The following is a 68,398-nucleotide window of genomic DNA, read 5'->3' as shown; positions in this document are numbered from 1 at the left end:
TCTTCTTTCTATCTTTCTTATCTTTCCAAATCCTTCCAACTTTTCCAAATCTCTTTTTTGTTCTAGTGATTTTACATTTGTTTGGATATATTCTTATTATATTGATGTTGAGATCATGACATACATACATAATATATATATATATATATATATATGGGAGAACGTCTTTAATATAAAATTATTATATTATGCTTGTTTTAGATATGAAAATTAATATAATTTATTATTTATGACGAAAATTAAAATGAATTGATCAAAACACTAAAAACTGGGCCACTTACAAATTAAACTTTGTTTTTTTTTATTCATAATTATCGATCGTTCCATTATTTTTATATAATGCTGATCATAACTCTATTTTCCCCCCTTTAATTAATTTCTTACAGAAAATAATAATAATGACGAATGACTCTGATGTCAGACATGGATGATCAGACATCATGCAGGACCAATCACGTGGGCACGAAAAGTTAATTGGAAAGCAAGATGATCATTAATTAACTTTTCCTACCTAATGGGCGCATAAGAAATTGTGAAAGATATTGACATTTCTAACTTTTTTCGCTTGCAACGTATAGACATTATCCTCAATCACGTGATCCTACTAATCGCTTTTAATTCTGGAATTAGAAGGATTTCAAAAACCAAAGAAAAATAAAAAGTTAATTGGGAAATTAATTAGGGTTTATAAATTGGGTTATTAATTAGGGTTATGGTACTTTATAAATTAGTCACATTCAACATGCATGGTTTAGCAGCTGCGTGCTGGTTCTAGTGATTTTACACTTTGTACTCTAAATTATTAAAAGTGATACATTGTATTGAAACTATAAAAAACTTACAATGTAAATATTTTGTCAAGATCTGATTGTCAATCTTAACGGTTGAAATTGAATGAGCACAATTAAAGTGTAAATTGTTTTAGTTTTTAAACTTTGATATATATGTAAATATATATAAATCATTTGAGATGTAAATTTTACCTTGTTTTCTTTATAAATAACATGTGAATTAATTAATCTTCAGATGTATAGAGTTAATTTCCTCCACCATAAGTAGATCAGAAGTAAACAAAATTTTCTTTTAAAGAAAAAAAGAAGTAATTTTTTTTATTTCATTACCCTAACTAATTGTTTAAATTGGTTCCACCTTTGGCGTTTGCAGCATGCAGACTTATATATTTTCTAGTCAATGACGATGGGATTGGGGAATCATGATCTTTTGGGTACGCAAAGTTATAAACATGCATGTCTAGCTTTATATATAGTCGACCAGCTTTCAACTTTTCTTTTGATTTAGAGATCTTTTGTTGGACCGTCAGCTTTCTCGGTTTTAATTTTGCAACTTTTGCAGAGTTGTGGGGTCAAAGTTATTTGCGTTTCCACGGATTCAAATTTTATTGGTAAAACATTATAAAGTCCCTAATTCCAATTTCCATCAAAATTATGTCATGTCATGTCATTTATTTTTTTATTTTTTTATAATTAGAAGATATAACGTGTGATTTTGATATGTAGTTTATGATCATATAAAATGGAAAACATTTGATAATTGAAGGTGCAAAAAGTGTAGCTTTGCCCCTTAAAAAAAAAAAAAAATCCATAGTTGGAAAGCTAAGGTCGGTCCCATAACTATTACAGGAAGAATATTAATGTAAGAGAAATGATATTTACAGTCGTGGTTATGCAAGCGCCGTGCAGTTTCTTTGAAAAAAGTGAATTAATACGGAACCTATATGAAAAAAAAAACATTTTTAATCGTGCACTCTACTCTTTTTTAAAGCGATTGCGTAGTATTTACACACTCTACGACTGTATGTAATATTACTCTTACTGCAAAGGGTGGCATGGAATTAATTTCAGTGCAGATCGTAATATTGTATAAGAAGGAAATTGTAAGAAATTTTTAGAATTTCTCATTTTATATATCTTAGTTTCCAAACGCATCCTTAATTATTTATATTATATTCTTAATCAGTATAAATAACACTTAATAATTTGGATAGTTTACAAGTTTTGCAACACTTGAAAATTTGGATAGTTCATCCTACTCAGCATGGGGCTGAAAGAGAGATTCTTAGTAATTGATAGAGATTTTATCATCTTTTCCCGTTAGATCAGTGATCGATTACATGTATCTTTGGGCCTACTTGAACTCTTTAACAACCATAAAAGTAGTGCTAGTGGGAGACTTCTTAGAAAAGAAAAGAAAGACTTCTTTTACACCATGATTGAGATAAGTCTTAAATTATTGTTGTGCGTAGGAATCTTTAATTTTCTTTGCCAGTTATAAATTAACATAATGGCCTAATTTTTTTTTTTTTTACTACTTTTTCTTTGGATAAGATATCTTTTGTCTGATCAATTGCTTGAATTCTTGTTTTTGGTTTAGCTATGTTTGCAGACCTGTGGGAATGAAGGGGGAATGAAGGGCGAGGTAGCTGAGGATCTAAGTGGCTGGCTAATAGTCTAATATTTTAAATAGGTGCTCAAGAGAGAGATCGTGTGATCAGGATCATCTAATATATAAAGTGGACGCTCGATCTGATGCATGAAGTTTCCCAACTTAGTACAAATTAATTGTTTAAATTAATATTGGTAATTCCGTCGTTTTTGGTATTTGCTAGATGGATAGCTACTTTAATTGTAGTAGTCATTGGGGAATCTTTTGCTTATCTAAAGTTAAAAACATTGCTTTGGTCCTTCCTACTTTTCTTTTGAATAAGAGATCATATTTTGTTGGACCATTAGTTTTCTCTTTTTTAGCTTACTTTGTTGGCTTTCACGGACTTGTGGGGCAAAATAATTTACGTTTTTTGTGTTTCCATTTTCTGCTTTTTCTTTTTTCCTTTTTCTATATGGTTTCCCTGAAATTTCTTCTTCTTTCTATCTTTCTGATCTTTCCAAAACCTTCCAACTTTTCTAAACCTCTTTTTTGTTCTCTGATCCTGACGCCTAGCTCCAACATGCATGGTTTAGCAGCTGGTGCTTCTAGTAGTGATGTTACACTCTAATTTGTACTCTAAATTATTAAAAGTGATACATTGTATCGAAACTATAAAAAAATTATAATTTAAATATTTTGTGAAAATCTGATTGTCAATATTGTACATGATCATGTAGAACGACTCACCTTTTTTTATTTTTTATTTTATTTTATTTTTATCAATCTTAATGGTTGAAATTGAATGAGCACAATTTGTCAGATTTTTATAATTAAAGGGTAAATTGTTTTAGTTTTTATACTTTGATATGTAAATATAAAACATTTGAGATGTAACTTTTACCTTGTTTTCTTTATAAAGGATCATTAGCTATGAGATGCGAGAATATAGGCAGATGGCAAACAGGAGAATCGTCAAATCGCTAGAGGACGACAGTTAGTGACTGTGGCAGCGCGTGTGAGATATGCGCCACGCTAGGAATATGGAGATCGGTTGGATCTGAAGAATCCAAGGTCGCTGGCCCCATAAATGTCGCGTGTGGCGACAACAAGAGTTTTTTTAATGCTGTGTGGCGCGTGGATCTCACGCGTGCTTTAATCAACGCGTGTCTGAAAGATTGGCGGCTGGGGAATCTTGTGGTAAAGCACGTGGCGGTCGCTAGGCTCTGGAAAGTAGCATATCGGCATTTCTCCTTACTATGGATGAAAAATTAAAAAAATTAAAAAAAAATAGAAAAAGGGGCTGCATAGTTTCAAGACTAGCCAGATAGGAGGAGGAAGAGAGGAGCCGAAGCTTCACCCCCCTTTAGAGGGAGAATATAATATTTTTTGGGTGGGTTTTGGCTTGGGAGTGAAACGCTCGAGAGAAAATGAGATTGTAAAAAATAAAAATAAAAGTCTTTGATGTAATTTTGAATATTCAGTTACTTCCTTAATTAATATTGTTAGTCCAATAAGGATAGTTATATCTCTTCCTACTCAACATGGGACATGCACGAAGAGAGATTTTTAACCATTGGCAATAAAGATTTTATCGTTCTTTTTCCAGTTGAATTATTGGTATATGTCCTACTTGAACTCTTAAAATTTCAATAGAAATTTTATAAATCTTAAAAACCATAGTCATGCTAGTCGGAGCTGACTTAGAATTTTCTTTTTTTTTTTTAAAAATAGAGACGAGAAAAGAAAAAAAGACTTCTGTTATGAGTCATTCCATAATTGAGCTCTGATCTTAAACTTTTTTTATTTGTGAGAATCATTCACATATGTAATTTCGAGTTTTATGAATGAAGTATAGTGTAAAAAAAAAAGAAATCTAAAACAATTTATCCTTTAATTAGAAAAATCTGACAAATTGCGCCTTTAATTTCAGCTGCTGTGATTGATTTTTTTTACAAAAATAAGTGTGTCGTACAAAATTATTGACAATCAAATCAAAGTACTGTTTCGAATACGCTGTATCACTTTGTTGTGCCTCTAGCCAGTCCGAAAATCACACAAAACAATTTTAAAGTGGTTCAGCAAATTGCTTACGTCCACTGGAGCCTCTTTTATAGAATTTGTACAAGATTTATGAAAATCTACAAATTCTCAATTCTCTCACGTCCCTCTTTCTCTTTCTTTATTCTTCTCCCCACTGCTTTTGATCTCTCACCGCAGTGAGGATAATTTTTCTGCAACTGAGCTCTCTCCTATTTATAGGAGAGAGCAGCCTACAACTTACAATTTCGGTGGAGGGATTTACGGAAGAAATGGAGGTGCAGACACTGTGGGTGTCTGTGGGAAGCGCCTAATGTGCCAAGGGAGAGAACGGTGCTTCTCTCTGTTTTCACACTGCAGGTGGTTTTTCAACAATCACCCCCTCCACCCAAGTGTGCCATATTAGGCTGCTCGCAAACTGATTCATTTTTCAAATGAATGCACCTCTTTCTTCGACATGAGAGATTTCCGCTATCGAATACGCTCCAATGCATCTGCAGGTATGTCTTCAAATGGATGTCCAGATGCCTCTCTAAATGCATCTTCAAATGCATTAGCATCGTCTACATCCACTGAGCTTGCAAGGGATTTTCTTCAGAGGAGATTTACAAGTGCTTCACTGCACAATCTCAACTCTCTAGGATTCTTCTTTCACTCGAGTCCATGAGTCCGCACTCATGTACACCTTGAGCAAACCGAGCTTCACTTGAGCCACAACTGAGCGAACAATCTACCTGGTGCCTTTACAGCTTTCAAACCAGGCTCCATAATCCTACAATCACACCAATCTCCAACTTGGAGACTGGTTCTCAACATGCTAGCCTCTATCTCCAGCATGATCCCTTATCATCTATACAATTTTACAGCTCATGTCTTCAAGTCAGAAGACTAACTAAAGTGATGCATAACTTTAGTTCATCACGTACAGTGCCCTTAATCAACACATCTATATAGGGCAACACATCTCCTACTGCACTAGGAATCAATGGTCTCGCACGGACCTTGACACATATCAGAGAACCTGTTGCTGAGGTCTCCATCTCTGACTTGACTGACTCATCATCCTGCTGCTGTCTTCAGTCGCATGTGCCCATCTTGTGTGCAGTCTCCGACTTGCATAATCTCCCTTCTTGCAAGATTTTTCTTCATATCATAGTTCACTACCTTCATTCAGCAGGATATAATTTAAGGTAGTAACCACCATGGAAGTCTAATCGTCTTGGCAGTCATGCAATCATCAACTTTAGGTGTAGATATCCCTGGACATCTGACGTTTTGTTCTCATCTCTTACACCTTTACTTCATGTCGTGGTCTAGGGAGATTTCTTCGGGTTTAGATGAGAAAAAGTAAAACTGAGTTCCTTTTACATTCACACGACTATTACCACGAGCCAAGACAAATGAATCATTCGTGACCTTCCATGTCTTTCAGAGAAAATACTACTGAATGACTGCTGTCTTCAAGCTGTCTTTAACAGCATTGTGCACTGCAAGAAATGCAACGCCATGTATTTCTTCAGTCACCATATTCACAGCATCATTCACAATTTTCTCCTGATTTTAGCAGTCTCTTGTGGCCTGTCTTGCCACAATTTCTAGCGAGTCATCTGTTGTCCAGATCTTGACTTGCCTCTGTCCTTACTATCAACATTCAGGACCAACAACTCGAGATCTTGCCAGAATCTCTTCTGCGCACCTCCTCATCTAGGATAAGATCTCTTACATTGAGAAACTTCAACTTCGACTTCTTTGCAGAATTACTCATAGCCATTCTCATGACCTCCCAACCTTTTGACCACAACGTCAAATGCTATTGGGCAACAATAGTACCTTCTTCCTTTTCTGAAGTTGAACAATTTCTTCATCAGCACTTTGTTATTTGCAACTGGCTTTTCGAAGAAAGCCACAATAAGATTCGATACGGTTCTCCTCTTAATAACAATATGCTCCATGAATTGTATGACTGCCAAAACCTGCTGATATAACAAGTTAATTAGCATCGTCCAATGATCAGAAGTTTGCTCCTCAAACTTAACGATCCCAACTGGCTTAAATCAAGCCCAAACGAACTGAGTCCGTCACGACTCCAACTGGCTGCGATCAAGCCCTAAACACATGAGTCCATCATGACTCCAACCGGCTGTGATCAAGCCCAAAACAAATAAGTCCATCATGACTCCGACTGGCTACGATCAAGCCCACAACTGATCTGCAACTATGAACGGTTCAGATCGAAAATACCGATGGCGAATCTCAACATTCCTACCGTACAGATGAGTCTGGAATGATCCAAATAGTTTGTCAGCACTATTTGATCATCGCAATGAAACTCCAACTGGCGTAGATCTAGCCCAAAATGATCTGCAACACGTGGACGGTTCAGATCGAAAGTACCGATGGCGAATCTCAACATTACCACCGTACGGATGAGTCCGAAATGATCAAAATAGTTGGAAAGCACTATTTGATCGTTGAAATCGGACTCTGAATGGCTTAGATCTAGCCCAAAAAAGATCTGAAGAAAGGACGGTTCAGATCTGTCTGGGGCGTGGGATGCACGCGCCGGGGTAGGGTGTCTGGGGGCGCGTGTAAAACACGCGCTTCAGTAGTTGTGTACGCGTGTCTTTCACGCGCTTAACCTCTGTAGGGCGCGTGGGTGCGCGTGGCGCGTGTCTTTCACGCATCTTCAACCTCTGGAGCGCGTGGGGGCGCGTGTATCTCAGTCATCTTCTTCCTGCGATGCGAGTGGGGCGCGTGGATTACAGCAGTTGCACGCGCTGACCTTCTAGGGGCGTGTGTGAGCTCTTCCGACCTCCGTTTTCGATTCCGTTTGCGGCAACGTATTCGTCTCGACGCGAGGAACACCCTGGAGTTGTTAAAAATTGATTTTGAGCAACTTGAATTTTCGGACAGGTCGAACCAGAGCTCTGATACCAATTGTTGTGTCTCTAGCCTGTCCGAAAATCACACAAAACAATTTTAAAGTGGTTCAGCAAATTGTTCACGTCCACTGGAGCCTCTTTTATAGAATTTGTACAAGATTTATGAAAATCTACAAATTCTCAATTCTCTCACGTCCCTCTTTCTCTTTCTTTATTCTTCTCCCCACTGCTTTTGATCTTTCACCGCAGTGAGGATAATTTTTCTGCAACTGAGCTCTCTCCTATTTATAGGAGAGAGCAGCCTACAACTTATAATTTCGGTGGAGGGATTTACGGAAGAAATGGAGGTGCAGACACTGTGGGTGTCTGTGGGAGGCGCCTAATGTGCCAAGGGAGAGAACGGTGCTTCTCTCTGTTTTCACACTGCAGGTGGTTTTTCAACACACTTTTAATAAATTAGAATAAATTAAGTGCAAATTTACTAGAAGCACCACCTGCTAATTGTTGGAGGCGACGGGAGCACAAACAGAAAAGGAAAACACAAACGTTAGCAAAATATAAAAAGAAGTAGAAATGTGAAGCTAGAAACAAGGAAAGAGGAAAAAACAAAAAACAAAAAAGGAAAACGTGAAAGCTAATGGTCCAACAAGATCATATGATATCTTATTCAAAAGAAAATTAGTAGGAATTTTTAACTTTGGATAAGCAAAAATTCCCCAATCCCATCGTTCTGAATTACAATTAGTTAGCTATATATATCCATTTAGCAAATACCAAATAGGTGGAACAAATTACAGTACATCTCACAATATTTTTCGCATATATTTTCTTTCACACATCGATTAATGGTACGTCGATTCCAGATAAACATCAGTTTTTTACTGTCACTAAAAAGAGCGGAACAAGAAGCAGACAAATGGATAAGTCTAGGAAGAGGAAAATGGAATATATATAATTATTTAAAGTTCTCGAGAAACCTATGGCAAATGAAGGAAAAGTTGTGGGGCAGCTTATAAATCATGTGGCTGATATTATTATTTTTTAAATAATGTGGCTAATATTTTAAAATTAGCAAATAAACTAAAAAAGAGAATGTTAATGGTCCAACAAAATATGATATCTTATTAAAAAAAAAAGTAAGTAGGAATGACGAAAACAATGATTTTAATTTTGATAAGCAAAAGATTCCCCAATCCAATCATTCTAGATTACAATTACTTAGCTATATATCCATTTAGCAAATACCAAAAAGATTAAACAAATTTAAGCAATTAATTAGGAAACTTCATGAGATCTTCATCAGCTGTATATGATCCTTAGTACATCTCAAGTTTCTGGCACTTATTCAATTAGAAGAATAATGTTAGAGGGTGTGTAAATCTCGCAGAATCAATTTGTAAGTCTAGCTATCTAAGGAAAATGATAACCGCTCCCAACAGTAGTTGGGAGCTACCACTCATATTTAAAATTTTTTTTTTTTATTTCGTGATTAAAAAGTGTTTTAAATAATATTATACATTTTTAAAAAAATATATTTAAAAGTGTTCAAAAAATATATGTAAAAAACATAACAAAAAAAAAAAAAATCCTACTTATGCCATTGATAGCTCCCAGCTCCTAGCTCCCAGCTTGCAGCTTGGTGCTTGGTGCTTGCTGCATGCATGCATGCATTGATAGCTACTTTGTAGTAGTCCACAGCGATGAAATTGGGAAAAGAGGCACTTGGAGCCGGTCGGGTGTCAAGTGGATTTTTACACCAGCGAATAACAACATGCCACACATGAATTTCAATAATATTGTAACTAAAGCCGCATGTAGCATATCACTACTTTTCAAGACTGCGCCGGAGACTACAACTCCTCTCTTCTCCAGTTTTATCTTCTCTCTCCTCCTCCTCTGCCTTTCTCTGAAAAAAATTGTCACGTCGGCCTCCTCCCTTGCAGCTTCCGAAAAATCTGAGGGGTTGTTATTCCACAGGGATTGATCAGGATCATACAAATCAGCTCATTTGAGCATTTTATCAAACATCTTGCATCTATTCCCATTTCTGAATACACCAAACCAATCCAGCAATCTAACCTTTTCTTATTACATCACAACAAGCATTCACCATTACATCACAGTTTTCATTTATCAGGTTCATCACAACAAGCATTTATGCAGATTCATAACAAAAAAGAAGAAATGGAAGAACAGAACGAAAAAAGAGAGGTAGAATCGGGGAGAGAATAAGCAAAGAGAGGAAGAGCCAAGAAAGAAGAAGAAAAGTCACAAGATTTTTTACAATAAGATGTAGTTCATTGTAAGATAAATACACCTGCCACATGCTGTGTTCCTATTGGCCGGTGTGAATATGAGTTAGACACCCAACCGTTTCTGAGCTTTACTCAATTGGGAAATCTTTTGCTTCTCCAAAGTAAAAAACATTGCTTTCGCCTTCCTACTTTTCCTCTCATTAATTAGCTCTCTCTTTTTGTATTTTACTATCTTTTGCAGACCTTTGGAGTCATTGCCTTTTCAACACGTGTTTCCATTTTCTGTAATTTTTTTTCCCTTTTTCCACGTGGTTTCCAATTAGAAACGTCAAGAAGTCCCTTTACACTTGTTCACGGGGGAAGAAAGGCACTTTCCAGCTACCAGCTACAGAAATTTCTAGAGATCTCTTACAATACTAGTATTGACTGTTCATAATTTAGTTTTAAGTACTGTTTAAACTACATATAATTATATCACTTGATTTTTTTATTTTAATTTTTATAATTAGAGGATATAATATGCCATATTATTGATAACTAATAGCATAAAATATTAAATATTAAAAAATGCTTAAAGAATGAGATAAGATGAAAATTTTATAAATAGTAATTAATAAGATGATTTGTAAATAATATAGAGATAACTTAAGTTAAGTATTAATTAAGTTTTGAAAAATAAGAGAAAAAAAATTGTATAAAAATTATTATAAAATTAAAATATTATTAAAATATTAATTTTAAATATTAATATTTTTGTTTGAAGATTTAAAAAAATTGAATTGTCTTTTATATTTTATTTAAAAGTTTAAAAAAGTTGTAATTATTAATTTAAAAGTGTTTATATTTGAGTTATATTAAAAATAAAAGATAAAATAAGATGAGATAGAATCAAATAAGATAAAAATGATTTTCAAAAAATTCTTAAATAATTTGACGCGCCGAAAAAGATCTATAGCTTAAGTAAGAAGGGCCGAAAAAGAGAAAGCGGGGCAGATGAAGGAAGTGGCTAATAATTCTATTGTGCTCAAGTGGGGCAGGTGATGCATATTCATAGACCTACTTCTTTTACGAGTCATATTTGAGCTCTCTCTAAAATTATTGTTGTACGTAAAATCTTTAATTTGCTTTGTCACTCATAAATTAACATGATGGCCTAATTTGCTTTGGATGAGATTTCTTTTGTCAGTCATAAATTACATTTGGATGAAATTATTGTTGTACGTGAAAATCTTTTACTCATGATGTGTTTCATTTTCAATGTTTTTGTTTTTTGTTTTTATTTTTTTATTTTTTCTCTCTTTTTTCACTTTATTAATACTGATATACATTTTATTTAAGGCTATATTTTTTAATTTTGATAATTTGATACATAAAGGATAAAACCATAAAAGTAGTGTTAGTGGGAGACTTCTTGGAAAAGAAAACAAAGACTGTTTTACAAGTCTTTTTATGATTGAGCTCTTTAATTTACTTTCCAATTCATAAATTAACAAGATGATACTTATTTTTGGGCTGGATAAGATATCTCTTGTCTGAATGATCTAAGCGTGCCGCAAGAGGTGGGGTATTTATTACATCATTTGTTGCACGATATGATCTCCAAATGAAATTTCTGGTACTCGTTTTTCGTTTGAATAATTTATTTTGAATACTAACATTTCCATAAACTATTGTTGATATTATAAAAGAAAAAGAAAGATGTTTTTTTTTTTTACAAGTCATTGCAAATGATTGAGCTGAACTTAAATTAATGTTGCAGGAATCTTTTGCTTTATCTTTGGATAAGATAACTCTTGTCAGATCAACTACTTGAATTTTTTGTTTGTTATTTTGCTACTTTTGAAGACCTATTTTATAATTTGAGTTTTATTCCACCTGCATGTCTTTCCTTTTACCTATTTTGGTTTTTTTTAGCCTTCTTTTTCCACACTGGAAATACTTGTTTGTATATTTTAAATAGTACTACTACAAGTTTTACACTTATATTTGACCGTCAATATTGTACACCTTGCATTTTTTTATTCATCTTAACGGTTGATGTTCAATATGAGTATTATATGTCCGTTTTTTATAATTAAAGGCTATATTTTTTAGTTTAATAATTTGATACATAAGGATAAAACATTCCATAATTGGAGTATAAATGTATTGGCTTCACCTTAATTGCTTAAATTGGTTCCACCTTCTTGGTGCTTGAGGAATGCATATGATACTTTATATATATATTAGGGCTGTACAGAAAAACCGACAAACCGGTCGGAACCGATCAGACCGGCCGCCGCCGCACGGAACCGGCCGAAACCGTCAGAGAACCGGTCGGCCGGCGGTAGGATTTAAGCCAAACCGACGTCGGCCGGTTCGGTTCGCGGTTCGCCCAGGGAAAAATCGCTGAACCGGCCGACTATATTATTTATATTTTTTTTGAAAATATTACTTATCTAAACGGCGCCGTTTCACTCATTTAAGTGGAACGGCGCCGTTTAAATCCTGTGCATTAAAAACATCACTTATGGAACGGCGCCGTTTAACTTAAACTTAAGTGAAACGGCGTCGTTTTAGAACTCAGTGGTTGAAAAAAATAATAAAAGGAACGGCGCCGTTTAACCCTAGGGTTAACACAGCGCCCGTCCCCTTTCTCTTCTTCCCCGTTTCTCTTCTTCAACTTCTTTAACAAATCCATCTGACCGGCCGCTCCCCCCTCCTCTCTCTCTCGCTTTCTCTCTCTCTCAAGGCACACGCAAGGCCAGCTCCGTCGCCCCCCTCCTCTCTCTCAGTCTCTCTCGCTTTCTCTCTATCTCTCTCTCTCTCAAAAATCTCAGTCACCGCGGCTTCATCGCCGTCTCTCGCTCTCTCTCCCTCAGCAACCGACGACGCCGACGAACCGACCGGAGTGACGCCGAGACCGAGGACGACGGTTTCCTCCCATTCTCCGGCCGGTTTCGGTCGAGATTTTCAATGTTTGAAACCCATCGGTGCGGTTTCGGTTTTTTTCCACAATCATGATGGAATTGGGGAATCTTTTGCTTATCCAAAGTTAAAAACATTGCTTTCTTCCTTCCTACTTTTCTTTTGAATAAGAGATCATATTTTGTTGAACCAAGAGGGGAAAAAGGCTTAAGTTGGTTCGATAGAGGATCAGACAAGTCTATATATGTATCTCTTTCTTCTTTAAAGAAGAATAGATTGTTTCAAAGTTCTTAAGAAAGGTAGAGCAAATGAAGGGAAAGTGGGGCAGCTGAAGGAAGTGGCTAATAATCCTATTGTGCTCAAGTGGGAGAGGTGAGGTTCATAGATCTGCTATCAAGAAACCTATCTTATTCTCACGCAATTTTCCCCTTTGCTGCTCAAGAAAGAAAATGACTTTTACTTCCCTGAAAATGGAGATAAACATAACAAACCTATAGGCTAATTAAAATTCAATTCGGAACAGTGTTCCTTTGAGTTTTTGGCAGGAATTCCCTTCTGTGATTTGTTTATGTTGGTACATTCTACACGCGGTTATAGCTGCCTGTTTATATTTGTCTCTCTCTTCTACAACTCGAGCTGCATGCATTTTGTCAACGTCATACGGTTGTTCTTTCCCAATTTCCATCCAATTAATCATGTTGCTGCATGTTTGTGGCGCTGCATACTATACTCGAGTTATGATGTTGTTCTGTTAATGTGATATATATTCTCATTTGGTGCCGGTGAATGGGCTGTTCCGGTTTTATGGATTAATGTACATTGACCTGTTTACTTTGCTATATATCTATGTTTGTTAACGAACCATATAAAGAAAACGCAAGCTGTTTGTATTGAGACATATTTCTTGCTGTTTTGCGTTGAATGAAAATTCTAACTCATCCTAATTAGTCTCGCTAAAGGTACGTACCTAATTGAGGAGGGCATTTAAAGCTGTCTGCAGCACAAAGAAAGCAGAGTGCAGGAAAGGAAAGCCATGGATATGGCTGGAAAACTTCTGCAACAACTGCTACTCGGGGTCATAATTTTAGCAGCCACAGCAGTATCTATTGCAAACTCAACCTGCGACCGCGAGTGTGGAAATATTAAAATCCCCTACCCATTTGGAACAAGCGAGGGCTGTTACCTTGACAAACCTTTTCTCATCACTTGTAACCACACGTTCGATCCTCCAAAACCATTTCTGGACCATGATATTCCTGTTGAGAACATATCAGTACCGAATGGTGAACTGCGAGTCTCAAACCCCGTAGCCCACCTTTGCAGAGAATTTAATAAAGCACATCAATCACCTTGCGGCAAACCCCAAGATCCAGTAAATTTCAATTGCATCTCGCGCGTGGACTACACGCGCATCTCTGCCTTGCTTAATTTGTCAAGTTTTCGCATCTCAGAGACGAGGAACAAGATCACTTCTGTTGGTTGTAATGTTTATACATATATTCAAGGTTCAGAGGGACAGAAGGGCTTCACCACTGGATGCTTATCACTTTGTGACGAAAATCTCAACGTGGTTAGCGGGTCTTGCTCTGGCATTGGCTGCTGCCAGACTTCTATCCCAGAAGGAGCAATGGGGTATATTTTGAATGTTGGGAGCTTGAACAACGACACCTTACCTGGTGGCAAAGAATTCGGAGGTCAATCATGTGGTTACGGCTTTATAGTGGATGAACAAGCATACAACTTCTCCTCCTTAGATTTCGTAAACTTAAAGAATAGGAGTTCTGTACCCCTGGTGCTTGATTGGGCAATTGGAAATAAGACATGCAAAGATGCTAAGAAAAATAAGGAAAGCTATGCATGTAAGGCAAATCATAGTTATTGTTACAATTCCACCAGCAGCCCTGGTTATCGTTGCAATTGCTCGGAGGGTTATCAAGGGAACCCATACTTCTCCGATGGGCCTGAGAGTTGCCAAGGTAAATGATCTTATACCTTCGTTTTTATCTAATGCTTAATTGAATAATATAATATACAATCATAGAGTGTGCAGTATCGTAGAGTCATTTTGAAAAATGATAGAGCCCACTATTAAATATTTTTTTTTCAGGTGAATCTTCTCTTTATTCATTTTTTTAAAGTGATTGTATTGCGTTTTTACACTAACGACTGCAACTATCATTTTTCTATTTAATTTAATTAGGCTGATCAGTTTAGCTTGCCGAATGGTTATTTGCTCTAGAGTGATGTTATCCTTTATCTATTGATACAACACATTTGCAAGTGGTTTTACATCCCCATAATTTTTTATTTTTTATTTTTAAGTTTGTATGGAAACATTGAAATTTCTTGTGACGGCCGGCTATATATATATACTGTGCTTCAGATATTGATGAGTGCATGGGCCTTCGGAAGCCTTGCAATGCTAATGCAACATGCACCAACACTGATGGAAATTACACATGTACTTGTCCCAAGGGATACGAAGGTGATGGAAGGAAAGACGGAACAGATTGCAGGCCTATAGTACTTGGCCAATCTAATAATAAGATCATCAGCATTGCATTGGGTACGTACCTACATACATTTATAAGAATTTTATTTCCCAACCTCACTGATTTTTACTTTGAAAACTACTGCAGTAGATCATTTACTTGACAAACATTGTATTTAAATTAATCTTGGTTGAGTCATCTTAATATAATACATATAAGGTTCATAATCTTCTCGATAGAGATACGAAACTGTCTAATTGGCCGAAATGCATGTTGTAACTTTGAATATGCAAATACAGGTGTCAGCATAAGCCTCTTAGTGCTCCTTGTGGGAACCTCCTGGGTATATTGGGGACTCAAGAAAAGAAAACTCGTTAAACTCAAAGAGCAGTGGTTCAAGCAAAATGGTGGCTTAATGTTACAACAACGACTCCACAATTGCACGGGATCTATGGATACAGCAAAAATCTATAGTGTAGAAGAACTTAAAAAGGCAACGGATAATTACGACAAAAGTAAAATCCTTGGTCAAGGAGGCTATGGAACTGTTTACAAAGGAGTGTTGCCAAATAACAAAGTGGTTGCTATTAAAAAGTCCAAAATTAGTGATCAAAGTCAGATAGAGCAATTCATAAACGAGGTAATTGTGCTTACTCAAATCAACCACCAGAATGTTGTCAAATTGTTAGGTTGTTGCTTGGAAACAGAAATTCCCTTACTAGTCTATGAGTTCATCAGTAATGGGACACTTTATGACTATATTCATGATACAAGCCGATCATTCTTACTCTCATGGGACAAGCGTCTGAAGATAGCTACAGAAACTGCAGGAGCTCTTGCATACTTACATTGTGAAGCTTCTATGCCAATTATACATAGAGACGTGAAAACTGCAAATATACTTTTGGATGATAACCACACAGCAAAAGTATCAGACTTTGGAGCTTCAAGACTCATTCCTTTGGATCAAGCACATTTAACTACGTTGGTGCAAGGAACACATGGGTACTTGGATCCAGAATACTATCGTACTAGTCATCTAACAGAAAAAAGTGATGTCTATAGTTTTGGTGTTGTTTTAGCAGAGTTATTAACAGGTAAGAAAGTAATTTGTTTCCTTAGGCCTGAAAGTGAGAGAAATTTGGCGACATACTTTGTTTCTATGGTAGAACAGGATCGCCTATTGGAAATTCTTGATGATCACATCTACGATGGGAGTAATGCTGAAGAACTAAAAAAAGTTGCTGATGTTGTAAAAAGAAGCCTTAGTGTTAAAGGAGACGATAGGCCTACCATGAAGGAAGTGGCAGTGGAACTAGATGGATTGAGAATTAAGGAAAGGTAATCAAGGAAAAAAGCTAATCACAACATAGAAGAGAGTGAGCAACTGCTTAGTTAGTACGTCCATGCAATCCTCAAGTATTGATGTTAGCACTGGCTATTGTTCGGCAGGCACCATTGACAGCATGGGAAATGAAACACTAAAACCAATAGATGATGGCAGATAATCCATAATCCTTAGGGGTTAACACATGCTCAATCTTTGACTGTCAGGATGATCTAATATTGCTACTATCCATTGCATACACTTATTTCTCTGCCCCTCACTCCCCACCATGTTTTCTTACTCTCACCGCCAATAAGCTGCGAGCATCTTCCTTCAAATCTCTATTTCTTTCTCTTTCCAAATCCTTCCAGCTTTTCTAGATCATCTTTTTTGTGCTGTCATTGCCTACAACAATTAGTAGGTGCTTTCTATCGTAAGCTGGCCTAGCTCCATTGCTTGGATTGGATTCAAATATGCCCATCGACTAAATGGAGATTTTGGTCTCGATCCTTGCAAGTTAGGATGTTAACAGATCATTCTGTAGGCTAAAGTATTGTTAACTCGTGTGCTTTGCTATATTGCGTGCTTTTGTATTGGTGTGCTTTTGTATCAGTGAGCAATTCGATCATGTATCTAATTAGTTGTGTGCTTTTTGAGTATTCGTGTAAATGTATGTCATAAGTTTTTATTCGTGAATTATTTTTTGGTAAATTATGTGTATCTTAATGTTTCAATATGAAAAATTTTCTACTTTGTAGAAAAAAGAATTATTTTTTTTATCCAAACATATATGTTTAAACATGGAAAAGTAGAATAATAATTAAAACCTCAATTACAGAAATAGAATATTGGAAACTCGAAGACAAAAGAAGAAAAAATCTAATTATTTTCTCTTTCCTAGAAGAAAAAGAATTAACAGTTAAGATATAAAATTGGTTTTCACAAGTGTGTATATATATTATTTTTCAGTGCGTTACTTACCTATATGTACTACAATATATTTGAGTTTTTGTATCGGTTTAGAATTTATGACGGTTGGTAAACCGTAACTAAATATAAACTTTAGTGACGGTTTGTTTAAACCGTAACTAAATTTGAAAGACAAATTAACCAACATTCGAATGTATGTTAACCATGTTTCCCTAAAGAAGCGTTAAAATTGATGGGAACAAAATTAGAAAGAAAACAATAGCCACATGATGACACCGAAAACAGAGGCAACAAAATCAAGAAGAAAAAATAACCTTGTTTTCCTAAAGAAGCGTAAAAACTAAAAAAGGACAGTGAAGAAACGATGTGTAAATTAAAGGGGCATTCAAACCGAAAAGGGGAGAAAAAGTGAAATGAATGAACGGTATAAAACATGCAGTTCAAAACTTAAAGACAATAAAAAAGGTAATAAGTAATTAGACCGTATGTTTTGAATCAGATTTTATATTTATAATTAATGGTTTTATTTTTTATTGTTCAGTCAATTCGGGGGGTGTTAATTAGGAGACTTGAGTACTATACTAGAAATACGACGCAAAACATATTGATTAAAATGTTTTATAAATACATATCTATTAATTATATTAATTTTATTTCAAAAAACTATTATAGACAATATGGATGTTGACATCAACTCAAATACAAAAGATGATAATCATAAATATGAGGCTCCATCCAAGACGTATGTAAATTAAAAATATATAAATTAAAGTAATGTCTCATACTAATGTATATAAATTAAAAAAATCAAATCCATTATTAAAAAATTAAATTTTTTCATGTGAGTGTCGTATTTATTTACTTTTTTTAAAATAATTGCGCGGCGCTTGCACACCCTCGACTATTATTTCTTATTAAAAAATAATATTTTATTTAACTTTCAACTTTGATCTCAACTCACTATCCTAACTTAATCTTAATCAAATTAGAAACAGTCCCAATATTTTTCAAAGCTATCATTTGGACTTCATAAAAACATATATATTTCTTACTAATATCATATATATCCAATTACACGATCAAAACTGGCATAAATTTTCTTTCACAACATACTTTCATCTGAATATTTTCATCTGATCATGATAGGCATGCAGTAGGCAGGTCAGGATGGATTGATGGTACATACTTTGATTCTCCATATAAACATCTGTTTTTTACGTTCACTAAATGGGGGGTAATGGAATACTCACTAAATTGATAAATAAAGTTATGTATTTCTTTCTATAATTAAGAGGAGAATGGAATATTTAAAGTTCTTGAGAAACCTATGGTAAATTAATGAAGGAAAAGTAGTGGAGGCCACTTATAATTGTGGCTGTTGTCTAATATGGAAGTCTGTGTTCTTCTCATGCATGCAATTTCCCGTTTCAGTGCAGGTTTTCTATGTGAGTCCATCATGATGGGGAATCTTTTCCTTATCCAAAATTATAAAGTTTTCCTTCTTTCCTTCTTTTGGCTTTGTATACGACACCTTTTCTTGAATTATTTGCTTTGTCGTTTATTGTTTCTTCTAGCTTTTTGCAAGTCTGGGCTTAGTTCTTTTCCATGTTATTCAATCAAGAAACCCAGAGTGCACAATGGCTGCTCGACAGAATGTGTAATGGAAATTGTATTTTCATATACTCTGTTTTCTGTTTAGATTTCAGTGCCCATTTACATGTATATATAGAGAAAGAAAGAGACTAACGGTTTTACAAGATTGCAGGATTTATTGACACCTGTCCCACCATAGAGGAATTCATGTTTCTAGAGGTTTCTCCATTGTTCTGCTGTGCTTGGCTTTGTGTGTAGTGCTGACTGGATTGGTACCTCTCCTTTGCACGCTACCATGCCTTTTTGTGTGGCTGCTGACTTGTCCTCTTCCTTGGCACAAGTCATTAATGGAGGTCATTGTAACCATCCAGCTTGTTTCCTATGATATTGTGAATTCCTGTTTTGGCAACGATTTAGCAACTATATATAGGTTTGATGGATACGCGTGAGCCACCATTAATATTCATGATCATGACCCATCCAGCTTGTTTCCTATGACATGTGCTTTGCCTATGAGAGCTTCACGTGCATGCATGCAGGCATAATGCATATGGTCTCTACTCTCTGCATCAATAGTATCTCATGTACTTATAACAATCATATTTTTTGCGAGATTAGTTCATTATTTTTTGAAGTCTAGCTTTCACCATAATTCTTTGTGTTTGAAAGATTAGTCGACATTGATTTGGATGCATTGTTAAGGAGTCATGCATGATCTAGATCACCTGGACAATGGGAAATTAATTAATTCCACCCTCTGTAATAAAATACGTGGATTAGTGTGTGGATCGATGCCTTCTGAACTGTTGAAATAGCAAATGGGAACTCACCAGGACAATGCAAATTACTTTGATCTGACAAAAAGCAAGCAAAACAATATATAAACAAGAAAGCAAATGATCATCATCGACACACTACTTTAGCATAAATGCAAATTTAAAGGCAGCACTACTAGTGTCATCATCCGACGGATTTCCACGTGTCCGTACGTGAGAGTTGGGGCGTCACAACTAGGAATGATCAAAGTCATATAACTTTAAATAATTAAGCAAAAGATTTCCCATCATATATAATGGACTATGATCATGACATCCTTCATAGTTTATAGGTCTATGGACTTTGATCTGTACCTAATTTCACCCTTGAGCAAAGTCTTTGGAATATTAATTAGCCACTTCCTTCAACTTCTTGAATTATCTCTGGTTTATATTCTAAAGAATCAGTCAATATTGTGGTTTAAATTGCTTAAAATCATTATAAGCCACAAGAATTTAGTTCATTCGCCACCCTAGAATTCCTACAATAATAGTCTATAATTAGTATTTTCTTAGATGCTGTCTGATATATGGAAGAGAAATTATAATCATTGATAAAGATTTTTTCATTTTTTCCAGTTGGATCATTGGCTTATTGATTACATCTATACAATCTCCTTATACTTTAATACTTAAATTTTGGATAAAAATGTTAGAAATCTTAAAACCATTCAGAGGACAGTCAACCGTAGACTTTGATGGATTGTTGAGGAGTCATGCATGATCTGTACGTATCTAAAAGTTAATTAATTCCACCATCTGTAATAAAAATACGAGGATTAGTGTTGGGATCGATGCCTTCTGAACTTTTGAAATAGCAAATGGGAACTCAAGTGGAAAATGCAAATTACTTTGATCCGACAAAAGGCAAGCAAAACAATATATAAACGAGAAAGCAAAAGATTCCCCATCATAATCGACAATGATCATGACTTCCTTCATAGTTTATAGGTCTATGGACTTTGATCCTTACCTAATTTCACGCTTGAGCAGTAACATCTTGGTATAATAATTAGCCACTTTCTTCAACTTTTTGAATTACCTTTGGTTTATGTTCTTAAAAATCAGTCAATATTACGGTTTAAATTGCTTAAAATCATTATAAACCACAAGAAGTTCGTTCGTTTGCCACCCTCGGCTCTAGTTCCTATAATAATTAGTCTTCAATTGGTATTTTCTTTGATGCTGTTTGATATATGGAAGAGAGATTGTAGTCATTGATAAAGGTTTTTTCGTTCTTTCCAGTTGGATCATTGGCTCACTGATTATATCTGTACAATCTCCTTATACTCTAACACTTAAATTTTGGATAAAAATTTTAGAAATCTTAAAGACCATAAAAGTGCTAGTGGGAGACTTGTTTTATGAGCTAGATCTTAAATTATTGTTGGGCTAGATCTTAAATTATTGTTGTAGAAATCTCTTGCTTTGCCAATTATAAACATGATTAATGATGCCATTTCAAAATATACAAAATACACATTTATCTACGTTTACATCAAATTTGATAAAGTAGATAGGATTTAGTGGCGTTCTATTACCGTCGTGTAAAGATATATCAGTAAAAATATCATTTACGACAGTGACTTTAGGAGGGCCGGGGGAGAGAGCACAACAATAGCTCACAACAAGGGGAAGAGAGATGGCTGGAGAGGGTGTTTGAGGCAGGGATAGTGGAAGAGAGACGGAGAAGCTCTGACGATTCCCCAAAACATCAATGATGATTCCCTAAATGTCCCATCACGACTAGAAAGTAAGTCTACATGATGCAAATACCCAAGGAAAATGATTTACACAACATTTTCCTAGATATCACAACAATGTGTTAAATGAGGGGTATTTTTGTAAAAGATCTTATAAAAATAATATTATTTTATAAAAATACCCTCAACGTACAATATTATTATAAAATGTATTGTGAAAATGTGTTGTGTATATCATTACTCAACACCAAAACTGGAACCAATTTAAAGAAGTTAAGGTAATGAAATAAAAGCTGGCTTCTTTTTTTCCTTTAAAACAAAAATAGTGTTTACTTCTGTTGATCTACTTATATACGGTTGAGGAAAATTCTATACATCTGAAGATTTAGATGTCATTTATAAAGAAAAACATGGTAAAACTTACATCTCAAATATTTTATATTTACATATATATCAAGTATTAAAACTAAAACAATTTACCCTTTAATTGTAAAACAAATTGTGCTCATTTAATTTCAACCGCAAATATTGATAAAAAAAGGTGAGTTGTACAAAATTATTGACAATCAAATCAAAGTATTTCAAATACGCTGTATCAGTTTTAGAGTACAAATTAAGTGCAAAATCACTGGATCAAGCACCAGCTAGCCGCTAATTGTTGGAGGCGACGGGAGCACAAAAACGATGTTTAGAAAAGTTAGAAGGACTTGGATAGATCAGAAAGACAGAAAGAAGTAGAAATGTGAAGCTAGAAATCTTGTGGAAAAAGCAAAAAAGAAAAAACAGAAAAGGAAAACACAGAAAATGCAAATTCTTTTGACCCCACGTACAGGTCTAGCTGCAAAAGTTGGCAAAATAAACCAAAAAAGAGAAAGCAACAAGATATGATATCTTATTCAAAAGAAAAGTAGGTAAGAATGACCAAAACAATATTGTTTTTAACTTTGGATAAGCAAAAGATTTTCGTATCTCATCATTCTGGATTACAAGTTGGCTATTTATCCATTTACCAAATACCAAAAAGGTCGAACAAATTTAAGCAATTAATTTGTACTAAATTATGAAACTTCATGAGATCTGCATCCACTATATATGATCCTCAGTACATCTCAAGTTTCTTGCACGTATTCAATTAGAGTCAATTTGAAAAAAAAAAAAAAAAAGATCTTTCATTAAAAAATAATTGTTTCAAGTAAATTCTAGATTTATTTACTTTTTTAAAAATGAATGTGTAGGATTTATACACCTTAAATCTGCAAATATCATTCCTCTAATTAGAATGGTAGCCACATCATATCTTAGAGTCCAAGTTGCCTCACCCTCATTCCCTCTACGTTTCAATTAATAATCCGTTCTACTTTAAATTAAAGTAAAATACAATTTATAAAGTTGTCCCTTTTTTTTTTTTCCCTCTCTCATGAGTGACTTTAACAGATCACGTCAGATCATTTCGAAGCCTTTACATCCTTTTGTTTTAGTTTGAAGCTAATACGTACGACATTTATGCTCCAATTATGGAGTGTTTTATCGAATTATATCCTTTATATATCAAATTATCAAAATTAAAAAATATAGCCTTTAATTATAAAAAACGGACATATGGTACTCCTATCAAATTTCAACCGTTAAGATTAATTAAAAAAAAAAATGTGAGTTTTACAATAGTACTGACGGTTAAATCTAAGCTAGACACCTCTTTTAATAGTTTCAAATACAATATTGCATTAGTATTAATATGGTACTACGTACGGTTTATATTTTAGACTTCTTTAACGAAAATTTTATTTTGGTTTTGCATAGAAGTAGAACCTAATTAGGTAAGTAATTTCCTTTATTTAAGGGTTTATTATTTTTTAATATTCCAATAGAGCATGAATATTATATACTCGAGTCGATTGACCGATATATCGAGAAGATTATTTCATTATTAGGTTTTAAATATTTTATTTTATTAATATAGAGTTGTAGTGGTTTTTAATTGCCTTATTATTTATTTTTATTGTGTATTTTTATTTCTTAGATCCTTATATTTCGGTTTGGGCTTATTACGGTTGGATTTCCTTCATTTTTGGGCCAAGTCCACTCGGATTCCAGCCCAAAAATATACAAAACAAATATTTGTTGAAGTAGTCAAACGAGGAAAAAAAAAAAAAAGATGAAACACATGAGGTGGAATAAAACGCAAATAATTTTGATCTTACAGGTCATGAGCAAAAGTAGCTAAACGACGAACAAAAAATAAATGACATCATTCATTTTTTTTATTTTTAATAAGGAAATGGGAGTTCTAATCTAGGTTTTTTTTATTGAAAAAATGAGGATATATGCCATCAAGTCATCAAACTACTGACACATTCATCTTTATCACTTGCAAAGCAAAAGATTCCCACAACAACGATTTAAGAGCTAGCTCAATCATGGAATGACTTGTAAAACAAGTCTTCCACTAGTACTTGTATGGCTTGTAAGATTTCTAAAAATTTTATCCAAAATTTTAAGTATTAGAGTATAAAGAAATATTGATGTAATTAATAAGTGAGCCAATCATGGTCCAACAGGAAAAAACGAAAAAATCGTTAACACTTACTAAAAATAGGAAGATAAGATATATATAGTTGTCCTTGTTGGACTTACAATATTAATTAAGGAAGGGTGTGATCTATTAAAAATAAATAATTATTCAAGCAAAAAATAAATGAATATTGGCATTCCAAAGTAAGTAAAAGGAATTAGTGATTGTTTTATTTGGACGTGGAGCAACACACGATGTAATATATTATGCACGGCCGCCTCTTGGGACACAAATAAAGCCATTATGTTTAGGGTAGTGTTATCTGAAGATTTTTACACCACATACCATCCACATTACATAATTTGATTATATAATTTGATTTATAAGATTAAATTTTAATTTTTTTTTCAAATCAAATTATAACACGTGGACGGTGCCTTGTGCAAAAACCTTTAAATTATAATTATTCTTAAGCCTAGCAGTAAGCTTTGAACAAAATTAGGGATTTTTTGTTCTTAGTTTGAGTGTTTCAAATTAATGCTTGATTATAGTCAAAAAATGAGTAAAATGATAGAATAATTTTGAATTACAAGCAACTGACCGTGGATTAGGTTGTCTCCACTATTATAGCATTAAGTTGCATAGCTTTCTTTCTAGAGGACTTGAGGTTGGAAACGAGGTAGGTGTCTGAGAAGTGTGGTGGCCTCCATGAGTGTGGTTATGAAGTGTTTTTGTCTGGGTGTAGGGGATGACTTGGGAGGTCTTGGAATGGGGTATTTTGGACGGAGATGGATGACGAGGTTTACACTAATGGGGTTTTGAGCAAGACCACCTAGATTGTGTTTGTAATAATAATGCAGGGACATAGAGAAAGTGGAAAGGAAATCAGCAAACTTTGGCAAATACTCAAGTGTGAATCAAGGTTTTTTTAGGGCTCAGAAGAAGCTTTGCATCGATTCTATGTGAAAGGACAGAGATTTTCTCTGATAATGCAAAAGGGACAACCAATATAGGTGTGGGATCTGGGTTTCTGGGGATCACGCCATCAAACAAAGGAGATGTAGCTAGTTGGAGAGGGAGAGAGAGAGAGAGAAGAAACAAGGTCCTGTTGGGTAATGGGGCTTTGTAGATGGCGTTGAAAATGGTGGTTGGCAATGGGAGGGAGGCAAGACAACAGTTTTGTGTTTTGTTTCTTGTTTTTCTTCTTATGTTTTAGTACTATTTTTGTTTTGAAATTTAAAAATTTTGTATTTTTATTTGTACTTTGATTGAAAATATGAAAATTTTATAATAATTAGTTAAGGAAAAATCTAGTTGCAAGCACAATTGTGCACTAATCTGCGCACCAATTTAATGTGATTGGTCAAAAAGTAGATTTTATTGAAAACAATGTTAATTTAAATTTTAAGTATGAATGAATCAGTATTGATACGCAGATTAGTACGCGACTTTGCTTGTATATAGCAAAACTCATTAGTTAATGATTAAATAAAAAATAAAAAATTTGAATTAAAAAATGGTTTTTGTTTTGGAAAAAACTACTCTACTGCCTATAGTGTACCGCTATAGTACTTGACCGTTCAATGCGTTCATGGAATTTTTTTTTTACTTAATGATTAAAGATTTTTTTTTTTTTTATAAGCAATAGCAACTTCATTGAATAAACAGATGATTACAGACATTTATCAAGCCAAAGAGCTTGAGAAAGAAAGTCTGGAATACAATCCCCCCACATCTCAATATTCTCAACATTCCAAGCATGACGGGCAAGTCTATGTGCTGCCACATTACCTTCCCTGTAAACATGAGAATAAGAGCAAGAAGCAAAACATGTTTGCAAGCGAAGAACTTAAGCAAACAGAGAACCAGAAGCGGAATCCAACATGTCTTTCTTCTACAAGGAATCAATAAGTAAAAGACAATCTGATTCCACAATTAAATGCCGAATTCCCATCCCAATACAAAACTGCATACCCCGAAACACAGCCAACAATTCAATAGTTTCAGGCTAATCTACTTAATGGGCAGCCATACTAGCAGCCATAACTACCTTTCCTGCATCATCTCTTAGAATAGCTCCAATACCAACCTTACTAACATCACTGAAAAGAGCGCCATCAGTATTAAGCTTTAAATACTCAACTGGAGAAGGAGACCACTGTAAAGACTGCTGCACCTTTAAACGAGGTTGACCCTTCACAGATTTGAACCTTCTCAAGATGCCTAAAGCATGTTCAGCAACCTGCATTGGTGGCAACTCGAGCTACTCAAATTCCTTTTTGTTTCGTCTATACCAAAAACTCCAAAGCAGTGAGCAAAATGTTGATATCTTGTCAAACTCCTTCCGCTGACATAACTGTAGAATTGCATCAAATATAGAAGCAGAAGCACCTATGTTTAACCCAGGCATCATCTGCTGCCAACACTCTCGAAGTAGAACACAACTAAGTACTGCATGATGCAAGTCCTCAACTGGAAAAGCACAAAAGCTGCATTTACAATCCAACATCACCTGTTTTTGCAGAAGATTATTCTTTGTAGGTAGGGCATCTTTACAAGCTCGCCAAATAAAAATTTTAAGTTTATTTGGTACAGGCAAATTCCATATAGTTTTCCAAACCATCTTTTGACTACCCATCTCGGAAGCCTCTGCTACCAAACCCCTCTTTTGTTCAAGAATAAATCGATAGCAACTTCTAGCTGAAAACAGGCCATTTCTTTCAAAATCCCATATCCATTTGTCAGCTGTACCCTCGGGTCCTATCATCACCTTACAAATATCCAAGATCACATTTGGATTGAAAAGAGATCTAAGCATGTCCAGATTCCATCCTCTAAGTGAGTTGTCAAATAAAGTTTCAACCAGGTCCTCCCTAGTTGCCGTAGTGACAGTATATCCCTCTGCTGCTAGAGATTGATGTCGAGGAATCCACTTATCAGTTCGTAAGTGTGGTGTTTTCCCATCTCCTATCCTCCAACTACACCCCTCCTTCAACCACCGTTTAGCTTCCCAGATACCTCTCCACGAGTAGGAAGGGCAGTGGCCCAAACCAGCTTCAAAGAAACTAGAAGTTGAAAAATACCGCGCCTTGAGAAGTTTATGAAGTAGAGAGGTTTCATCTTGTAATAACCTCCAACCTTGCTTAGCAAGAAGAGCAAGATTGAAGGACCTAAGGTCCTTAAAACCCATTCCCCCTTGAGATTTAAACCGACACAAACTACTCCAACTAATCCAATGGATTCTCCTATCCTCATGTTTTTGGCCCCACAAAAAATTTGCCATAAGCCCCTCCAATTCAGAACAAAATCCACTAGGCAAGAGAAAGCAACTCATTGCATAAGTGGGAATCGAGAGGGCAACAGCTTTCAAAAGAACTTTCTTCCTTCCTTGAGATAGCAATTTTTCTTTCCAACACTAGAGTTTATGCCAAACTCTCTGTTTTATGGTTTGAAAAGCCCTCTTCTTTGATCTACCAACAATAGGGGGAAGGCCAAGATAACGCTCATACTGTTGAACCTCACCAGTGCCCCACAGTAGTCTAATCTCATCCCTCCTCACCCTTTCTACATTAGCACTGAAAACCTAACTAGTTTTTTCTTTATTAATCTTCTGACCCGACACACTTTCATAAGTGGCTAAAAGAGCTTGTAATCTTCTGACTTCCTCCACCGCTGCCTTGCAAAAAATCAAACTATCATCTACAAAGAGCAGATGAGTAATTTTTGGTGCCTCGTGGCAGATTTTAATCCCTGAAATCTGTTTTCTTGTCTCAGCCTCTTTCAGTAGAGCAATCAGCCCTTCTGTACAAAGGAGAAAGAGATAGAAGGATAATGGATCCTCTTGTCTCAGTCCCCTACTAGGCACAATAGGTCCTTTAGGAACCCCATTAATTAAAACTGAGTAAGAAACTGAACTGATACAAGACATGACCAGATCTGTAAAAGTCTTCTCAAACCCCATCCTATTCATAACAGCCCTAATAAAACCCCATTCAACCCGATCATACGCCTTACTCATATCCAATTTGACTGACATATAACCCTTCTTCCCTCTCCTTTTATGCTTAAGAAAATGAATCAATTCATAAGCTATCAGCACATTATCTGTGATTAAACGCCCAGGAACAAAAGCACATTGACTTCCTCAATAACAAAAGGTAATATAGATTTCAGTCTATTAGAGATAACCTTTGCAACCAACTTATAAATCACATTGCATAAGGAAATGGGCCTATAATCAGCTACTGACTCAGCATGTTTCTTTTTTGACACAAGAGTAATATGAGTATGATTAATAAAAGTTGGGAAAACACCTGAATTAAGGGCTTTGAGTACTGCACCTATAACTGATGGACCCATCAAATGCCAATATTTCTAATAAAACAAGGGAGACATGCTATCTGGACCAGGGGCTTTTTGAGGATGCATTTGTGACAAAGCAGCAGACACCTCAGGCTCAATATAGACTTTACAGAGATCTTCATTCATTGATGCAGTAATTTTACCAGTAAGGGACCTCAAAAAGTCAAGAGAACCATTGGGATTGGAACTTCTAAAAAGATCTTCAAAATAGCTAACAATAACCCGGTCTCTCTGATCACCAGTATGCCAAGACCCATTACCATCCTTGATTCTCACTAACCTATTCTTTCGACGCCTTTGAGAAGCCTTCATATGAAAGTATTTCAAATTGGAATCTCCCTCTTTCAACCGCAACACTTTTGACCTTTGTTTCCACATCAACTCATCCCTTTCCATCCACTTTTGCACCTTTTCACGAGCCTCATAATGAGCCTCCTTATCAGTTCCCAGTGGGTCTTTCTCATATAACAAAGTCATCTGCCGTTTGGCCATAACCAATTTCTTTTGAACATTCCCAAAAGAATTGGAATTCCACCTCTTTAAATTAACTCCACTATCCTCAATGAAATCAACCGCAGAATCCATACAACTAACTGACCCACCCGTCCGCCAAATACTAGCAATAATATCATCACAGCCCTTTTCCCCAACCCACATAGGTTCAAACCGGAAAAGATTCTTGTTCTTGACAAAACCCTCCTCAGAGTCAGTACTTATCCAAATTGGGACATGGTCCGAATAAGTAGCCAGGCCATGAACAACAGAGGCAAAAGGAAATCGACTACCCCATGGGTCATTCACTAGGGCCCTATCTAACCTCTCCAAAACACACTGCCCACCCCCCTGACAATTGCTCCAAGTGAATTTCTGGCCTATGAATCCCAAATCCCTCAGTTCACAATCATTAACAGCATTACCAAAAGCTGTAATCTGCCTCTCTGGTTTAGGATTACCCCTCCCATTTCTCATGATAGTGTAAGACCTCATTAAAGTCGCCAAGCACTAGCCAGGACTGCCCTTTCGTTCGACATAATTTACTGAGTAAATCGCAGGTCTTATCCCGTAATGCCACTTTAGGATACCCATAGACCCCAGTTAAGAATCACACACCTCCCCTCGAAACAGACTCAACAACAACATCAATATGACAATGAGAGTAATTTAAGATAGACAAGTCCACATCACGCCCCCATAACAGAGCAATTCCACCCTTACGCCCACGGCAATCCACAGCTAAACAATTAGAAAACCCCAAATGAAATTTACATACCTCAAATTCGTGTGCTATCAATCTTGTTTCCTACAAAAACAAGACATCAGGATCTTCTCTCTTGACTAAATCAGAGAGTGTTTGAATGCTCCGTGGGTTCCCAAGCCCACGGACATTCCAGCTTAAGATCTTCATTGATCCCGGTAGGACTGGTCACCAGCCACTGCCGATTCCAACTGCTTCGGAGCACCATTGATAGAGCTACGTTTGCAGGCACTGGATGCAAGATCACTACCACCAGGGCAGGATTTCCTCTTTTTGTTCTTCACAAGTAATGAACGACAGGAGACTTTTGAAGAAAGAGGTTGCTGGTCATCCAACCCAGCCAACCGTTTCCATTTACGGCTAACAAGCCCATCAGGCTTGGCACGGCCTAATTGGGCCACCTTAGGGCCAAGTTGTGGATCACAGGTTGGCCTAGTGAAAACACTTGAAGCACCCACCTAGCAAGCCCATTCAGTTGAATTTGGAAACGGGATGGGAGTCATCACCAAAACCGCCTTATCTTGGACAACTGCCACCGTATCTGCCTTATCCACAGCCTCCTGAAGTTTTGGATCCATAACAGTTGGCAAAATTTTTCCTGCCGTTGCAACTGTTGAAACAGGCTCACCAACCTTACCGGGCTTTTCACCAACCGCCTCCGATGAGCGTCCAGCCGACGGACTCCCCCTTAATGATTGAGTCCTATTATCACGATCCCAAAGTTTGCTATCCTTTGCCCTTTCACCAAATGGTGAAGCCCGTAGCCATGACCCATAGGGGAACATGCCATCGTCCATCTTTATTAAAGGACAGGAAGAGCAATCCTTCTCACCATGCCCCAGTCGTCCACAGAAATAACAAAAGTTTGGTAGACGTTCATAGGAAAACCGTACCCAGACAGGATCAGACCGTCCCATAGCAAACTACGTACCCTGTAATAGGGGCTTTGTAACATCCACTGTAACACGAACTCGCATGAACTCACCCCAAGCCAACTCGTCATCCTCCAAGTCAATTTCTTCAACACAACCAATTTTTGTTCCGATCTGTTTCTCGACATAGACATTGTGCGCCTTGAGTGGCAAATCATGAAGACATACCCAAAACTGGGCAGTAGAGATATTGATGTCAGTTACCTGTTGACGACCATTCACCTCCTTCAATAGCACCAGATGTTTATCAAAAGACCAATGGCCTTCCCGCACCACCTTCTCTTTGTCCCTAAGATCTTCAAATTCAACGAGGATGAAAGTCGAATTAAGATCTCTAAAACGTACACTCTTTACCAAGAATTATAATGCTTGTCAGTAAACAAGGACATCACCAAGCACTTCCCACCCCGCAACTTCAAATCCTCCATCTGGCTAACATCAACAACCACTTCATCATTTTCAATTTCCGTTAACGATATTTGCTTATACAACTCATGTAAATCACCCTCCATAATACCCAAGAAGGATGACACTGCACCCAGGCAGTAGCAGAAACCTCCACAATCACCCTAGAGCCCTAGAGAGAGAGAGAAGACTTATTTACCCTATCTATTAAGTTCAAAAGCAGGACGTTGATTAATGAATTGATTTTAACTGCATTAGTATATTTTTTTATGTTTTAAAAATATTTAAATATATTAAAAAAATGTGAAAGGAAAAATGAAAAAAAAAAATTTAAAAGTGACTAGTAGCCAAATAAAAGAGTACTACTCAAGCGACAAAGTAGCCAATTCCTTTGTTTTACTTATGTTTGAAAGCAAAATATCTGAGAATAACTTCTTACACAAACAAGGCAGTCTCCCTGCTTAATTACCATAATTCTAGAATGTGACCAATTAATGATCCTAAACCAAACGGCATTACATATATATATGAATCTTGTCGGTGAGTCATATTTTTTAATGCAAGTTTATTAGCAAGTGATACTAGTGAAAACCAATTATATATCTAAACTCTGATTTTTTTTCTTCCAGGAAAGAGAAAATAATTAGATTTGTTATTCTTTGACTGTGAGATTCCTTCCTACATTTGTAATGGACGTTTTAATCATTATTGTTCGTTTAATTATGACTTTTGGAGGCCACGAAAGATTGAAAGAAACAGAGATTTGAAGGAAGATGCTAGCTGCTAGCAGATGATTGGTGGTGAGAGCAAGAAGACATATGGTGGGGAGTGAGGAGAAGAAATAATGGGAGGAGGCATAGTCGATGTGATGGGTAGTATATAACAATATCAAACAACTTTAAAGAAATAGACTACTTGCAAACTGTCCATGTCACGATATTTTTCGCATATATTTTCTTTTACAGATAAACATCTGTTTTTTACGGTCACTCAAAAGTAGGAAACAAAGAAGCAGACAAATGGATAAGTCCAGCTAGAGGAAAATGGAATGTATATAATTATTTAAAGTTCTCGTGAAACCTATAGCAAATGAAGGAAAAGTAGTGGGGCAGCTTAATTACATGTGGCTAATATTATAAACTTGCAAAATAAACTAAAAAAGATAAAGCTAATGGTTCAACAAGATATGACATGATATCTTATTCAAAAGAAAAGTAGGAATGACCATAAAATGAATATTTTCAACTTTGGATAAGCAAAAGATTCCCCAATTCCATCATTCTGGATTGCAAGTACTTAGCTATATATCCATTTAGCAAATACCAAAAAGATGAAACAAATTTAAGCACTTAATTTGTACTAAATTAGGAAACTTCATGAGATCTACATCCGTTGTATATGATCCTCAGTACATCTCAAGTTTCTGGCACTTAATCAATTAGAAGAGTATTGTTAGAGGGTGTGTAAGTCTTGCATAATCAATTTGAAAAAAAAAATAGTATCTTTCATTAAAAAATAATTTTTTCATATAGATTCTAGATTTATTTACTTTTTCAAAAGAAATGTGCGAGATTTACACATTCTAAAACTGCAAATATCATTCATAGTTTAATTATACAGTTCAAATGAGATGTTTTGTTGAAAGTTGAATAAAATATTATTATAATATAATTTTTTAATATTAATTTTGTTTTGGGATTTGAATAATTGAATTGTTTATTATATTTTGTATGAAAATTTGAGACAATTGTAATGATTATATGAAATGAGATGACATAGTTTAGTTTTGTGTAACCAAACCATCCCTAAGTCATGTGTACTTATCCCTAAAAATTATAAATTACTATTTCTTACTAGTATACTAACAATATTTCAAAGGGTGGAATTAATTTCTAAATAGGACAACAAAACAATATGTCAAAATTGAATAGTTTCCAACAAGGAAAAATCCTCACCAATTTATTATTTTTTTATTTGAGGATATTGTGAAATCATTATTTATATCAAAAGTTTAAGCTGTTAAAAAATAGATTAATTAGTTATATTAATATATTATTAACTAGTATAACATGTCAATTTGGATATCACAACTTGAGAATTTGAGGTTGTTAAGAAAATGTGTTTTTCTATAGAAAGAAAATATGATATTGATAGCTTTGGAATGGTTGGCCCCTACGGCCAGTAAGGGGGAAAAAGAAGAGTAAAGTGACAGTGAAAATATTTAATATCATCAGCTTTTTCATAATTATAAATTTTTTAAATTTCAATACAAAATATAATAAATAATATAATTTTTTTAAATTTTAAAATAATAATGACATTAAAAAATAACATTATAATAATATTTTATTTAATTTTTAACTTTTATCTAAACTTATTATCCAAATTATTTCATAATTATAAATTTTTTAAATTTCAATACAAAATATAATAAATAATATAATTTTTTTAAATTTTAAAATAATAATAACATTAAAAAATAACATTATAATAATATTTTATTTAATTTTTAACTTTTATCTAAACTTACTATCCAAACTAAATTAGTGGAGGACACAAGACTAGCTAGTATGTATCTTCGTTCTTATTTAATGGATACTAGGTTGTTTAAATTTTCGAAAACATACACGTAGAGCCAAAGAACAAGAGAAAGCGTGGAAGCTGAAGGAAGTGGCTAATATTTCAGAGTTGCTCAAGAACGAGAGGTGAGGATCATCGACCACCTGCCATAGAGAAAGTTATTAGTCTGGTTCTCCTGCAATTAATTACTTTTTCCTTCCAGTGCTCAGAAAAAGAATCCGTTTTGCTTTCCTGAAAATGAGGAGTCGAATAATCTAAAGTTTTGTCAGGTTCTGTTCTCTGTGTTTAATGTGTCATAAGTTCAATGATTTGTTTGGGGCTAGTCTGAAGTTAGAACTGCTTGTTTTTCTTTCTGTCTCTTATCATATAACTCGAGCTCCTTGCTCTCAAACGTCAGACAATTCTCCAATCCCAAAAATTGGCATCCTTTTTGTTGTTCTTTTGCATGCCTTCCTAATTAAGATACTTTTTTGGAACCTGTACGTACTAACTACTCACTAGTGTAAATATGATCATGAAAAGATGTATAGTTTATAATTTTATTGATTTATTTATTTTTAATGCTTCTTATTATCTACCTTATTAAGTCCTTTCTAACCGTTCATCAAGCCAACTTGAAGTCTCTCTATGTTAGCTTGTTTTATAAGAGGGAGCTGCGAAGAAAGACAAGTTATTTCGGAAGCACTGAAGCACAGATCAGACAAAAAGAAGGTCAGCCATGGCTTTGCATGGAAAGGTTTTGGAACAACTAGTAGTGCTGCTACATCTGATTATTGGGGTCCAGCTAGTTTTATCAGCACCTCAACCCAATGATCCGAGCTGCAACCGCAGTTGCGGAAATGTTAGTATCCCCTACCCATTTGGTACAAGCAAGGGCTGCTACCTTGATCCATCTTTTCGCATCATATGTGACTACTCTTTCCAGCCCGCAAAACCATTTCTGGGCGTTGATCATAATATAGATGTCCTCAACATCTCTCTTGATGGTGAACTTCGAGTGTCAAACTTGGTATTCCGTCGTTGCCAATGGTGGCCAGAGTTTGATAATCAGCCTAGTCTCCGCCGCATCTCTGCCTTGCTCAACTTGTCGAAATTTAGCATCTCACTTGAGAAGAACAGTATCTTTGCCGTCGGTTGTAACTTTTACGCCTACATAAGTGGCTCGCATGAACAAGATTATACGTTCATGTCTGGGTGCATATCTTTCTGTGGCAACAGTTCCGGTTTGGTTAACGGCTCTTGCTCTGGCCTTGGCTGTTGCCATTCTGCAATCCCAGAAAACACAACGAATTATAATTTGAACGTTCAGAGCATTTACACTAATGGATCCGGCAGAACCTCGGGGCAATCATGTGGTTTAGGTTTTATAGGGGAAACACAGGCATACAACTAATTTTCCACCTTAGATTTTACAAATTTAACGAAAAGGGAGACTGTACCCCTGGTGCTTGATTGGGCAATTGGAAATAAGACGTGCAAAGATGCTCAGAAAAGTATGACAAGCTATTTACGCGCATAAATAGCTTGTCATACTTTTATTAGCTTGTCATGCAAAGCAGCAAATAGTAGTTGTTCGGAACCCCATGGTCGTGGGTATATTTGCAAGTGTCCCCCAGGTTATCAAGGGAACCCATACCTTTCTGATGAACACGAGGATAGTTGCCAAGGTAATTAATTATTAATGGTGTTCATTTGTTTTACTTTATAAGCCTTTTTTTTTTTTTTTTTAAAGTCGGCTCATTTTTTATTAGCAAATTAATCAGTTCATGTTGTACTTGTTAAATGAGCGAACTGTTATGGCTGTATTTCGATGACGACGGACTAACTGTAGTACTCGCGTGTTTCAGATATTGATGAGTGCAAAGATCTTGACCGGAATCCCTGCAATGCTACTGCAACATGTACCAACACTAACGGGAGCTACACATGTATATGTCCCAATGGATATGAAGGCGATGGGAGGATGCCGCCTGGAACAGGTTGTAGTCGAAAAGGCCAATCCAAGATCATGATTATTGCCCTGGGTATGTATAACATATATAGGAATAGTGGTATTACAGTACTACTCGTCTCTTTTATAACATGTTAATTTACTAACTACATTTATACATGCATGATGGATTTGGTTTCCCATGCAATTACCTCACTCACTTCCCATGCAGTAATTATAATTTGGTCTAAAATGAACCATGCATTTTGATTAATGTAAAAGTCTTTTAAGTTGAGAAAATTAATGTTTTGAGATGGGTAAGTTAATTCAAATTAGCTTAGTTCACTCTTTCTATTCCATATAATTAATTTGTAACCTTACCTTTCGTACGCATGGAACGTAGTTGAAATCTGCTAATGATAGATCTTTGCTTCTCCAAAGTCACTAGCTTTAAATCCTTCTTTTTAATGATGATCACTAGCCAAGTTAAAACTCGAAACTCAACTCATTGTACGTCATTTTTATATATTACGTATATTACACATTGAAATCTCAGCTTTGTTGAAGTCATCGCATGTGCTATAATGTTAGTGACTGAAGAAGATATTGAAATACATTCTATATGGTCAAAATGCATGCTTGAACAATTACAGGTGTCTGCATAAGCCTTTTAATCCTGCTCGTGGGAAGTTCGTTGGTATATTGGGTAATGCAAAGAAGAAAGCTCAAAAAATTGAAACAGAAGTTTTTCAAACAAAATGGTGGCTTAATCTTAGAACGACAACTTCTGAATCACAAAGAATCTGTTGAGCCAGCTAAAATCTTTAGTGCAGAAGAGCTTGAAAAGGCCACTAACAACTATCATAAAAGTAGAGTCATTGGCCAAGGAGGCTTTGGAACTGTTTATAAAGGAGTTTTACCAAATGATAGAGTGGTCGCCATTAAGAAGTCCAATGTTGTTGATCAGAGCCAAATTGAGCAGTTTACAAATGAGATGGTTGTGCTTACTAAAATTAAGCATAAGAATGTGGTGAAGTTATTAGGATGTTGTCTTGAGACTGAAGTACCCTTACTAGTATATGAATTCATCACAAACGGGACACTTTTTGAGCATATTCATGATAAAAACCTGTCATCCTCGCTCTTATGGGAGAGACGTCTAAAGGTAGCATTAGAAACTGTAGAAGCCTTATCATACATCCATTTTGAGACTTCTGTGTCTATTATACATAGAGATGTGAAAACTATAAATATACTTCTGGATGAAAACCATACAGCAAAAATGTCTGACTTTGGAGCTTCATGATTAGTGCCTCTTGACCACACAAGATTAACAACCGTGGTGCAGGGAACTTTGGGATACTTGGACCCAGAATACTTCCATACTAGCCAACTAACTGGAAAAAGTGATGTGTATAGCTTTGGTGTTGTTATTGCAGAGCTACTAACAGGTGAAAAAGCACTTTCCATGGATAGGCCTGAAAGTGAAAGAAATCTAGCAATGTATTTTGTTACTGCAATAAAAGAGGATTGCCTCCTTCAGATTATTGATGATCGCATTCTCAAAGAAGGTAATACTGAGGAAATAAAGGAAGTTGCTAATATAGCAAAAAAGTGTTTAAAGGTAAGAGGGGAGGATAGACCTAGTATGAAGCAAGTAACAAAGGAGTTGGAGGGATTAAGACTTTCAGAAAAACACTCGTTGAAAAAGGTTGATCCCAACACACAACAGACTAAACACTTGCCTAATGCACCTACACATTCTTTGGGAATTGATGTTGACATCGGCAGCTCTTCCATCAATATCGCTGTTGCGGATAACAGCATGAGAAATCAAGTAGTTAAACCAACAAATGATGATGCTAGATAATTTGTTCATCCTCATCGAAGGCTAGCATAGCCTATCTCTCGTAGTCATGTAGTCATCGGCATTCATCATCACCACTCATTTTCTCTAGTTTATTATTTGCCCCCCCCCCCCCCCCCCCAAAAAAAACCCAAAAAAAAAAATCTCTCCAATGAAAGGAAATTTGGTCTCCTTGTATGCATGCTTTAATATTGAAAGAATGTGATCATAGCTTTACATACCATGTTCATGTACGTGGTAATTGAGAGCTGTGACATGTATATAAGTGATATTCTCTTGAGTGATTGTAATGTAACGTGTTCTATGTGAGATATGCAATATCATTGAAAGCTTTTGTGAGAATTTAGTGAAATGAATTGTTAGCCTGTTTCCATGCACTACTTACTTCAGAATGAAAAGCTTTTAGCTAAATCCAATATCGGTTATCCGAGGAGATAAGAGTTTTAAACACAGTAAAAGAAAAAGTCTAAATCCATCTACAGTATTAATTAGCTTAATTAGTAGGAAAATATAATAAAATTTTTGGTGATAAATAGCTAGGTACGTGAGTTGGCAACTAATAGCTAATTATGGTCATTAAAAACAAATTTATTCAGCTGTTTCAAGCGCAATGTGACTAAGTCGACAAACCAGTCCCAATATAATGATATTCATGTGGAAAATAACATACCAGAATGTACATAAAAAAGGAGACAATATCCATCATCAATATATATCACAAACTATTTACATTACAAGTGGAATACCTTCTAATCATGCAAAAAGCATCCAGCTTGCTTGCGGAAGACTTCTTTTGTATAGTCCTTCCCTTGCTTTAATAATTTCTTGCTCAAACAGGTGACCAAAAAGAATGCTTCAATTATTGCTCGTGGAATCATTCTTACCAACTTTTGTCTTCAGATAAGAAATGTCTTTGTAGGTAATTAATTAGCTTTTTCTTGCTTTTTGCATCGAAGTGTTGCTTTAATGTCTTATCCATTCCGATCAGTTTATACTTTAGACTTCTTTAATGAAATTTTTAATTTGGTTTTGCATAGAAGTAGAATCTAATTAGGTAAGTAATTGCCTTTTTAAGGGTTCATTATTCTTTAATATTGCTTAATTAATTTAGAGTGGGCCCCCTAGTACTTATTGGTAATTAGGCACGATAAAAGTTACGTTTTATAAGTCCATGCATGCTACCATTGCAATTTGGTTTCAAATTAATACATTAAGGTTCATCGGTAAAAGAATAAATGAAGTTGCAATTTGGTTTCAAATTAATACATTAAGTTAGGGGGGCGGGTGCGGGGCCACCCCCACCCCGCCCCTGCATGGACGGGGGCGGGGTACCCCGTCAGGTAACGGGGGTGCGGGGGTGGACCTACCCCCGTCCGCCTCCTGGCTTTGTTATTGGGCCCTTGGCCCATTGAGATTATTTGGGCCATTTTGAGACCAAATAAGTTTTTTGGGCTCAGAATGACCCAGAAACACAATGCACGCATATTTAGACTAAAAATTTAACTATAACTATATTTATATATTAAAAAAAATTGAAAAAAATTAGGAATACAAATACTAATTACTAAATTCCAAGTTCAAAAACTTTAACGGTCAACCTAATACTATTAGCCTATTAATTACTAAGTAACTAAGGCATGCACTAAGCTATTACAAAATTACAATGATAGAAATTACAAAATCGTGTCAACTAATAAACAATTACAAAATTATAAAGACATAAAAATAATAAATACTACAAATTGTACCATTAATGATTAACATTACAACTAATTATAAATTAACAAAATCATAACATTAGGAAGTTTGATCAATTTTGGGTGGCGGTGAGTTCACTGAGACGTTCCATTATGTTGAGATATGGGCAGACAAATTCAAGATCATAAATCCTGCAATAATAATAAGTTCAAAATAAAACGAATTAGAATTATCAATTTAAAGTTTTAACTTATAAATTAAGGGATTAATTGTGCAAACCATGAGCAATGGTGGGTCTAGAGTCTAATATAAAAGAAGTCATACCGCAACGGAGGTAGCTGTAGATGTCGTCCCAAGTATCACTACAACAATTAAATTTGAAATTAACACCAATTAATTTTAAATAAAAAATAAAAATAAGATAATTGAATTCAGGTGACATTACCAGATCCAGGTGCATCACCACCCTCCTCCTCGGCGTTGACATGATCATAATCAATAACATCCGGAACATGAATTGGACTCCCTATGATCCAATTTGAGGTGCAAATCAAAGACTCAACAGTGGCAGGATCTAATGAGCTCTGGAATAGATCCAATACGCGCCCTCCGGTGTTAAAGGCCGACTCCGAGGCTACTGTGCTAATAGGGATAGCCAAAATACTGCGGGCTATTTGTGCAAGGACGGGATACTTGGGGGCATGTACCTTCCACCAAGCTAAGATATCAAAGTCTCGTACATATGGTTCAAGATCTAGACCAAAGTATCTGTCTATCTCTGACTTAACCTCTGTAGTACTCCTCGTTAATGGGTTCCCTTTCATCCTGTCACCCCAGTCCATTATACATTTTTTCTTAGCCCTGGTATTTGGAACTGGTGGGGGGATAGGAGTAGGTGCCGTAATATTACCACCCCGCAATATGGTAAACTCATCAAATAATCTATCAAGGGTTTCCTTAACGCTTAATGCAATATGCTCCGCCCATACTTGTCCGTAGGCAATACCCAATCCATATACCATGTCATCCACTTTAAACCGGGAGTCAATAGCAACAGCTATATATAACAACATATTAGCCCTATCGAAATCTCCACCCCAATACTTGTCGTACTTCGCCCTCATCAACAATGTCATCTCCCGCAACCTAGTGTGACCGCTCGCAATAATCTCATCTAATTCTTCTTTTACCTTACATATTTGTTGACAAAAATTATGGGATGTAGGATACAAAGAACCAGATAAAATCGTGGTAATCTCATAGAAAAACCTTAGAAAATCTACGAAAGTAGATACAACATCCCAGTCCTCAGTCATGGGCTTCCCCAATCCCGCTTCGTGTTCAAAATATTTTACATATTGGATGTCTTCCTCATCCAATAAGGCAAATGCCAACTTATACTCTTGGGCTGCCTCCAACATAAAAAATGTTGAGTTCCATTGCGTAGTCAAATCAGTACAAAGCCTCTTCTTTGATGTTATGCCCGCAGACCGCGCAACAACCTTGAATTTCTTCAATCTCACAGGAGAAGATCTCACCCATCTCACAACAGTCCTGACCCGAGCAATAGAGTCATGAAGATTTTTCATACCATCACTGACAATAAGATTAAGAATATGTGCTGCACACCTCACATGCAAATACTCACCACCCAAGATTGTCTTATTTGCTTCTCTAAGAAAGGTCTTAAGATATCCCAATGCGGTATCGTTAGACAATGCATTATCAACTGTGCATGTCACAACGCGTATCAACCCCCACTCCTTTAAAGCGGCCTCTAAGGCCCTCCCAATCGTCTCACCTTTGTGATCGGTAATTTGACAAAATTTGATAATTTTCTTGTGCAATGTCCAATTGTAATCAACAAAATGACAATTCAAAACATATAATTAAAATTTTGGACCGATGTCCAACAATCAGTGGTGAGGCAAACAAACTGACCCACCAAGAAACCCCTCAACTTCTCTTTTTCAAATCGATAATGTTTTTTTACATTATTTGCCACCGTGTGACGAGAAGGAAGTTGAAACCTTGGTTCCATGTAGTGACAAAATGCTTGGAACCCTTCCCCATCCACAATTTGAAAAGGTAGCTCATCCATGATGACCATACGGCCTAGGTGTATCCTACACTCCTTAGGATCCCACTTCGTGTACCCCTTCAACTCAATACCCCCACTACTCACATCCTCTATTTTTTTTAAGTCCAATTTCTAGTTTAGATTGACTCTTCTCTTGCAAAGATTTTAGAATTGGACCTTTTTTACATTGCTCTTCTAAGTGCACCTTTAATTGCGAGGTGCCATGTCTCATATAGTGTCATCCATAAATTTTACCGCAATGGTTACATTTGGCTTGAGGGTTATTAGGATCACCACCCCCTAGTTTGGTGAAGTGAGACCAAACTATGGAAGCAGGTTTTTTGTTAGGCTTGGGGCGGGGCAAAGGGTAGGGATAGGGGTAGGGGTAGGGGTAGAGTTACGGGTACCCTCAATTGGGGTAGAGGTAGAGGCAGGGGTACCCTCAATAGGGCAACTCGCACTAGAATCTGTCGGCATTTCCATTAACTCAAGCAAATAATAAATTTGAAATTATAGCAAACATGAAAAGTATTAACATCCAACCAAAGAACCAATATTGTTTGATATATTGTTCAAATGTTTAAATTTTCCCCCCATAATAGCCAGCAAAAAGTAGAGCCCTTTTATCAAAAGTAAAATTTTTAATTTTAGCCAAACAACTCATATACTCAACTCGGATGGAAATGTTCTAATATAAAAATAGAAATAAATATAAATGATTGAATAAATGCAATAAGCTTTAAAATCTTTAGATTATAAAAATCATAAAACTAAACTAAATAGTAAAAATATTATAAAAAAAAAAGTAAAAGGAAAAGCTGTAAATAAACATAAAAAAATATAAAAACATAAAAAAACAAATAAGACTTCAAATAACACTTGAGAATCTGTTCTTGCAACCTCAAATAACACAAATAAGACTTCAGTGCCCGGGGGGGGCGGGGGGGCTGGCCTAAGTCATGATCTTCCTCTTTGTAATTTCCTTTGTTCATGATGGGGAATCTTTTGCTTTTCCAAAGTTATGAACATGATTTGACGGATCATTTTTATTCTTGAATTATTTTTGGTAAAGTATTTTTATTTTAATGTTTGAATTTGAGATGTTTTCTACTTTCTAAAAGAAAAAATTATTTTTTGAGAAATTCTTTAGTCAAAATGAAATTACACAAAAGTAAACCGACAAATTGACATGACATAATATAGTACATTAAATTATAAAGCTAGTTTTATAGTTACATATCATGTGACGCCCTGACTCCCACGTACCGAGACTCGAGAATCGTGACGTTGGAATGATGACAACACGGGTCATGCATATTAACGATAAGTGCCAAGTGTGTGTATATGCAGAAAGTGTACGACAAAAACGCAGCGGATAAATTAAATAAGTCAACTAAGTACCAGAATTTTAAATACAAGACTACCAAAATGAAAGTATTACAAAAAATTATACAGTTATCCATGAAAATGAAGTAAAAAGCCACATACATAGACAAAAGGGAAACAAATCCCATAATCTAAAAAGTGATCACATGTCACTCATTTGGCGGAGCCGATTTCTCAAACTCAACGTCTTTATCTGCATCAAAATCTACAGTTCCATAAACAAAATCGCAGGGTATCAGATACCGTGTGATTGTGAATCGCAGTAAGTAATCACACAAACAAACCAAGAGATAAAAATACATTAATACATCCAACATACATGTGTGCACATGACGAAACACGAATGTGATCCAAAATCCTCATTTTTCCCGAAAATGATTCTTTCCAAAGCATGCCAAAAATCCCATTTGACCAAAAACATGCCATGAATAATATTCAACATTTTTCTAGAAAATAGCCCAAACATAAATCCACCGTTCTCCTAGAAAATGGTCCTCATATCCATTAAACCACAAACCGCCATTTTTTTAGAAAATGACCTAACATATTCATTTATCAATCACTGTAGGCGGGAATCACAGGTGGGACTACCACCATCCCTGCTTACTACCATACATACCTTGTGTACCATTGGCGGGAATCACAGGCGAGACTACCACTATCCCTGCTTATCACCAACCCTACCGCATGCATTATAGGCGAGAATCACATGCGAGACTACTATTATCTCTGCTTACTACAATCCCTATTGCTAACACTATAGGCGGGAATTATAGATGAGACTCTACCACCATGCCTACTTACCACCATCCCTACTGCCATGCATCGTAGGCGAGAATCACAGGCGAGACTACCACAATCCTTACAACTTGCACTGTAGGCATGAATCACATGAGGGACTCTACCACCATCCCAGCTTACCATCATCCCTACCGCGTGCACCGTAAGCAGGAATCACAGGCGGGACTCTACCATCGTGCCTGCTTACCAGCATCCCTACAGTTTTTTTCCTTTCTTTCATTCATTTCAAACATACCCAAAAATCATCTCTAACATGAAACCCAATTTTCATTCACAACAAATGAGCATGCATGAAATGATGCAATAAATGCCATGATGCCAAACACAATATAAATGAACGCAAGCATAATTCAATTAAATAAACAACTCATCCTCACATCCAACCGATCCTCATATTCCTCGAACTCAATATCTGGCACAACCAACTAGACTGCAGAAAATTTATTAGTGTAAAAATATATTTAAATCTCAAGAAATTTTTTGAAAAATTACTTATAGTGTTAAAAAGGAAACTAATCTAAAAGATCAACCACCCAAGCACCCGGTTAAAGCCAAAAGCGAGCCCAAAATGAAATTACCAAAAATCACAATTTTCAATTTTTTGGACTGAAAATGGGTTTTGAAAACAAGGAAATTTAAAGGAGAATTTCTTGGAAAAATCAAGCAAAAACCCAAAGTGAAGCTCACGGGTTGGGCTAAAAAAGGACACGAGTTGGCTAAAAACAGGGCACCAAAATGGGAAGAAATACTATAAATGTTAGGTTTTAATCATAAGTTTGAATCATGGAAATACTAAGGGAAAATAAGGTACTGAATCATATATTCACCTGCAAAAAGGAGAAAAACAGATGAAAATAAATGCAAGAGAAATGAAAGGAAGGCACGGTTTTACAGCAAGTGAGAAACTAAAAATTAAAGAGATTGAGATGAGGAATAATACCGGACGAAAATGGGGGAAGAAGCTTCAACAAACAGCTTGAAGATGAGCAGAAATTTCCCAAGGAATAAGAAGAACAGTAGGTGCAGTAGGAGAAGAAGAAAAAAAGAGAAAACAAAAGAAATGAAGAGAAGTAGAAGCAAGGAGAAGCAACAATGGCAGCCAAAACAGATGGGAAAGTGAATGAAAATGATGAAGAAAGGTGGTAGGGCGTGTGGTAGAGGAAGAAGAAAGAAAGAAGAAGAAAAGCCCTAAGGGCTGGGTGCAAAACGATGCTGTTTTGGGGGTAATAAAGGGCTGGGTTGATGAGCAACTGGCTGGGCCCAAAATCTGAGGGGTTTGGCCCAAAAGTAAATGAAAACTCATTAAAAAAAGTCCAATCATAAAATAGAAGTTCAATAAGGTAAAAAATGCACAATAAAAATAAATAAAAGTTAAATAAAAACACTACAACTAAACATTAATTAAATAAATTAATCAAAACCCAACAATAAAATAATTTAAACTAGAGTTTAATTTAAATACAAAACAATAATTAATATCGAGAAAGAACATTAAATAAATTTCACAACTTAGAGATTACAAAACAATACATCAAAAATTACGTTAAATTTTAAAATAAGAGAGTTACTAATTGTATTAAATAAAATAGTCTTTCAATAAAAAGGCACGTAAATACGGAATATGACATATCATATAAACTCATGAGATCAGTTTATAGTTTTATTTTTATAAAATCTTTTTGTGATTATAACACTACTGATTTTTTTATTCAAACATGTTTAAGGGCAAAAGATTAAAATAATAATTAAACGTACAACAATAATTAAAATTGCTAATAAACAAGAACATTAGTTAACTAATTAATATTAACAAATAATACTCGCTGCTAATATTCATATAATATATATTTATATGATTTTCCAGTACGTAATCTAGCCTGCATCGGCTGAATGCAGATCAGGTCAAGGAATTACTTGAAAAAAAAAGCAACGGGATGACGTGGATTGGTTTATATATATTGAATATATATATATATATATATTTCTGAATTATTAATAAGTAAAAAAACTCTCTGCTTTAAATTAGTTGTGCTCTAAAAGATCATGTAAGTAGATATATAAATATATATATATATATATAGAAAAATGCTGTGGGCAAACGGCTTGGGAAGTCCAATAAATAAAAAATAAACAGAAATAAAAAAATATTTCCACATAGTCGTTGTCTTCGTTTAGGTGATGCTCATCATCTTTGTTTACCCTTATTGTTGTTGTTGGTGTTTTCTACGCTGAGAGGAGGGGAAACACCTGGAGTTGATCTGGAGCCACCCACCAACGAAGAAGACAATCTCTGTATTTCTCTTTTTATTTTTTTTTTTAATAATAACTCGATTGACGTGGCTTAGACGACTGTCCCTCGGTTGCATCTCACGACTGTCTCTAGCAGAGCTGATATATATATATATATATATATCTATTTGGATAAAGAATTTAGGGAGATTACGATCCATTTCATATATTTCTACTTTTTGTTATTATTTCCAAACAAATTAAGAGTCATTCCCATAATTGATCAGTGTTTAATTAATCATATATTCATGTTAGAGAATATTTTGCTTTGCCAGCATGCATGATCATAAACGTCATGATGACATTATTCTTTCGTCTGTTGTTTTGCTCAACACTTTTGCAGATGGCCTTTACGTGCGATCAATATTATATGCGTTTTCTAGGTACCCGTGATCCCTTTTTGTTGTTTTTGTATTTTTTTTTTTCCTTTTAATTTTCCACAACGATTTCAGTATTCATCAGTTCGCTACGATATTATTTGTAAGTTACATTTGGCCGTATAAAGAACAAAAACTTATCAATTTCAAGTAACGTGAGATCTCGTACACTAATCAGATATCATGCTCAATACTTCCTCTAAACCATGAAAGCAACACTTAACGACTCAATGGAATGACTAGTTAATGATATTATTAGAGCCTGATTATTGAAATATTATAAAGAGCAACAACTTCTCCATTTCAAGTGATGTGGGATTTCATATAGCACTTACGTATCCTTATTACTTATTAGAATGGAGTATCATAATCCTCTCCCTTATATTCCCAACATCCTTGTCGGCCCAACTCGTTATAAGTAACACGACTTAAGTCCTACACTTCTAGTTGTAATAGGCTATGATAAATGTTCTAGATACAATTAAAGCCTCATTAGAATATTATAAGGAATAAGAACTTCTTATTTCCAAGCACTGCATGTGGGATCTCATATACATTTCCAAGCACTGCATGTGGGATCTCATATACTGTCTACCCTGATTACTTATCAGAATGTTGTATCACATGAATCTACCTCCTTAGCTTTTCTACATCCTTATTGGGCCAGTCTATCCTAGGTAACATGACTTAAGTCTCACATTTTTTTTATTGGGATAGACTTTAATATAATTTGTAACGCTACAATAAAAGGTCCAAGCCACATGGACTATACTCTAAAAGTATTAGTCAATAATATAATTGGAGTCTCATTAAAATATTATAAAGAGTAAAAACATGTCCTTCCTTCAGAGAATGGGATCCCATTCATGACCATTTACCCTTATTACTTATCATAGCAAGGCAGCTAGAAATCTTAGTTCAATGCCTGGAGGAGAAATTAAAAATGTCAAATCATCATATATATTAATTGCATGCTAGAAGGTTTTTAGACGGCAAAAGTGTCCCCTAATCCAATTAAACAAAATTTTCCAAAACAGTTAGCTAGTTAGGTAGACACGGCCTGCATGCTAATGCACATGATGAACTCAATTAACAAAGTAGTTAATATATAGGGAAGATTTTGTTTTGTATCTTTTAAATACTAGTGAGTTAATTTACATGATGACTTTGTACTCTAATTAATTATAAAAAGTGATGCATGCATGCATTGTATTCAATTTATAAAAAACTTACAATGTAAACATTTCGTTAAGATCTAACTGTCAATATTGTACGACTCACCTTTTGTTATCAATCTTGATGGTTGAAATTGAATGAGCGCTATTTGTCAAGTTTTTATAATATTTAAAGGGTAATTAAATGGTTTTAGTTTTAATACCTTATATGTAAATATAAACATTTGAGATTTCACCTGAAACAAATCATGCATTTGGCATGATGAAAATGATGTGTCTCTTACATGCATGAGTGAGTGACTAGCAGGAAAACAAAAACAGATTGATCATATGTACTTCTATATTTATTTCTTCTAATTTAAATGGAAACGGATTAATATGTTTGAAATTCTTTAGAAACGCAGAGGGAATTAATTAATGATGATGTAGCATAGAATGGCTTGGATAGTGAATTGAGATGATGAGTTTACTTGAGATAAAAGTTGAAAGTTAAATAAAATATTGTTAGAATATTATTTTTTTAATATTATTATTTTTTTGAGTTTTGAAAAAGTTAAATTATTTATTATATTTTGTGCGAAAATTTATAAAAATTGTAATAATTAGATAAAATTAGTTAAGATGAGTTTTGGGAGATTTCTTATTCCAAACCCGAAGTTGTTGCACAAAGATATTCATAATTTCATAATAGGAAGGAAGTCATGATAATTTCTTCTTTATGAGTTTACCATTTTTGCATGCTTCTATGTTACTATTAGATTTAGAGCTTGTTTGGCAAGTGAAAAGAGATGAAAAATTTGTGAATAGTAGCAAAATAATTTCAATTAACTTATAGGAAATGAGATAGAAAAATTTGAATAAAAATTAAATAGACAAGAGTCATACAAACTTTTTATAAAAAAAAAAAAAAAAAAAAAAAAAAAAAAAAAAAAAAAAAAAATTGAATCTTATTAATAAAGAATATGTTTTTTTACACTTTTTTTAGTTGGGGTCCAATTTTTAACAAAGATTTGTACGTAGCTTGTTTCTTTGAGATTTGTACAAATCAATTTTCTTTGAATATATACTCATATTTATTTTTTTTTTTGCGTGAATAATTAGTTATTTTTAATAAACACCATTCCTTAATAAATATTGTTAGTCCCACTTGAAGGACGTACAGCTATATATATATATATGTATATCTCATCTTCCTACTTAACATGGGCCATGCATGAAGAGAGATTTTTAGTCATTGATAAAAGATTTTATCATTTTAATTTCTAGTCGGATCATTGGCTCATGACTGATTACATCTACATTTTTGAACTCTTAAATTTTTGATAAATATTTTAGAAACCTTAAAAACCATACTAGCTCTAGTGGGAGACTAGACAGATGAAAAAAGAGAAGAAAAGAAAGAGTACGAGTGGTCATTCCATGATTGAGCTATTAATTTACTTAAATTACTGTTGTAACAATCTTAATTTTACTTTGTCAGTCATAAATTATATTCTAATGTAAATATTGTGACGCCCCGACTTTCACGTATGGAAATGCAGGAATCGTAAAGTCGGGATGATAACAACACAGGTTCTCAATGATAAGTGCCAAGTATGTACATGCAGAAATTGTATAACAAAAATACAGCAGATAAATTAAATAAATCAATTAAGTACCAGAATTTTAAATACAAGTTTATCAAAATAAAAGTAGTATAAAAAAGAGTTATACAGTTATCCCAAAAATTATAATACAAAAGGGCAAAATACATAAACGAGCGGGAAAATAAATCTCAATACAGAGAGCAACCCCAGGTCACTCCTCTGGTGGAGCCAAAGTCTCAGGCTCAACGTCCTTATCTGCATCGAATATCGTGAGACTATAAATCTCAATAAGTAATCACCCAAACAAACTAAGAGATTAAAACACATTAATACATCCAACAATCATGCGTGCACATGAAGAAACATATATGTAACCCAAAATCCTCATTTTTTCCAAAAATGATTATTTTCCAACATACGTCAAAAATCTCTTTTAACCCAAAACAAGCCATGAATAATATCTGTCATTTTTCCATAAATGGCCTAAACATAAACCAACCATTTTCCTAGAAAATGGTGCTAGTATCTATTAAATCACAAACCGTCATTTTCTCAGAAAATAATCCAACATAATCATTTATTGAAGACTATAGGTGAAAATTGCAGGCGGGACTCTATCACCATACCTACGTTGTAATACCTCGTATTTACTTTTATTTTTAATGAAAGATTATATTATAATTAATGGCTCTCTTGTTTTAAATTTAATGTGTTAATCGTTGGATTTATTTTATATTTTTAGAATGTGAAATTTATTTTATATGCTTACTTGCTATTAATTATTGTTTTGCATTTAAATTACTCTCTAACTTAAATTATTTCATTGTTAGGCTTTAAATATTTTATTTTATTAATATAGAGTTGTAGTGGTTTTTAATTGCCTTATTATTTATTTTTATTGTGTCTTTTATTTCTTATATCCTTATATCTCGGTTTGGGCTTATTGCTGTTGGATTTCCTTCATTTTTGGGCCCAAGCCCACTCGGATTCCAGCCCAACCCGTTGCCCATGAACCCGGCCCTCTCTTCCCCTCTAAACGGCGTCGTTTTGGGCGGTTTAGAGCTTCATTTTTTTTCTTTGCCTTCCGCCGACTACCCTTTTTCTCCATGCTTTTCGTTCTCCTCTCTGCTTCATCTCCATTCTCCTTCTTCAATCTGTCGAATTTTGCTTCTTTTCTTCTTCTCCACTGTGATGGGGAAGGAGGGGCTGCAGTGGCTGGTGATAGTTGGCCGCGCCGTAAACCCTAAGAGAGAGAGAGAGAGAGAGAGAGAGAGAGAGAGAGAGAGATCTAGTTTCGATTATAGGGTGAGATCTAAGAGGGGGAGAGGTTGAGTGGTAGCGGAGCCCCGGGGGGGTGGTCAGACAACCTCCAGTGAACACCTGAGGGCGGCGAACCACGACGGTATGCGGCGGGACCCTAGGTGAAAAATTTCTAAATTGCACTAGAAGGAAACAGAGAGAGGGAATGTGAGATCTGGGGAGGTAGAGAACGAGATTGAGATGGAGAGGAGGGCTTGGGATGGGTTCCAAACGGGTAGAGGCTCGACCTATTTATAGGTCGTGGAACTCCTCCACAACAGCACAACCCACGGCTTTGTTGGTGGAGTTGGACGGTGGGCAAGACGGAAAAGATGGGCAAGCTTCACAATGCATGGTGCGCGACGGCTGGTTTGCGTCAGCTGAAAAGCTCACGGGGAGGCAGAGAGAGAAAGGCACGGATTGGGGGAGAAGGGGGCGGTGGCCAGACAGGGACAGTGGACTGTGCATTTCAGACGTGTGGTGCCTGCGTGGTGGCAGCATGGGCTGCGAAAAGGTCATGGTTGGAGTGGTACGGTGCTCGGGAAAGAAAAAGAGGAGAGACAAAAGTAGGGTTTTCTCACCCTCCAAACCAAAACGGCGCCGTTCAAAAGATGAGAGGCTGGGCTCCTCACCTTGAGCTGGGCTTTCACACGGGCTGAGACCACTGCCTTCACACAAACTCACACTTAATTTGAAAGAAAACCCACTTCCAAATCAATTTTGGGCTTCATATTATTAAAAGAAAAACACTAAGAAGAAAAAAATTTCAGACTTGGGCTCCAAACGGGGTTTGAATCCATTAATTTTATTTTGCAAAGCTAGGTTTGAATACGGTCTAATTAATCATTTTTATTTAGGCATATATTTTGGAAAACATCAGTAAATATGTTATATTATATATGGTGAATAAATAAGTTGATCTTCTTTGTTCATTTTTTAACATAATACATTTACTCATTTTTTTTTCCAGCCATAATCAAGCATTAACTGGAAATTAACAATCAAACTAAAAACCCCTAGTTTTTTTTTTTTTTTTTCGTTCCTAAAGCTTACTCATGTTAGACTTTTGTGAATAGTGGTAAATAATTTGTGAATAGTGGTGAGATAGTTTGAGTTGAGTATTTTTTGAGTTTTGAGAAATGAGAGAAAAAGTTGAATAAAAAATATTATAAAATTAAAATATTGTTAGAATATGGTTTTTTAATATTATTTTTGTTTGGAGATTTGAAAATGTTGATTTTTTTTTTTCAAAATTTGAAACAGTTGTAATGATTAGTTTAAAAGTATTTGTATTTGAGTAATGTTTGGGAAAGAGATGGGATGTGATGAGAATTTTGGAAATAAAATTTTTTTCCAAACAAGCCCTTAATTATGACTCTAAGCGTGCCACAAGAGGTGCCATTGGGTACTTACATATTAATTCGAGTAATACTAAAATGTGCAAGTGCCACACAGTACTCATTTTGAAAAAGTGAGTAATTATAGGACTCATATAAAAAATTAGTATTTTCAATTGTGAACTTCATTTTTTTTCAAAATGAATGCATTACGCCATTTGCACAACTCATAACTGTATCTAATATTATTAACGTTATGCGTTGCATTAATGTCACGACATCTCCAAATATCATTGCCTTTAACGTAATAATTTTGAATACTAATATTCATTTTTTCGGTTGAATAATTTATTTTTAAAAGACACCCTTCCTTAATCAAATTGTTAGTCCAACAACGACATGATGAGCTATATCTCTTCATCCTACTTAGAATGGGATAGGAAGAGAGATTCTATTTGAAAGTTGAGATGAGATGAGATGTCCCATTTGATTACACAGATAATATGAGATAAAATGTGAAAGTTAAATAAAATATTATTATATTATATTTTTTTAATATTATTTTTATTTTAAAATTTGAAAAAGTTGAATTATTTATTATATTTTATATAAAAATTAGAAAAAATTATAATAATGAGATGAGATAAAAAACCAAAAGAGAACAATTGATAAAGATTTTATCATTTTTTCCAATTGGATCAGTGATTACATGTATCTCTCGGCCTACTTGAACTCTTTAAAATCCATAAAAGTAGTGCTAGTGTGAGACTTCATATAAAAGAAAAGAAAGACTTCTTTTTAGGTCCTTCCATGATTGAGATAACTCTTAAATTATTGTTGTGGGTGGGAATCTTTAATTTGCTTTGTCAGGCATAAATTAACATGATGGCTTAATTCCTTTTTTTTTTTTTTTTTTTTTTTGACTACTTTAGCTTTGGATAAGATATCTTTTGTCTGATCAATTGCTTGAATGTTTTTTGTTTTGCTACATTTGCATACCTGTGGGAATGAAGGCGAGGCAGCTGAGGATCTAAGTGGCTGGCTAATAGTCTAATATTTTAAATAGGTGCTCAAGAGAGGGATCGTGTGATCAGGATCATATAATATATAAAGTGGACGCTCGATCTCATGCATGAAGTTTCCCAACTTAGTACAAATTAATTGTTTAAATTAATTGGTTCCATCTTTTTTGGTATTTGCTCATGCATGGATAGCTACTTTGTAGTAATCCATAATGATGGGATTGGAGAATCTTTTGCTTATCCCAAGTTAAAATCATTGATTTCATCATTCCTACTTTTCTTTTGAGAAAGAGATCACGTTTCGTGGCATTAGCTTTCTCTTTTTCAGCTTATTTTGTTAGCTTTTGCAGACATGTGGGGTCAAAATAATTTACCTTTTATGTGTTTCCATTTTCTGCTTTTTCTTTTTTCCTCTTTCCAAATGGTTTCGCTCAAATTTCTTCTTCTTTCTGATCATCTTTCCAAATCCTTCCAACTTTTCTAAATTACCGCTTTTTGGTTCCAACTTTTCTAAATTACCGCTTTTTGGTTCTCCCGTTGCCTCCAACATGAATGGTTTAGCAGCTGGTGCTTCTAGTGATTTTTCACTTTAATTTGTACTCTAAGTTATTAAAGTGATACATTGTATCGAACTTATTATAAGAAAAATGACATTTTGTATCGTTTAAATTAGATATAGAAAACACAAAATAGTTGCAAAAAAAACTTTGTTAATCATTTTGTATTTTTTACATCCAATTTAAGTGACAAAATGTCATTTTTCTTATAATGACTATAAAAAACTTGCAATGTAAATATTTTATGAGGATCATCTGATTGTCAATATTGTACATGATGGATGTACAATGACTCACTTTTTTTTTCCATCAATCTTAACAGTTGAAACTGAATGAGCACAATTTGTTAGATTTTCATTATAAATGACATGTTAATTAATTCATATTCAGATGAATAGAGTTTTCCTCCACCAAAAGTAGATTAGAAGTAAACCAAATTTTCTTTTAAAGAAAAAAAAAGTAATTTTTTATTTCATTACCTTAACTAATTATTTAAATTGGTTCCACGTCCTTTGGCTTTTGTAGCATGCAGATCCCTTATTTTCTAGTCAATGACAATATTGGGATTGGGGATTCATCTTTTGGGTCAAGAACCCAAAATATTATGTATACATGGATTATATTAAGCATTTTGGGTTCTATTAGTTGATTAGGTTGATGTGACTTGGGAAAATGTAGGCTTCCCTCTTGTACTTCCTACTCAAACATTGATGTATCTCCATGCATGGGTTGATGTATTTCAATATTAAAATGTTATTTTTCAAAGTGTTATATATATACATAGGTGCAACCAGAGAATTTGGATCCAAGTACTTGGAATTAGTTATGTTATATATATATGTGTGTGTGTGTGTGATTGCAGATTTAATAATAGCCTATATATATAGCATCTTGATATTGTGAGAAAAGACCATTTTAGAAGAGTTAGGAATGGTAAAAACAGTTAACATTTTCCTGTAGTATTTCCCATAAAGAAACAAGTGACAAAAATTGTATTCCGACTAAGACATACACTGAGAAACTATATTCTAAGTAAGCTACCGAAAGGAAGGGTGGCAAAATATTAATTTCAATAAAATGCTCAAAGTGGGCAAAAAGTTTTTCTATCAAACAAATATCATGAACAATACTCTTTACTGACAAAATCAAATAGTCCGAAAAATTATATTTATAACTTTTACTCATGATTGGCAATAATGTGGAAAGTATGTATTGCCAGAAAACAATGTCATGCAAAATATTTACTTCCCATGTGTTCATTAGGTCTGAAATAGTTTATTTTCGTCCATTATTGATGAGTGGTTTTGGTTAGGAAAGATGTATTCCTATGAAATGCATTCATAAAACATATAAATTCCACCAGCACATTTCGTGTTAAAACTAATATTTCCCACCAACATAAACTGATTTGAGTAATCATTTGCCGTAAAATTCATTGGTTTTCTCCACGATCTAGTTAGTGGGAAAAGGTCATCATTTGCCATGTGTTCATGAATTGGTGGAGAAAAATACTTTGTGTACGTCACCAACTTTAAGTTACTAGTAAAAAAACGTTTCCCACTACAAGTATAGTTTTTCCGAATACATAGCCTCACGGTAAAAATCAACAAATGTTGTAGTGACAATAGCTGACATACATAATATATATATATATATACATATATATTTTTATGTATAAGGGAGAACGAATTTAAAATATCTAGATTTGATACTTTAAATTATTATTATATTATGCTTGTTTTAGATATAAAAATTAATATAATTTATCATTTATGACGAAAATTAAAGTGAATTGATCAAAACACTAAATAATGGGCCACGTACAAATTAAACTTTGTTTTTTTATTCATAATTATCGATCGTTCCATTATTTTTGTATAATGCTGATCGTTCCATTATGACCGGCAAACTTAAAAGGTTTCGACTTACAACAATAATTTAAATGCTCAATAATGACAATAAAAGAAGTCTTTCTTCCCTTTCCTATGAAGTCTCCCGCTAGCAGTACTAGCTATCGCTTTTTAAACAGTTCAAGTAGAATATTGCATCTTGATCAGACATCATGTAGGACCAATCACGTGGGGCACGAAAAGTAAATCGGAAAGCAAGATGATCATTAACTTTTCTTACCTAATGGGCGCATAATAAATTGTGAAAGATATTGACATTTCTAATTCTTTTCGCTTGCAAGGTATAGACATTAAGTACATGATTATATCCTCAATCACGTACATCATGTGAACCTACTAAATATCGCTTTTCATTCTGGAATTAAAAGGATTTCAAAAACCAAAGAAAAATAAAAAGTTAATTGGGAAATTAATTAGGATTTATAAATTGGGTTATTAATTAGGGTTTATAAATTGGGTTATTAATTAAGATTTATACTTTATAAATTGATCGCACACAACGTGCATGGTTTAGCAGTTGCGTGCTAGTGGGAGACTTCTAAAAGAAAAGAAAGACTTCTTTTAGGAGTTATTCCATGATTGAGATAACTTTTAAATTATTGGAATCTTTAATTTGCTTTGTCGGTCACAAATTAACATGATGGCTTAATTCATTTTTTTGACTGCTTTTATCTTTGGATAAGATATCTTTTATCTGATCAATTGCTTGAATTTTTGTTTTTTGTTTTGCTACGTTTGCAGACATGTGGGAATGAAGGGGGAATGAAGGGCAACTCAGTTGAGGATCTAATTAGTGGCTGGCTAATACTCTATTTAAATAGGCGCTCAAGAGAGAGATCGTGTGATCAGGATCATATATATAATTTAATTTTCCCAACTTAGCACAAATTAATTAATTGCTTAAATTAATTGGTTCCATCGTTTTTGGTATTTGCTGCTTTGTAGTAGTCCACAATGATGGAATTGGAGAATCTTTTGCTTATCCAAACTTAAAAGCATTGCTTTAATATCGTCATTACTACTTTTCTTTTGAAAAAGAGATCATATTTTGTGGACATTAGCTTTGATATCTTTTTTAGCTTATTTTGTGGGGTCAAAATAATTTACATTTACTTTGTTTCCATTTTCTGTTTTTTCTTTTTTCCTCTTTTCAAATGGTTTCGCTCAAATTTCTTCTTCTTTCTATCTTTCTTATCTTTCCAAATCCTTCCAAATAACTTTCCCAAACCTCTTTTTTGTTCTAGTGATTTTACGTTTGTTTGGATATATTCTTATATATTATACTGATTCGAAATGACATACATACATACATACATATATATATATATATATGGGAGAACGTCTTTAAAATATCTGGATTTGATACTTTAAATTATTATATATATTATGCTTGTTTTAGATATGAAAATTAATATAATTTATCATTTATGACGAAAATTAAAATGAATTCATCAAAACACTAAAAAATGGGCCTCGTACAAATTAAAATCTGTATTAGTATATTTTTTTTTATTTTTTAAAAAGATTTAAATATATTAAAAAAATGTGAAAGAAAAAATGAAAAAAAAAAATTAAAAGTGACTAGTGGCCAAATAAAAGAGTGCTACTCAAGTGAAAGAGTAGCCAGTTCCTTTTGTTTTACTTATGTTTGAAAGTAAAATATCTGAAAATAACTTCTTACACAAACAAGTCAGTCTACCAAAGGGTTCTAAAAATTATGGGTTTTTTTCCCTTAGCTTGGCTTTGCAAATAAATTCTTTCTTATGTTGGACAAGATCAACTTATTCACCATATATATAATCTTTCTCGTCAATTCAGTTGCAAAATTAAAAATTATTAACGATCCACCCAAATTGACTCCCTGCTTTACCAAACGTCATTCCGTAGCTTTTTTCGAGTAATTCCTTGAACTCATTCAGCTGATACAGGTAATTAGATTACGTACTGGAAAATAATATACATATACATATATATATATATATATATATATATGAATCTTGTCGGTGAGTCTTATTTTTTAATTACTAGTTTATTAGCAAGTGATACTTGTGAAAACCAATTATATATCTAAACTCTGATTTTTTTTCTTCTAGGAAAGAGAAAATAATTAGATTTCTTATTCTTTGACTGTGAGATTTGTAACGGGGGTTTTAATCATTATTGTACGTTTAATTATGACTTTTGGAGGCCACGAGATCGAGCAATACAGAAAAGACGATTTAGAAAAGCCGGAAGGCCGGATTTGGAAATAGAAAGATTGAATGAAACAGAGATTTGAAGGAAGATGCTAGCTGCTAGCAGATGATTGGTGGTGAGAGCAAGAAGACATATGGTGGGAGTGAGGAGCAGAAATAATGGGAGGAAGCATGGTCGATGTGATGGGTAGTATATAGCAATATCACAAAACTTTAAAGAAAAAGTCTACTTGCAAACATCTGTTTTTCGCACATATTTTCTTTTACAGGTAAACATCTGTTTTTCGCACATATTTTCTTTTACAGGTAAACATCTGTTTTTTACGGTCACTAAAAAGGGGGGAAATAAAGAAGCAGACAAAAGGATAAGTTTAGGCAGAGGAAAATGGAATATATCTAATTATTTAAAGTTCTCGAGAAACCTATGGCAAATGAAGGACAAGTAGAAGAGTAAATGTGGCTAATATTTTAAACTTGCAAAATAAACTAAAAAAGATAAAGTAAATGGTCCAAAAAGATATGACATGATATCTTATTTAAAAGAAAAGTAAGAATGACCAAAATAATATTTTGAACTTTGGATAATCAAAAGATTCCCCAATTCCATCATTCTGGATTACATGCACTTAGCTATATATCCATTTAGCAAATACGAAAAAGATGGAACAGATTTAAGCAATTAATTTGTACTAAATTAGGAAACTTCATGAGATCTGCATCCGTTTCTTGCACTTATTCAATTAGAAGAGTAATGTTCGAGGATGTGTAAGTCTTGCATAAACAAGTTGAAAAAAAAAAAAAAAATTGGTGTCTTTCGTTAAAAGATAATTTTTTCATGTAGATTTCAAATTTATTCACTTTTTTTTTTAAAAAAATGAATGTACGAGATTTATACACCCTAAAATTGCAAATATTATTCCTCATTTGGTTACACAGTTCAAATGAGATGAGATGAGATATTTTGTTAAAAGTTAAATAAAATATTATTATAATATAATTTTTTAATATTGATTTTGTTTTAAAAATTGAAAAAGTTGAATTGTTTATTATATTTTGTATGAGAATTTGAGATAATTGTAATGATTAAATAAGATGAGATGAGATAGTTTGATTTTTTATAACCAAACCAGTCCTTAGTCATGCATACTCATCCCTAAAAATTACTATTGCAAAGGGTGGAATTAATTTCTAAATAGGACAACACAACAATATGTCCAAATTGAATAGTTTCCAACAAGGAAAAATCCTCACCAATTTATTATTATTTTTATTTAAAGATATTATGAAATCTTTATTTATATCAAAAGTTTAAGCTATTAAAAAAATAGATTAATTAGTTATATTAATGTATTATAAACTAGTATAACGTGGCAATTTGGATAGTTTACAAGGTTACACAACTTGAGAATTTGAGGTTGTTCAGAAAGTGTGTTTTTATATAAAAGGAAAAGAAAAGATGATATTGAAAGGTTTGGAATGGTCGGCCCCTAAGGGCCAGAAAGGGGGAAAAAGAAAAGTCCTGTGACATGTGTATACGTGATATTCTCTTGAGTGATTGTAATGTAACGTGTTCTATGTGAGATATGTAATATCATTGAAAGCTTTTGTGAGAATTTAGTGAAATGAATTGTTAGCCTATTTCCATGCACTTCTTACTTCAGAATGAAAAGCTTTTAGCTAACAGATCTGTATCGATTATCCGAGGAGATAGAGTTTTAAACACTGTAAAAGAAAAATCTAAAACCATCTACAGGATTAATTAGCTTAATTAGTAGGAAAATATAATAAAATTTTTGGTGATAAACAGCAAGGTACATGAGTTGGCATCTAATAGCTAATTAAAGTCATTAAAAACAAATTTATTCAGCAGTTTCAAGCGCAATGTGACTCAATCGACAAAATCAGTCCAATATATATAATGATATTCATGTGGAAAATAACCTAGTAGAATGGACGTACATAAAAAAGGAGACAACATCCATCATCAATATATATCAGTGGGGTGAATTCGGTCCGGTCCGGTCCAGTCCGAGGAGGTTTTACGGACCGGACCGAACCTATTCGGTCCAGGGTTTTCCCACCCTGGACCGGACCGAACTTCATACGGTCCGGTCCGGTCCGGTCCCGTTCGGTCCGGTCCGGTTCGGTCGGTCCGTTCGGTCCACCCTATGAGTTTTTTTTTTTTTTTTTTTTTCAATGACATTTTGTTTAATACTTATGTAATTATATTGTGACATATTTAATATATATACATATAGTATACTATTATATATATTAGTAATACACTACTACTATTAGTAATAGTGATAATTATATATGTAACTATATCATGTAATAATAATAGTAATAATAGTAATATATGTAACTATATGTAATATTAATAACTAATACTATTAGTCTATTAGTACTAATACTATAACTTTTTTTTTGATAGGTACTAATACTATAACTAATAAATATATGTAATGATAGTGATAATATATGTAATATTATATTAAATAATAGTAATACTCTTATTACTAATATTCTATGTAGTTATAGTGATTTAATGCTAACATATTACATATTAAGTTAACTATACTAATACTATTATAAATTTACAAATATATGATATATTATAATTTATACTATAACTTTTATAATATGTTAATACATTAATATATATACTAGTACTATATTTTTTTTTGATCGGTTATACTAGTACTATATATTATAGTTAATAGTTATATATTAAAGAATATAGTAATACATTGATACTAAATATATATATAATATAGTTATAGACTTACAATGATTTAGTTATTATGAATTTATAATTAGTATAACTATATAATTGTATTAGTATTAGACTATTAGTAATTCAACTATTATATAAATAATAATAATTTTTTTTAATCTATTCGGTCCGGTCCGGTCCGGTCCGGGGTGAAAACCCCCGGACCGGGACCGGACCGAATACCTTCGGTCCCTTAAAAATTGGACCGGGACCGGACCGGACTCATTCGGTCCGGTCCGGTCCAAAAATGACCGGTCCGGTCGGTTTTTCCAGTCCGGACCGTTCGACTTTCAGCCCGATATATCACAAACTATTTACATTACAAGTGGAATACCTTCTAATCATGCGAAAAACATCCAGCTTGCTCGCGGAAGACTTCTTTTGTATAGTCCTTCCCTTGCTTTAATAATTTCTTGCTCAAACAGGGGACAAAAAAGAATGCTTCAATTATTGCTCGTGGAATCATTCTTACCAACTTTTGTCTTGGGATAAGAAATGTTTTTGTAGGTAATTAATTAGCCTTTTCCTGCTTTTTGCAACGAAGTGTTGCCTTAATTGTCTATCTATTCCAACCAGTTTATACTTTAGAATTCTTTAATGAAATTTTTATCTTGGTTTTGCATAGAAGTAGAATCTAATTAGGTAAGTAATTGCCTTTTTAAGGATTTATTATTCTTTAATATTCCAATAGAGCATGAATATTATATACTTATATATACGGGTCGATCGTCCGATCGAGAAGATTAGATATTGCTTAATTAATTTAGAGTGGGCCCCCTAGTACTTGGTAATTAGGCACGATAAAAATTATCGTTTTATAAGTGCATGCATGCGACCATTGCAATTTGGTTTCAAATTAATACATTAAGCCATGATCTTCCTCTTTGCAATTTCCTCTGTTCATGATATGGGGGAATCTTTTGCTTTTCTAAAGTTATAAACATGATTTGACGGATCATTTTCTTTCTCGTTTCTTGTTGTTAGCTCACTAGTTATGTTTATCTTTTAATAATTCATGTTATTAGTGATTTAGAAAGTGATGTATTTAATCTATTTAAGTGGCTCCACCACCATGAATAATCAATACTCTATAAAGTATGAGCAAACCAAGTTCATTTTTCAACTTTTATATATGTTTGAAGAGGATTGACTATTGGAAATTCTTGACGACCACATTCACAATGGGAGTAATGCGGAGGAAATAAAAAAAGTTGGTAATGTTGCAATAAGAAGCCTTAGTGTTAAAGGATCGTAGACGATAGGCCTACTATATATGAAGGAAGTGGTACTAGAACTGGATGGACTGAGAGTTAAGGAAAAGCATTCAAGGAAAAAAATAATCACAACATTGAGAATTAATCTTTAATTATTGATGTTACCACTAGCTATTGTTCGACAAGTACCATTGATAGCATGGGAAATGAAACACTAAAACCATTGGATGATGGTAGGTAATCCTTAATCCTTAGGGTTAAGACGGGGTCAATCTTTGGCTGTCAACATGATCGAATATTATTACTACTACCCATCGCATCCACTTCCTCCCATTATTCCTATGCCCCTCACTCCCCACCATGTTTTCTTGCTCTAATTACCACCAATTAGCTGCTCTGATCACCACCATGTATCTCTTAATTAGTTTTTATTGGTGAATTATTTTTGGTAAAGTATTTTTAATTTAATGTTTGAATTTGAGATATTTTCTACTTTCTAAAAGATTTTTTTTTTTTTTTGAAAATTCTTTAGCCAAAAATAGATTAAACAAGAATAAATCGATAAGCTAACCTGAATTGATGTAGTACATTAAATTGTAAAGTTAGTTTTATTATAACTTATTATATAAACTTATGAGATTAGTTTGTAATTTTACTTATATGAAATCTTTTTGTGATTGTAGCACTATTGATTTTTTAATTAAAATATGTTCAAACACAAAAAATTAAAATAATAATTAAGCGTACAATAATAATTAAAATTTTACCTCCATTATTATGAAAGGAGAATGTAATCTCACATACAGAGAAAATAAATCGATCTAATTATTTTCTCTTGGATCGTTAATAACTATATGCATGTTCTTTTAAAAACTAGGCAGGCCGCAGGGCCAAGGGGGCCGCTGGTTTTTAGTTTTTAAATAAAAAAATAATATATGTGTATATATATATTATATATTATATGGTAGATCACATATACCACGTAATAAAGAATATCATTTTTGTATATACCATGATATATCAATTTTATTATTAATCAATTATCATAATTAAGTTTTACCAGGTATAAAAATTAAATAAGATTTGAGTTTTGCATTCTTTCCTTTTTCCTTTAATTTCCACTTGCATGGTTTCCTTCAAATTTCTAGTTCTTTCTATCTTTCTGATCTTTCCGAATCCTTCCAACTTTTCTGAACGGTTGATCGAAATTGAATGGAGTTCTGATTTTACAACAAAGACTTGCCCGACCAACAAAAAGGATCCAAAGACTTTACTTTTACGTACTTTCGAATAGATATATATATATATATATTTAGACTCATGAAATTCATTCGTTATAATTCGCTTGAATAATTATTTGTTTTTTATAGACACCCTTATTAATTAACATTAATTGGTGGTCCAACAATCTTAAAAAACATAGTACGTACTGCTAGTGGGAGACTTCTTAGAAAAGAAAGACTCTTCTTTTACCATTATTGTTGTGGGGATCTTTTGCCTTCCGGCCAGTCCAAAACATGATGCATTCATTTTTTTGCTACTTTTCTCTTTTATTCCACTTGTATGTGTTTTGATCTTTTTCCCTGTTTTTGTTTATTTTTCCCCTCTAATTTACCCACACGAGAAATATTTTTTTTTTTGTATATTTTAAATATTACTAGAAGTTTTACAATTTGTACTCTAAATTATTGATACTGATACATTCATGTATTTGAAACTATAAAAAACGTATAATGTAAATATCTTGCTTAGATCTGACCGCCAATACTATTAAATCTGACCGCCAATACAACTAGATTTTTTCATGATTAATTCATATTAAATTAATACACATATTAGTACATAGTTGTACTTATAATTAAATTTTTTCATGAATATTACTGGCATGTTGGCTTGCAACAAGCCATTTGACATAGAGAAGTGATGTCTATTGTTTCGGAGCAGTACTCGTGGAGCTACTTTCAGGAAAAAAAGTACTTTCATTCTGTCAGTCTGACGAGACTCACTTTACTCTTCTCAAACTAAAGACTACTTTGCTGCTTGTAATATATCACTCAAGTGTATCACTTAACATTTTTAATTTTTTTTAAAATTTATTATTTATTTAATAATTAAAAAAGTGATTTTTTTATGTGTTGGTGCATTTTTTTTTCATTTTTAAAAATATTTAAAAAATATGAAAAAAAAAACATAAAAGAAGTAAAACTTATTGCTACTAGCCATCGCATCCACTTCCTCCCATTATTCCTTTACTGCTCACTCCCCGCCATACGTCTTCTTGCTCTCACCACCATTCAGCTGCTAGCTAGCATCTTCCTTCAATTTTGTTTCTTTCAATCTTTTTCTTTCCAAATCCTTCCAGCATTTCTATATGGCCTTTTTTGTGCTCTCGTCGCCTAGTCCAACATTTAGCAGTTGCTTCTATATATCTGGAGGGTATCGCCCACTTTCCATAAGTTTGAGTCAAAATTTGTAAATTTGTAATGATTATATGAGATGAGATGAGATAATTTGGATTTGTGTATCCAAACCAATCCTAAGTGTTTAGATAAGTTAAAACACTTATGTTATTAAGATAAGTTCTAGATGTAATTCAAATTTCAAGGGCCTTATCTTATCTAGAGAAGAGTTTGAATTTGAAATCAACACATGTTAGCAAAATAAGTTCCAGGTGTGAGCAATCCGTTAGCAAAAACCATCGTAATTAGGGGTGCTACCTGCACCATACGGTGCGAGGTAGGCCCCCCCCCCGCCCCCCGCCCCCGCATGGGGCGGATGGGGAAAATCCCCCCCGTCCCCCGCTTCCGGTGTCCGGGGGCGGGGTACCCCGTCCCGCATGACGGGGTGGGGGGGCAGTCCGTCCGGCCCCCCGCACCCCCCTTCTGGGCCTTGGGCCCAAAAGCAATTTCTGGGCCATTTTGGGCCCAGAAACAATTTCTGGGCCGAAAATGGCCTAGAAGCAATTTCTGGGCCATTTTGGGCCCATAAATCTCAGCAATGGGCCAAAATGGCCCACAAGTATGTATTTTTGGCCCAAAAATACCTTGTAGGCCATTTTCATTTTTCAGCCTATAAAATTATAAGTAAAAAAGAAAAAAAAAATTTAAAACCCAGATTAAAAGAAAAAAAAAAGTGTTATGTCTAAGAGTCTAATACGTAATAAACTAATAATAATAACTAAGCTATTACAAAATTGAAAGGCTAAACAATTACAAAATTACAAACATAAAAGTGTCCAAAGGACATTGTATCAACATTACAAATTATTGAATACAAAATTTTTACAAATCATTAAAAATTGATCATTCTAAAGAGGCTTGTCAGCTGTGGCTTGTCTTTGAGTCAAGGGGTGCGACAGTTGGGGCGGCCCGGGCTTGAGCACATTTTTATGTTGCAGAGGTGCTAGACGTCTCATGTGTTACTACAAAAATTAATATTAAAATTAATAACGATGAAATGGAAATGAATATAAAAAAATTAAAATAATAAAATAAAAAATAATTACCAGGTGGTCCAAATCCAGACTGATCACCACCCTCATCGGTCTCCTTAAAATCTAAAATATCCGGAACATGAATATCCTTTCCTATCGTCCAACTCTGTGTGCATATCAATGCCTCTACAGTTGTAGGAGACAATGAACTACGGAAATGATCCAATATACGACCTCCGGTACTAAAGGCTGATTCTGAGGCAACGGTGCTAATAGGGATGGCCAAAATACAGCGGGCAATCTCAGAAATGATGGGATATTTCTTTGAGGCATTCTTCCACCATCCTAATATATCGAAATGATCATCATCATCTTGGACCATATCCGCTGACAAATAGTTGTCTAACTCAGAAACGACCTCCGTAGATTGATGGACTAGTATGGGATTCTGTGCGAGGGTTTTAGTCCACCGCATTCTGCGCTTCTTTGTAGGAGGCCCGGTCACGGTGTCTGTAGAAGGAGTTGGGGTCGGTGTATGTGTCTTCGATGTAGTACCACCCTTAATTGCCATAAACTCGTCATACAATTTTTTCAGGGTATCTCGGGCCAATTCACCAATAATGTCAGTCCATACCTGATCGTGAACAAGTCCCAACCCATATAACAAGCCTAAAACTTTCAGACGGGGATCAAGAATAACAGCCACATATAAGAAAATATTCATTCTAGTCAAATCTCCCCAATACTTGTCATATTTTAGCATCATGGAACCTGCCATCCCCCTCATCCTTTCATTGGAACCCCTACGCATATTTTCTAATTCTTCTTTTACCCTACATATTTGTTGACAAAACCCATGGGATGTAGGGTACAAAGAACCAGATATATTCAACGTGACATCATAAAATAATCCAAGAAAATCAACGAAAGTAGAAACTACCACCCAATCATCATCATTAGGCTTTCGTGATCCCCCGTGCTCATCAAAGTATTTGACATATTGGATGTCTTCATCACCCAATAATTGAAAGGCTACCTTATATTCCTGGGCCGCCTCCAACATCAAGAAGGTTGAGTTCCATCTGGTAGGAACATCAGTACAAAGACCCTTCTTCGATGTTATGCCCGCAGCCTTTGCAGCAACTTTGAATTTCTCCAATCTAGAAGGAGAAGACCTCACCCATTTCACAGCCATTCTAACTCGTGCAACCGAGTCATCAACATCTTTCAACCCCTCAGTCACAATTAAATTCAAAATATGTGCAGCACATCTAACATGCAAGTATTCACCACCCAAGAATGTCTTATTTGCATCTTTAAGATAATTCTTTAGATATCCCAATGCGACATCATTAGACGACGCATTATCAACTGACACAAACAAAACCTTTTCCAACCCCCACTCCTTTATTGCGGCCTCCAATGCCTTCCCAATCGTCTCACCCTTATGATCAGTTATTTGACAAAATTTAATAATCTTTTTGTGCAGAACCCAATCAGCATCAATAAAATGCACAGTCAACGACATGTAATTCATATTTTGGATAGAAGTCCAAGTATCGGTAGTGAGGCAAACTACCAAACCCGCGAGTTGGCCCCTCAAAACATCTTTATCACGAAGGTACATCTTCTTAATATCCTTTGCCACAGTGTGACGAGAAGGAAGTACAAATCTGGGTTCCAACTCTTGGACAAATTCTTGGAACCCTTTACCCTCCACAAACTGAAAAGGCAGCTCGTCTATGATAATCATACGAGCTAACTTCCTTCTACACTCATCGGGGTTATACTTCGTATACCCCTTCAATGTTGGCCCCCCGGCCCCACTACTCCCATCAGCCATTTTAAAATCTAGTCTAGATTGGCCCTTCTCTACTAAGGATTTTAAAATTGGACTCTTCTTGCATTGTTCCTCTAGATGGACCTTCAGCTGGGATGTATCATGTTTCCTATAGTGACATCCATACATTTCCCACAGTGATTACATTTAGCTTGTGAGTTGTTGGGGTCCCCATCCTCTAGTTTGGTAAAGTGTTGCCAAACTATAGATACAGGTTTCTTGCCCTGTGTGGGCTTCGGAGTAGGGCAATGTGTACTCGTTATAGGGGTAAGAGTAGGGTTAGTTTCTGGGATAGGGGTGTTGGCTGGGGAAGGCGAGCTATCACTAAAATCCGACATTCCTGATTCTCCAACAAAAAAAAAAAAAAAATTCAAAGTGCAATCCAACACAATCAGCAAAAACTACATACAAAACTATTATTGATGTATTAAGTACTTTTTATATATAATGATGATAATATGAATGGCTACACTATAATAAGTTTTTACACCTCATATAAGCAATTCCAAATAATTTAGGGTTGCCTTTCAAAAAAAATAAAAAATAATTTAGGGTTGCATTCTCGCTCGAGCGGACTGTCGAGCGGACCTCTCTGGATGAGTTCGCTCGAGCGGACTGTCGAGTGGAGGTCGAGCGGACCTCACTGGATGAGTTCGCTCGAGCGGACTGTCGAGCGGACTGTCGAAACATCCAAAATGATCCAAATCCGAAATATACACACAATGTCACAAATCAACGAATCCACAGCACACAATTCACAAATCCCATCCTCCATCTCCGATTCAACCCCATCCTTCCTCCAATCTCCGATCAAAACTCAAAAAAAATATATATATATATATAATTTAACGGAGAAAAATTAAGAAAATCAATGACAATTTGACAAAATTATACATACCGTGCGTTCGGCGTGCATCCGGCGTGGCAGAGGGAGGAGGGACGGCGTGCGGCACGGCGACTTAGGCTCGGAGGGGAGGGGATTGGGGGTTTTGGAGGGGAGGGGAGGGGAGGGACTCGGGAGAAGGGTTTGAAGTTTCTGGGTATGGGTTTCGGACGCCGGGGGGGTAAGGGGTAAGGGGTATAACTTAAGTGAAACGGCGCCGTTTCACTTAAGTTATACTTAAACTTATATATATATATATAATATATTATATATTATATATATTATATATGATACGGGGCGGGGCGGGGGAAAAACGGACCGGGGGGGTCCGTCCCCGTCCCCCGCCTCCGCTGGGTTACACCTTACGGGCCGGGGGGCCCCGCCTTGGCCTTGACGGTGCGGATGCCCCGCCCCGCCCTATGCGGGGGTGGGGCGAACGGGGCGGGGCAGCGGGTAACGGGGCCCCGCTGCCCACCCCTAATCGTAATAGACTCAATCCGTTAGCAGAATTTTACTGACTTGGAAACTGTTTCTAGAAAAAATATTTAAGCTATCCTATTAATTAGGATATGCAGAGATTCAATTCTAGATATGTTTTAGAGTACTTTCTAGTGTTTATTTTGTGAGAAAATTGGCTTCAAAATTTTTCATGTTGTTTCTCTCAAAGGGTGAGATTGTGATCCAAGGTTGAGATAGAGTTATCGTGTTCAGCTACTGGAGTTCTAGTGGAGAAGTCAATATTTGAAGATTGTCAGAGGTTATAACTACTACTACGGTAGAGACTAACGGGTCATTTGTCTGGTCAAGTAAGATTAGTGTCAACTGACAAAGGTTTTGTAATTAAAACTTGTTTGTAATTGGTTTTCAAATAATAAAATTGATTTTTTTGAGTTTGGCTACTTTGTAGGATTTTACTTTTAAAGAGTGTTTTATAGGATATTTTCGTTACCAATCTTTGTATTATGCAACTGATTTATTTTATATTAATGCTCTCTTATAGTATAATTACACGAATATCGACTAACCAATTAGTTGAATGAATTAATAGATGTTTGTATTACTATACAACGGTATTTTGGTAATTTCAATCATAAAAATTTTGGAAATCTTAAAGACCATAGTACTGCTAGTGGGAGACTTCTCGTGAAAGAAAAGAAAGAATTCTTTTACAAGTCATTCTATGCATGGCGGAAGCAGCAATTTTTCTTAGAGGGGCCAATTTTTCTATCGCACGAAATATTTTTGTAGAATGAAAAAATATTACAAAACCATAAAGCATATATAAAATTAAATCTTGATAATTTGTCAAATAACGTAGAAATAAAATTTTAAACTACAACTTAATGTATATTTCAGATTTTTTACCACAAT

At 34.6% G+C, this 68,398-nt stretch overlaps 3 protein-coding genes and 1 pseudogene across 4 annotated transcripts; 2 read left to right on the top strand and 2 right to left on the bottom strand.

The window, feature by feature from the left end:
* The first annotated feature begins 12,556 nt into the window (after positions 1 to 12,556).
* On the top strand, positions 12,557 to 16,996 carry LOC122297715 (wall-associated receptor kinase 2-like). 2 transcript variants are annotated; one of them, XM_043107861.1, is made up of 4 exons: positions 12,557 to 12,838; positions 13,426 to 14,442; positions 14,850 to 15,032; positions 15,258 to 16,996. In XM_043107861.1, exons 2-4 carry the CDS (start codon positions 13,500 to 13,502, stop codon positions 16,301 to 16,303), a joined length of 2,172 nt encoding a protein of 723 aa, XP_042963795.1. In that variant the 5' UTR covers positions 12,557 to 12,838; positions 13,426 to 13,499; the 3' UTR covers positions 16,304 to 16,996. The 2 variants fall into 2 exon arrangements, with proteins under 2 accessions (XP_042963795.1, XP_042963794.1); XM_043107860.1 differs by having other exon boundaries at positions 13,415 to 14,442.
* Positions 16,997 to 27,421: 10,425 nt separating this feature from the next.
* On the bottom strand, positions 27,422 to 29,187 carry LOC122296569. The gene is made up of 2 exons (XM_043106375.1): positions 28,245 to 29,187; positions 27,422 to 27,942 (listed from the first exon to the last, which is right to left on the bottom strand). Exons 1-2 carry the CDS (start codon positions 29,185 to 29,187, stop codon positions 27,422 to 27,424), a joined length of 1,464 nt encoding a protein of 487 aa, XP_042962309.1.
* Positions 29,188 to 33,422: 4,235 nt separating this feature from the next.
* Positions 33,423 to 37,266, top strand: LOC122297719 (annotated as a pseudogene).
* Positions 37,267 to 39,298: 2,032 nt separating this feature from the next.
* LOC122296160 (zinc finger BED domain-containing protein RICESLEEPER 2-like) lies at positions 39,299 to 41,424 on the bottom strand. Its single transcript, XM_043105608.1, has 2 exons — positions 41,349 to 41,424; positions 39,299 to 40,668 (listed from the first exon to the last, which is right to left on the bottom strand). The coding sequence occupies exons 1-2, from the start codon at positions 41,422 to 41,424 to the stop codon at positions 39,299 to 39,301; spliced, it is 1,446 nt and encodes a 481-aa protein (XP_042961542.1).
* Positions 41,425 to 68,398: the final 26,974 nt, after the last annotated feature.

Source organism: Carya illinoinensis, chromosome 15 (genome assembly GCF_018687715.1).
Source record: "Carya illinoinensis cultivar Pawnee chromosome 15, C.illinoinensisPawnee_v1, whole genome shotgun sequence".
NCBI lineage: Eukaryota > Viridiplantae > Streptophyta > Magnoliopsida > Fagales > Juglandaceae > Carya > Carya illinoinensis.
This window is presented reverse-complemented; position numbering and strand designations above follow the sequence as displayed.

Coding starts and splice junctions, on each gene's coding strand:
- LOC122296569 (XM_043106375.1), bottom strand. CDS start 29,187: ATGAGGTCTTACACTATCATGAGAAATGGGAGGGGTAATCCTAAACCA. Junction 27,943..28,244: donor GCATCCTCAAAAAGCCCCTG/GTCCAGATAGCA, acceptor GTTTAATCACAG/ATAATGTGCTGATAGCTTAT.
- LOC122296160 (XM_043105608.1), bottom strand. CDS start 41,424: ATGCCGACAGATTCTAGTGCGAGTTGCCCTATTGAGGGTACCCCTGCC. Junction 40,669..41,348: donor TACCCCAATTGAGGGTACCC/GTAACTCTACCC, acceptor CCGATCACAAAG/GTGAGACGATTGGGAGGGCC.
- LOC122297715 (XM_043107861.1), top strand. CDS start 13,500: ATGGATATGGCTGGAAAACTTCTGCAACAACTGCTACTCGGGGTCATA. Junction 14,443..14,849: donor TGGGCCTGAGAGTTGCCAAG/GTAAATGATCTT, acceptor ACTGTGCTTCAG/ATATTGATGAGTGCATGGGC. Junction 15,033..15,257: donor GATCATCAGCATTGCATTGG/GTACGTACCTAC, acceptor ATGCAAATACAG/GTGTCAGCATAAGCCTCTTA.